At 42.1% G+C, this 60,948-nt stretch overlaps 1 protein-coding gene across 1 annotated transcript; it reads left to right on the top strand.

Annotated features, from left to right (window-relative positions):
* The first annotated feature begins 2,391 nt into the window (after positions 1-2,391).
* Positions 2,392-56,461, top strand: PRKCI (protein kinase C iota). Its single transcript, XM_080929571.1, has 18 exons — positions 2,392-2,587; positions 25,103-25,224; positions 31,755-31,844; positions 33,072-33,122; positions 35,892-35,977; positions 37,360-37,500; positions 39,458-39,512; positions 40,855-40,913; positions 44,182-44,358; positions 44,772-44,869; positions 45,362-45,448; positions 45,710-45,845; positions 47,784-47,871; positions 49,244-49,369; positions 50,380-50,459; positions 52,071-52,160; positions 52,505-52,620; positions 55,305-56,461. Exons 1-18 carry the CDS (start codon positions 2,487-2,489, stop codon positions 55,390-55,392), a joined length of 1,791 nt encoding a protein of 596 aa, XP_080785697.1. The 5' UTR covers positions 2,392-2,486; the 3' UTR covers positions 55,393-56,461.
* The last annotated feature ends 4,487 nt before the right edge of the window (positions 56,462-60,948 follow it).

Genomic DNA, 60,948 nt, shown 5'->3' with positions numbered 1-60,948 from the left:
ATATCTGTGCCTGGTGCCCACAAAAGCCAGAAGAGGGCATCAGATTCCCTGAAATTGGAGTAACACACCATTGTGAGCTGCTATGTGGTTGCTGGGACAAGGCCCCCAGGTCCTCTAGAAGAACAGTGAGTTCTCTAAACTATTGACCCATCTCTTCAACCTCTGTAATAATTATTTTTATATCATTTTTAAGAAAAGGGATTTGTGTGTGTGTGTGTGTGCGCGCGCGCGCGCGCATGCGCGTGTGTATGGTGCTATTTATAAAAATTATAGTTACAGATTCGTATAGTTAACACAGTAAGTAGTTTAAAAATTCTTTAACAGTGGCCACTTTTAAAACCATATTATGAAGCCAATGGTGACAGATTTTTTTTTCAAAAGTTGTAAGGAATAAGAATTTTTTTTAAACAAAGATTTGTTTTTAAAGATTTATTTAATGTATGTGAATACACTATAGGTGTCTTCAGTCACACCAGAATAGATCATCAGATCCCATTACAGATGTTTGTGAGCCACCATGTGGCTTCTGGGAATTGAACTCAGGACCTCTGCAAGAGCACTCAGTGCTCTTAACTGCTGAGCCACCTCTCCAGGCCAGGAATAAGAATTTTTTTAAAAAAGAATTTTCTGTGAATTACCTTTTCTTTATAAATATCTAGTCCTTATATATCAGTTTTTCTAGAGCTTTATATAATTCTAAACTTGTCTCAAAGCATAAAAGTTTCAGTAATGCAATTAAAAATGGACTATCTCAGACTGGAGAGATGGTTCAGTAGTTAAAGGAACTGCTCGTTCCTCCTGGGATCCTGGGTTTGATTCCCGGCACTGAACCACAGCTCACAATCATCTGAAACGCCTGTTCCAGGGAATCTGGCGCCCTCTTCTGGCCTCTGCAGGAACCAGGCACGTGTGGTGCTCATACATAAAATAATTTTTTAAAATGACCATCTTATTTTAGATATGACAGTTGATAGCAATCAGACCATATTTCACATGATTATGAGGCCTCTAATTATGTTTTTAAAGGTATGTTATTTAGTGGGAGTTTTCACATACTCCAAATTTGTGGATGTTGGATGAAGCTAAGTGTTGTATATGGTATCTCTGATGAGGCAAGTAACCAAATCTAATTTATAATTATAAAGAAAACCGCTGGGTAGTGGTGACACACGCATGCCCTTAATCCCAAGACTCAAGAGGCAGAAGCAGGCAAATCTGTGAGTCTAGCCTGCTCTACAGAATGAGTTCCAAGACAGCTTTAAAGAGAAAACCTTTCACCAACCAAAACAAACAAACAACAAAAAGAAAGCCGTGTCTTTGCTTATTTAATCTCTTTGCACATGTTGCTATCTAGGCTGATCTGGAGTCAAGCTGCCATCAGGGTAGAGTAAGTTAAGTGACACAGCCAAGATCCGAGGAAGTCTGAAAGTAAGTTACAAGCACTGATTATTTCTAATTCTCTACTAGCTAGTGTGAGTCAAATAAACGCTAATGAACTGATAAACTAGTTAAATGTTCACTGGGCACTTTGTTCTATAGAATGGCAATATACGGGGGTGGGGGCTGGGGGGGCTATGGGAGCCTTGAAGAAGTCTCTCTTCTGTGGTATCTCCCAATTAAGTTTCTTCTTTCGTCGCATTCATTAATGCTTTTGTTACCTGTATTATTAAATTCTCCCCATAAAGAATTTGCCGAGCAGGTAATCAAATCTTGTTCCCCCAAAAGGGCACTGTTTAATTTCAACGATCGATGAAATTGACATGGAGAATTTAACTGGAAATAGACTCTATATCTTGACGAAGCCATGTTTCCAGTGCCCTCAGATATCCAAGCTGTTTTCAGGACTTTCGTGCCCGCAACCGAGAAGCACAAGATAGAAAACGCGGTACCCTACACTTAAGGAACAAGTCCCAGAATCCCACCGGAACTCAAAATCCCAGAATTCTGCGCAGCAAATACATCCCGGAAGCGTGGCGGGCCAGCTGGGACGAGACCAAATAGAAGAATAGAGGGAACAACCTTGACTGTGGGTGCCCAGTGGGTTTTTTTTGTAGAAAATTTTCTGTTTAAAGGCCACTTTTTATAATTTGTCAAGAATATTCAAGGATGCCCCCATTTCAGAGCATCTGGTGGTAGGCCGGTGGATCCCATTCCCTCTGCTAGCCTCTCCTCCCCCCGTAAGGTTGAGAGCGCCGGGCCTCGCCGGCGCCTGAGCCCGCCCTGCCGCGGAATGCGGTCTTGGGAGTGAGCGCGGTGGGAGGAGCCGTGGCGGGAGGCGTGTTGTGCAGGGCGGAGGGAGGAGCGCCGGGGCTCGGGCTGTGGCGGCGAGCGACCTCTTCGCTCGGTCTACGCCGCGGGCTAGGCGTGTTGGTCGGCGGGGTGGGCGGCCACGGCTTCCCGAAAGGCTCGGGAGGCCGAGACCCTCGCGGCGCCCGGCGCTGCCCCGACCCCCTCGGCCTCCTGCGGCGAGGCGGGGGAGTGAGGAGATGCCGACCCAGAGGGACAGCAGCACCATGTCCCACACGGTCGCGTGCGGCGGCGGCGGGGACCATTCCCACCAGGTCCGGGTGAAAGCCTACTACCGCGGGTGAGTGTTGGCGGTCAGGGGCCGGAGCGATCATGGGGGCGGCGAGGGGCGCGGTTGGTGGCACCCGGGACGAATGAGTGTAGGTCGCCCAGGAGTCGGCGGAGGAGAGTGGGTGCAACCGGAGGGGAGGACAAATCAGCTGACGGGGAAATTTGCAACTGTTTCGGCACTGGGGTGGATTGAGGATTTCGAGGGAAGCCTCTGTTCACTCACTGCTGTGGGTTCGCAAGCCTGGACTGCTTGGTTAGCTGGTTCCTTTCATTACAGTCAGGCCTGAAGCCTCCGGTTTTGTAAATCAGGTTTATATCTATCCTTCGCCGTGGGAGAGTTCATGAAATATGTCTGGAGTATGGTCAGAGAACTGGTATAGGTGTTAAGAGTTAGTACCAAAGTCGATACTTTTTAAAGGCTGTGCACTGGATCCTTAGTTGTGGTCAGAATTAAGGGGCAAATATGCCGACCCACATTTTGGGAGTTAGGGCGAGATAGGAAAAGGTGAGAAGTCAGGGCTTTAAATTCTAGAAACACTCTTTACTCCACTTGATTGCCAGACGTTTAAACTAATGTCTCTGACAAAAGTAATCCAGTTCTGAGGTCACAGCCAAGTCATTTTCTAGCATGACTTGTCACGAAGTTCTTCCTCCCCTTTGAATTCAGTTTGTGGTTTGAAATAATTTAGGATCTCTGTTGAGGTGAAAGGCTAGTGTGAGCATAAAGACTGGAGAGCAGTGATTAGCAGAAGACCTCACTGCTTGTCTAGGCAGAAATAAATTGCTTTTAAAAGCTTCAAGTACTACAAGGTTAAGAGAGCTGTGTGCCTGCTTTCACATTCCTGAGGGGATCCGGGGAGATAACAGACCTTCATGTTTCTTTCTTGTTTTCCTTTGAAGAAAACTGGAGTTCCACATGTCTCAATGTGCATACGTAAGGCCTGACTTAGGTTTGTGTTATCTTTCAGCCGCTGACATTGACTGATTCGGGACTACTTTGTAGAATTTGCAGTAGACAGTGTTCTTTTGACTTAAAACAAAGAGAAGAAGAGGCTTTGACTTTAAAATAGTCTTTGAAAACGCATTAAAATTTTTATCTGAATTTTTTATAAAGTTGGTAGTGGTCATAATAGCTGCTTTAAGCCATTTTGGTTCATGGTTAGCTGTGAACAAATTTCCCAAGATTAATAGTCACAACTACCCTTCTAAGGACAAACACACAACTTTCTGATAATTGGAGAAATATTTATTTTAGAGCGTGGTTCTCAATGCTGTGACTGTTTAGTACTGTTCTTCATTTTGTGGTGCCCCAGATTATTTTTGTTGCTACCTTATAACTGTAATTTTGCTACTGTTAGGAATTGTAATGTAAATATCTGTGTTTTCAGATGCTCTTAGGCAAGTCCTGTTGGATCCCCCCCACCACCACCACCACCACCAAAAGGGGTCTAGATCCATGAGTTGAGAAATGTTGCTTTAGAGTAGAGAAGGAAATACAGTGGATTTTTAAAGAAGCTGTCTAGTTGACAGGTTTACAAACCAGAGTTCAGTATACATCCATGCCCATGGTAAGGAAATGCATATTGTGTAGAGGTGTAAAAGTGTGGCTTCTCACCCTATAGTCTCCACAGGCTCTACTGTTGGTGGCTAACTCGTGGTTCTTCAGGTTGCATTTATTGTTTTAAAGGTTGCATTTATGGGGCTGGAGAGATGGTGCTGCCATTAAGAGACTTGCTATTCTTCCAGAGTTCCCAAACTGTGTTCGAAGAACCTGTGTTCGGTAGCTCACAACTTCTGCCACTCTAGTTCTTCTGGCTACTTGACATCTACATGAGTGTACTCAGCACACACACACACACACACACACACACACACACACACACACACACAAATAAATCTCAAAAAAGTTGCATTTTATGTTTCTTTCTCTTTTTTAAGACTTATTTATTTTATTTATATGAGTACATTGTAGCTGTCTTCAGACACACCAGAAGAGGGCATCAGATCCCATTACAGATGGTTATGAGCCACCATGTGGTTGCTGGGGATTGAACTCAGGACCTCTGAAAGAGCACAGTCAGAGCTCTAAACCACTGAGCCATCTCTCCAGCCCACATTTATGTTTTTTGAGGGATCATCTTTAGATACTATTTATCAATTACTTCCACTGAAAGATGAACATTATGGTATATAGTACCTTCTGTCTTCTGTCTTAAATTTTGGTTGTTCAGCGACTGTTTTTAGTTTTTTACTTACTATACTTAGCTTCCAGTGGCTCTGAAAGATCAAGGGATTAATGCTTTTTCATTTTTCCCATATTTGAATTAGTTTGACAGTGAAAATAGGCACATCATGTAAATCACTTCCAAAATTTTCTTTGGAAAAAAATCAGTATGTTGAACTCTAGGAATGCATGTATTCCATATGGATTTCCTTTATTTATTGCTCTAATTATTAAAATAAAGAAAATGAGAATACGGATATATGGGGTTTTTTTGTCTAAAAATTTCTCAAGACACTTTAATTAATTTAATTTAATTAATCTTTTAAAGTTTAGGAATTTTTTACTAAAGGCAGGCACACATAACCGAATGTTTTTAGTGCTCTGTAATCAATGGACCTGACCTAATACTACACTCTTTTCAAGCCTCCTCTGAGGGCAACCTCAGTACTCACAACTGTGCCATTTTCTTTTTTCTGAGTTAGATGTTAAGATTATATGTTTATTAACAGTAATCTAAACTGGTAGTTACGTTACAGCCAGCTGCTTATTAGCATCAATGGGACTAGAATGAGTCACTAGCAAGGACAGCTAATAAATATGTTGTAACAAATCCCATATATGATTCCAAAGTAGACTCCCTTTCTCTTGTACTGGAAATAAAGGAGGGATTGCACTTGGAGGTTGTGTTTTGGGCTGGGGATATAGTTGGAGGAGTGCTTGCTTACTGTGCACGAGGCCGTGGGTTTCATCTCCAGCACTGCAATAAACCTGGTACACGGGCCACTGGAATCCCACCACTCAGGAGGTGGAAATAGGAAGGCCAGAAGTGCAAGTTTGGGACCAGCCTGGGCTACATGAGGTTTTTATGTCAGCAACAAAAACAACCCTGCAAAGAAAATTTCTTTGCATTCGCTCTTTCGAAAGATGGCTATTCCGAATCCTTACCCTTCTTCCTCCTAACAGTATTTCTTCCCAGTGAAGGTTGAATCTTTGAATATTTTTAGTGAATGAATTATCCTCTCTTTTCAAATGTGTTTTATTTTTAGGGGACGTGTGTGTCCTCCTAGATATAAGAGGCATATCATTTGACTTTTTTTTTTCTTTAATTTTCCGAAGTAGGAGAATTTTCTAGTTTGTAAAGGCACCAAGAATCTGGCTTGAGCATAGTGCTGGTCCCGTGGTCTGTACCCCTTTTCTCAGCATGGGAACTTCCTCTTTAGTCCTTACAGTTAGGTTGGAGGAAGAGAAACAGGTTTTTTTAGTGGTAGATTGACATTGTGCGCTAATCCTTGTATAAAGGTACTTGTGGGATAGAATTTAACCAGGTAATGACTGGGCCACTCATATCTTTACATTGTCTGTGTTTTGGAATTTGGCAGAAAACTTGTAAAAAGTGAGTTATAAGCCATTGTTGTTGAACAGTGACTGCAGCCCAGAGGATTCCTTCTGTGAACAATAACTGGTTTTGGCAGTGCAAGGGATCATACCCCTGTCTGCAGCCGCTCTATTACTGAGCTGTGTTCACAGCCCAGGATTGACTCTGCGGATTTGGAATGGAGAGCTGTTTGCATTTTTTTCCCCTCAGAGTGAACAAGTCCTGTCAGGTCTTGTTTTTTTAAAGTATTGCAAAATTAGTTTAGCTGTGCACCTTCAGTTGTTGGAGCTGATTGTAGTTCAGCTGGTACAGTGCTTGCCTAGTGTGCACAAAGCCAAACACCACATTAAATCCAGGATGGTGATGCCTGCCTGTAACGGAAGCAGGCGGGTTAGGACTTCTCAAGCGCATCCTTGGCTGCATAGGTCAGTTAGAGGACAACATGGACCACATAAGACCTTCAAAAGGGCCGTGAGGGTGGAGTGGCAGCCAGCTCCAAGGGGTAGCTGGCCCACAGCCTGGCCAAAGAGAAAAGCACCCTTGGAAATCTTGAATTTGGAATGCTGAGATCAACAGCTTGTCTGCTCTGAGGAACTAGTGGGGCCTGAGATGAGCACGTGTACACTGAAGGGCCGAAGAAGCAGCAGAAGGCAGCAGCTGCCCAGAGACTCTCCCCTAGAGGGAGAGGTGCTTCCTTTCCTCCCTACCCCTCCCTCCTGGGTGGTCTCTGGGTGGTTAGCTGGCCTCAAACTCAAGTAACCCAGGCTGGCCTTGACCTGTCCGTCCTCCTGGCTGTGATGCCTGAGTGCTGGGATTATAAGGTGTTTGGTCACATTTTTGGTATGTGTTCTCTCTCCTTCCCTTCCTCCCTCTCCCCTTCTTTTCCTTCTTCTCTCCCTCTACTTCTTTTTTTACACAAGGTCCCATGTTACATGCTGACTCTGACTTATAACTTCCTCAGTGGCAGAGAATGACCCTGAACTGATTTTCCTGCCTGCATCTCCCTAGAGGTGGAGTAACAGGTGTGTGCCACCATACCTTGGTTTTATGCCATGGTGGTGCCTAACCCAGGAGCTCATGCATGCCAGACAGTCATTTCACCAGCTTAACTATTTTTCCTTTAAGTTTGTTGATGACACATTGGCATTTTGTCTATTAAAATTGGCAGGCATTTCTTAATCTATTGTTTACCTGAAGATTTTAAGATTTGTATAATTAAATCTCCTTTTTATCCTGTATATGTGGTTCCTTGGTTTGTTGCCTTAGTAAATTAGTTTCTCATTTACAAGTAGTCTACACTTCTGTACTGTGAAGTTTTAAGTAATCATCTCCTCAATATTATATTTTGAGGTATACTCATTAATAGTTTTGTGATACAACTTACGTTTTAAAATTCTACTAACATTTTAAAAAGAAATCTTCCTTTCACTACTTATTTGAAATAACTTTTACACACTATTTCTTGTAATGTAGATAAATAACTGTCTGTTCTGTGCCATTGTGTAGGGAGAGGTCTGTTTTGTACATACTACAATTTGATTACAGCGTATAGTTTGTTTTGAAGTGCAGTGGGAAGTCTCGTTTATTTAATCTTTTTTTCCCCAGGGCTGTTTATTTTGGTTGAATATTGTGCATTTAACCAAGAATTTTTTGCTTTTACAAATGGAAACTTGTAACTCCTGTTATTTGTATTGCTGTGTCCAAAATATCTGACAAAAACGGCTGCAGGGATAAGTTGTTTAGGCTCCTAGTCTCGGGGTTCAGCTGATGATTTCTTGGCCCCATACACTTGAGTTAAACATCACCATGGCAGAAAACTGTGGCAAAGGACAGCTGATCACATCCTAGTGGGCCCAAAAGCAGAGAGCAAGGCTGGAAGTGACCATAGATAAAGTGTACAGAGGCCTCTTCCTCGGTGACCTGCTTCCTCTGGATGGACCTTCCAGTGTCCTCAGAACTGTTCAGAATGGTGCCTCCCACTATACTAAATGTTCAGGCAGTGAGCCTGTGGGGGGCATTGCTGTTCAAACTTAACTTTCTCCTAGGGCTACTGCATCCTTTCTTGTTTTGGTAGGAGTCTTGCTGTAGTGCTCTGGCTGCTGTGGTACTCCTCGCTACCTGTAATTTTCTTGCCTCAACTTCCCAAGCAGCTGCAGTTGCAGGGCATGCCACTGTGCTTTACGTCCCCAGCTTCCTGTTTTGTTCTTTTAAAGACCGTGCTGGCCTCAAACTCAGAGATCTGCCTCCGTCTGCCTCCTGAGTGCTGGGATTAGAGAGGTGGACCACCAGGCCTGGCCTATCAGATTTTGTATGCTTAAACTGAATTGTCATTTATTAGCCATTTCTTGGTCAACCATCCTGGAGTTTATAGGATAATGACGTCTCTGACTGACAGTCTCGCTGGGATTTTATAGACAATGCTGGATACGGTATTGCTTTTATCCTAGTGAAATATAATTGTAACTGAGAATGCTCATCAGCTACTTTAAAAATGTAGTGTACCTTTGAAGAGTTGCAGGTACATAGTACTCACTGTTTTAATATTTCAACAGTGCTCAGGGAGGTTGTCGTGATGTCCTTGTTCTAGACACGATTGAAGCTTAGAAAACACGGGCACAAAGTTGAGTATAACTTTCAAAGAACTCCCTTCCCTTTTATGTGCCTGTGCTTCTATGTTCACTTTCTGTCTTATGAAAAATGGAAAATGCTTTGTGAGTTTTTACTTAATTTTTACTTTTTGAAGATGGATTCATTTTTATTTTATATGTAAGATGTATGTCTACATGTAAATATTTCTACCATGTTCATGTCTGGTGCCTGTGGGAGCCCAAAGAATGTTTTGGATCCCCTAGAACTGGAATTACAGATGGCTGTGAGCATCCGTGTGGTCACTGGGAACTGAATCCTGGACCTCTAGAAGAGCAGCTGGTGCTCTTAACCACTGAGCCTTCTCTCCAGACTCTTCATTTTTAAATTAGGGTTTAACAGAGTGGACCTATCATGGCAATTTCATACAAATGCTCTTTGTTCTTCCTCATTGGTCTTCCCTGCCCTCTGCCATTCCTTTTGCCCTTCCTGCTGGTTCCCTTCCTAAAGCCACTGCCTTCCTTCCCATCGCTCTCGACTAGAATGACCACACCGCTCCACTACATACATTCAAAACTATGTTCTACATGTGGGAGAAATTCTGAGGTATTTGTCTGTCTGTTCTCCTGCAGATGTTATGACTTCCATTTTCTTCATGACTGAAGAAAATTCCATTACGTCTATGTACCATGTTTTCTTTATCCATATCATATTCATCATGGATATGGTAGTTGGGATAGAAACGGCCTCTACATATTAAAAATGCACTATCTTTAGGGAGTGGCACTTTCCAAATTCAAAGTATTTATTCCTCCTAAGGAAAGCATGGTCAGGCCTATTGCACGATTCCCCAGTTCCTGGTACCAACTTCTGAGACATCATGACCAAGGCAACTCTTATAAAGAAAACATTTAATTGGGGGTGGCTTAGTTTCAGAGGTTCAGTCCATTATCATCATGGTGGGAAGCATGACAACGTGCAGGCAGACGTGGTGCTGGAGGAGCTGACAGTTCTCCATCTTGGTCGCAGGCAGCAGAAGGGGACTGTGAGCCCCACTGAGTGCAGCTGGACCATATATAACCTCAAAGCCCACCTCCACAGTGACACACTTCCTCCCACAAGGCCACACTTTCTAATAGTGCAACTCCCTATGGGCCAAGCACTCAATCCCATGAGTCTATGGGGACCATATCTGTCCAAACCACTTCAAAAACTACACTGTCGTTAGGGAGTGGCACTACCTGAAAAGAATTAGGAGGTGCGTGTGTTGGATATTGGTTCTAATGCTTTGATTCAGTCGGGAATCTTCATGTCCAAACCCTTACTGGAAATTGGTTTTTGATTGATCAATAAAGATGCCAACAGCCAATGTCTGGGCATGTGGCAGGATCCTTAGAGTTGGGCAGGTTAGGACTCGGTGGGAAGAAAAACGAGGATTGCCATGATGTGATGTGAGGATAAGATTTAGAGCTGCAGGATGGAGAGCCAATGAGCCATGTAAGCATTCGGGTACCAGTTGGGTCCCGGGTAGCAGGGGATGGTTTAAGGTGGTGTGTGTACAGAGCAGTGTAGCCCAGACTCACTGCTGCAGGTGTGGCCTTATTGGAGGAAGTGTGTCTCTGGAGGTGGGCTTTGGGGATTTCACAAGCCTAGTGTCTCTTTTCCTGCTACCTGTGGATCTGGTTGTAGAATTCTTAGCTCCTTCTGTACCATGTCTGCCTGCCTGCCTCCATGTTTCCCACTATGCTGATAATGCACTAAACCTCTGAAACTGTAAGTCAGCCCCAGTTAAATCCTTTTCTTTATGAGAGTTACCTTGGTCATGGTGTCCTTTCACAGCAGAACAGTGACTAAAGAGAGCGGATGTCCAGGCCGCTTCCCTCCCTCTGTGCCTTTCTTTTTCTGATTCATAACTGTCCTAAGTAGTGTGCTAGTGAGCATGTGTGTGTTGTTTCTGTGATGAACTAGAGGCCTGTAGGGATATGCCCACCATGGTAGAGCTAGATCATACCCTATGTCCCTTCTGAGATTCTGAGGAACATACACACTGATACCTGTAGTAGCACACCAGTTGACAGTCTCACCAGTAGTGTATAAGGCTTCATTTTCCCCCACACTCTGACAGCAGTTGTTGCTTTTTGTTTTAATTAATTAGTTCTTGTTTTTGAGACAGGGTTTTGTAGACCAGGTTAACCTTGACTCTACCTGGCTCCACCTCCCAAATTTTGGATGTGGCATATGTGTGTGAGTGTTTGGCCTGTGTGGGCCCATGGAGGTCAGAAGAGGTCAGATACCTGGAAGACAAGTTTAGGATGGTTGTGAGCCACCATGTGTGTGCTAAGACTGGAACCCAGGAACTCCGTAAGATCAATAAGTGCTCATAACCACTGAGCTATCTCTCTAGCCCTGTTGCTTGTTTTCTTGTTGGTGGCATTGCTGGGGTGACTGGGATATCAAAGCAGTTTTAATTTGCATTTTCCTGCTGGCTAAGCATGTTATGCATTTTCTATGTGCTTACTGGTCATTTTGATTTCTTCTGAGGACTTTGTTCAGTTCATTAGCCCTTTTCTAGATGGGGTGATTTTTTTTTTTTTTTTTGAAGTTTAATCCTCATATATTCTAGATATTAATCTCCTGTCCTGTCCGATATGTTGTCGGCAAAGGTTGTTGTTTTCTATTCTGTGGGCTGTGTCTTTACTCTGGTGATTGTTTCCTTTGTTAAAGAGGAGGTTTTTAATTTTATGTATCTCTCCTTATCAATTCTTGGTGTGTGTGTGTGTGTGTGTGTGTGTGTGTGTGTGTGTGTGTGTACATGCTGTTGTTAATGTGTGGAGGTAGAGGAGAACTCTTATGAGTTCCCTCTATCATATGGATTCTGGGAATGAAATTCAGGCTTAGATTTTGCAGCAAGCCCCTTTAATTGCTGAGCCATCTCATGGGTCTTCACTTTCAATTGACTTTTATGCAGAGAGAGATCTTAGTTCTCTACTATATTTTATATTTTACTACATATTGAATGTGGAAATCCAATTTTCTTAGGACCATTTTAAAATCTTTATCTTAAAATTAAAGTATTACATCATTTCCTCCTTCTCTCTACTTCTTTCCACCACTACCATGTTTCCCTCCCCTTTTGCTCCTTCTCAGATCTATGATCTTTTTTGTTACTGTTTTACACACACACATGCACACGTGCGTGCAGATACATGTGTTTATAGATACATAAATATATAATAGAACCTGCTGAATCTGCACAGTGTTACTTGTATGCATACGGTTTCCCAGCTGACTGCTTTGTTTTGGATAACCAATTAGAACCTCATCCTCAGGAAGAGCCTCTCTCAGCAGTCCTTAATTGCCCGATTGCTTGTAGTTCTTTGCCTTGGGTGGGTTCAGGCAAGATTTCCCTCTTCTATGTTAGCATGTCTGTTGGTGGAATCCTTTAGGTCTCCTTTAGTCAGCTATATTATTTGAGGTATAAGGGTTTAGCTTCCCTGTCATTTGTAGGAAAGAGTCACAGCTGGATCTCTGGACCTCAGTCTTTCCACCCCCTCTCCTGTCTTCTGTGGTGGTGTTCCCTGAGCCTTTGGCCCAGGACCACTTGTTGAAGAGGCTGTCCTTTCCCAGGGTATGTTTCTGACACTTTGTTAAGAACAAGGTGTCAATTGCTGTGAGAGCTTCTTTCTGTTTTCTTTTTCTGTCCCAGTAATGTGTGGTTTGTTACTGTGGCTCTGTGGTGTGTAAAGTAGAGGTCAGACACTGATACATTACCTTCACTCTTTCTGTTTGGGGCTGCTTTGGCTATTGGGGGGTTTGTGTTTCTGTATGAATTTCAGGATTTTGATTTCTAGTTGTGTGAAGAAGTGTGACTGGAATTTGATGGGAATTCTGTTGAATCCAGAGATTCTTGGTGATGCAGTCATTTTCTCATTACTAATTGTGCCAGTCTGTGAAGATGGACGTCTTCCCATCTTCTCGCGCCACCTTTAGTGTTGACTGTAGACGGCTTTCACGTCCTTGGCTAAAATGACGTTTAGAATAATTTATTTGTTTACTTATTTAGAAGATACTGTGAATGGGATTTATCCCCTCCTGATTTATTTCTGATATATAGAAAAACCACTGGTTTTGTAGTTGTTTTTCTCTTTTTAATCTCTGCTATCTTGCTGTGAAAAAGCTATAATTGATATGATTTTGACTCTGCTTTCCTGCTTGCGTCACTTTTTTCTCTTATGTCTTTTCTGTAGGCATAATGTTATTGTACACTGTGTAGAGTTTACCCTTGCACTGTTCAAATGCTAATTTCTCTGCCCTTATGCCTTGCTGCAGTCAGACACGGCATTGTAATGCTCATGTCTTGAATCTCCTATCAAGTTTGTGTGAACAATTCTCATTCTCTGCCTTGTCAATAAAAGCTGAAAAAGCCAGTAACTATGCAATGTGAAGGAAAGGGCAGGACTTCTGCTAGCCAAGGGAGGCTGGAGAGAAAGAGAGGAAGAGGGAAGTCATCACGAGAAAGGGGTCCAGAGAGTCATCAAGGCAGAACACACCTGAAGCCCAGAGGGACAAACCATACAAAAATGCCAGTGTCTCGGGGATTTTGGCTTGGAGGAGCCAGATTAGATTAGAGGATTATAAAAGGATTATAATGTCTAGTTATTGTGCTTTTAAGTTGAAAATATATCTTGGCCATTGAAAATAAATCAGTGTCGTTATTGGGGAACTAGCTAGGGTAAAGAAAAACAGCCACTGTATTAATTTACTGCATGCATTTATATTAAAGTTACCATTACATCTCTACCTTAAAGATTGAATACTACTGAATAGGAATATGAGCATATGTCTTGTTCTTAATTTTAAAGGAAATGTTCTCAGTTTTTCCCCATCTAGTATAATATTGGGTGATTTGTCATACACAGCCCCTTTTCTTTCTTTACTTACTCATTTGTGTGTGCATGTGTGGTGTATGTGTAAATGTGTGTATATGAGGTATGTTCACCTATGATATGTACATAGATCAAATGATATCAAGTAGCTCTCTTGATTGCATACCACCTCATTATTTATATAGGGTCTTACTGAACCTAGAGCTTGTTGTTTTGGTAGAGTGGTAGACAGCAGACCTGTGGACCCTCCTGTCAGCACTCGGTCCTCTTCTCCATGATGGTGGAGTTACAAGTGCTTACTGTCATACTCAGGTTTTTGTTAGTTACTAATTCAGGTCTCTTATATGCACGGCAAACACCACTGAGCCGTCTTCACAGACCCCATTTACAGGATTATTATGTTGGGATTCGTTTTTTCTACTCTTAGTTTCCTCAGGGCTTTTATCATCAAGGTGTTTTGAACTTTGTTAAGGGTCTTTTTGCATCTATTGAGATGATCATGTGATTTGTATCCTTAAGAGTACTTAAGTGTTGTATTAGTTAATAATTTGGGTTTGCTGAATCAACATTGCATCCTTGGAATTAAACCAGCTTGGTCACAGCATCTGATCTTTTTTTTTTTTTAATAGTACAGAATAGAGTTATTCAGGTCATGGGAGAGTTAAGAGGGTGGTAGAGGCAGAGGGAGGGGGGAGTGAAGGGGAGGTGGAGGCCGGCCTTGAGAACGTGGAGGGATGGGCGGAAGGGAAAGAGAAGAGGAGGAGTAGGGGTGGGAGAGCAAGAATGCAAGAGGCCTAGAGAGACAAGAGCACAGCATCTAATCTTAGTGTGTCGTTAAACTTAGCATACAGCTATTTTGTTGGGAATTCTTAAGTTTGTGTTCATCAAGGAAAGTGATCTACAGTTTTCAGTGTTGCTTCCTGACCTGGTTTGACCTCCTAGAATGAGTGGGTATGGTAGTGTGCCAAATGTTTCCATTGTGTGAGCAGGTTCTAAGAGTATGGAGGGAGCCCATCCACACAGGTTTGATAGAATTGAGCAGGGAATCCATCTGCTCCTGAGCTTCTCTTTGCGGGAGAACTTTTATTACTGTTTTAGTCTGGTTGCTTAAGTTGTTCATATCTTCTTGATTTAAATTTGATGAGTCATGTGTGTCTAGTTATCCCTTTCTTGTAGGTTTTCCATCTTTTTTGAGTGTATGTTTCAAAGTATTCTCTAATTATCTACATTTCTAGGAGAGTTTTGTTTTTTTTTTTTTTTTAAATCACTCCCTGTTTTATCTCAGTTTTAGTAATTTGAGGCTTCTTTGGGTTAGTTTGTTGTCATTCTTATTTATTTTTTCAGATTGCTCTGATTTCCACTATGATATGAAAAAAAATATTGTATTGCCTTTTCTAAGACTGCTGTGATCTAGATTGTAGTCCATTTCTGAGAATGTGTCTCTTTTCTGTTTGATGAGATAATCTGTACATCTGTGAAGGCCATTTGTTCTGTAATCTAGTTTAATTGAAGTTTATTGGTTATTTTTAATTTGGATGACCTCTCTAAAGATGTAATTGGGGTAATGAAGTCACCCTCTATTATTGTATCAGAACTTCTGGGACCTTTTATACCCAATAGTATTACTTATAAAATTAGAAACTCTAGTATTTAATGCATATGTGGCTACAATTTTTCCATGCATGCATCCATCCATCCATCTAAACCCAGTTTCAGGTATCCCAGGGTGATCTGGAAACCTGCTATAGCTGAAGGTGACCTTGACCCTGACCTTCCTGCCTCTACCTCACACACCATGCCTTGGTTTGTGTGGTATGGGTATCAAATCAAGGGCTTTGAAAACTGTTTTTAAGTTTATGTGTATGAGCATTTTGCCTGCTTTGTATGTACATACACACCATGTGTATGCTTGTTGTCAAAAGGGAGGCCAGAAAAGGGTGGTGTCAGGTCCTCTAGATTTGTGAGTCACTTGGTGTGGTTATTAAGAACTGAACTCTGCTCTTCTAAAAGAGCAGCAAATGCCCTTAGGGTGGAGCCATCTCTCCACTCAAGGCTTAGTGCATGCTAATTAAACACTACCAACTCAACTACATACCCAACCTTGTTTTATCCTTTTTGATAAGTTATTTCTTTTATTAACATGTAGTGGCCTTGCCTATCGTTATTTTTTCCTTGAAGTCTACTTTAACTGATATCAGAACAGTTGCACCCACTTGCTTTCAATTCATTTACTTGTTAGGTCTTTCTCAGTCTATGGAAGTCTTTGCGTGCGTGCGTACGTGTGTGCACATACACACACACACACACACACACACACACACACACACACATCAAGCTCATGGGCATCAAGCTTCTGATGTATTCTGTTGGTGAAATCCACATTCAGAGTGGGGCTGCATCTTAGTTTGACAGCATCCAGCCTTCCTGCTTTCAACAGCTGAGTGCTGAGGTTGTAGCAGTCTTTAACTGTGGTTGTTCCCAGGGTAACTCAGCATTAAGCAGCAAATTCCCTCTTGAGGTAGCATCTTGCCTCTGCCCTCTAAATCATGCAAACTCATGCATCTCCACACTTAGAGAGACAGAGTCTCTTGGTCACTCCTGGGTACCTGGACCCTGCCAGCTTCCAAGGTTTCTCCCATCTCCCCTCCAGTCTTGATATAGGTTACCATGACCTGCTTTAGGTGAATCTGAAGGTTTGAACTTGGGTCTTTTTCTGAGCCATCTCCCCAGCCCTAGTCTGTTGTCCTACTGTCTTTTAAAATAATTACTAACTTGAGATTATGTGACTCTTTCCTACCTCCGAACCCTTTTATCCACTGGTTTTACCATCTGTGGGTAATCCTGTGAGGGCAATTATTATTGATAAGTTCAAATAAAACATTTTCTAAGTAACTTAAATTTCAGAAGAAAAGCTTATGTTTAAGTAGCAGAACTTAATGTTGCTTTTTCTTGTGTTTTTGTTTGTTTGTTTTGTTTTTTACAATCAGCCCCCAGAAAAGCCTTAAGTTATATATTTTACAAAGTAGTTTGTTGAGCTCCTTAGTTAGTCTTCTAAAGCCCACTAACACAGTTAATGATGTCTCCCCTCTTTTCCTTTACAAATTAAGTCAAACTATGCCTAAGTTTGCCATTGAGGGACTCTTTGCAGTAAAACACAGATCTGTTGGCCGTCAATAAAATAATTTATGCTAATGACAGAGTAAAGACAAACAAATCATGTGTGTATAATTTGTTTTCCACCTTCTGAATGCACAATGTCTTCATCCGCAGCTTTTTAAACTTGGTTATTGCAATTGTGATCTGGTAATTGTGGAGTGTTGTAAACTAGCAGAGAAGTGTTTACACAAACATTCCTTAAATGTTTTAGTTCCTGGAACTCAAAGAATGATAGTTGATAAACCACAGCCTTCATCTAGTCTCTTAAGGAAATGTGTACTCAGGCTTTTTAAATATTGCACAGATAATATGTAAGATTGTGATTATCCCTACCTGTAAACCTTTTACTTGGGTGGCTAAGGCAAGAGGATCAAGAATTCAAAGCCAGCCTGGGTTTTCCTTAAAATGATTTTAAAAGTATATCGAATAACTGAGTTCTGAGTTCAGAGTGGTGTTGTGACTTGCTGAGAGGGGTATTTTGTGTCCGTGGAGCTGCTCTGATTCTTACCTGGATGGTTTGGCCTGGTCTAAATCTGGGCTGAATGTGTTCTGGTTTGTATGAGTCATCCTGACCTGTCTCTGATGCTGGTACTTTTTAGTTTTCTGCAAACTTGCTAATTATTGTCTCCTATTTCTGTCACACAGGTGGGCTCTGAGGGGTAAAGTAGGGAATAAATCTGTTTGCATTCTACTCAAGTAGGTGCATCCCTGTGTTTAACTTTCCAAAGGTGGGGTACTTTCTCTAAAGACGTTTCACTTCTGTTTAAGGTACTGTATGAATATGTAATTATAATTATTAAATACATACATAGTGTGTTGTATCTTAGTAGTATTTTAAGTACTAACATATTAATCACAGGTTGAAATTTATACTTGAGTGATACAGTGCTTGTCTAACATGTTTGAGACCCTGGGTTCAAACTTCAACATAATAAACAACAAAAAATATTCATTAATTTAATCTATTAAATCTATAACATTACCTGAGGTATTATTACCTCATTTTATGGATGAAACAAGGCACAGGGGAGGCAAGTAACTCACTTCAGGTTGTTGTGGTAAATATTAAAAACTGGTACCTTTTATCCTGTGCTAGTGCCGGCACCATTGGGGCCACATGGTCCATGCAGATCCAGCTGCTACTCTGCCACATGGTCCATAGCCGCCCTCTCCATGCAGTCCACTAGGCAGATAGTTACCACGCCTGGCACACACACATCTCATTCAGCGGGCCCGCACATTCTTACTTCTCTCAGACAACAGAGCTGGATCCACACAATCCAGCTGCTTCTTAGCCATTGCTTTCCCACACTGTCTGCACAGCCCGGTAAAATCATGACTCAACAATCAATAATTTATCAAATAGATTTATATGTTAAATTCTCAACCCATAATCCATCTGAACAATAAATTCACTGTCCGTTAATAAAGATATAAACCGCCCACCTAGACAAGAGAAAATCAATCTAGTTCACCTCCATCTGAACCATTCTCCTCTGCCATCTCCATCTTGATTCTCCTTCCTTCCTCCTTTCTCCCACTTTATAAAACCTTTGTCCTCGCCCCACTCTCTACTGTCCAATCATGTATCGCTTTGACATCACCTACATCAGGTCACACAGAAATATGGAAAGTGATAGAGAGCTTCGATTTAAATGTAGTAGCCTGGGTTTGCATGTCACGATCTTACTGTGACTACTTACTATGTTCTGTTCATTCACTATGGAGGACTGACATCTTTGCTTAACATAGATTCACTGGAGATCCACTGTAGGCAGACATTGCTTTGGGTGTTGGCAATATACGACAAAATGCCTGGCTTCCTGGATACTATGTTTAGTCAGGAACTGACTAACATAAACAGTATGTTTAGTTTAGAGACTGTCTCTCTCTCTCTCTCTCTCTCTCTCTCTCTCTCTCTCTGTGTGTGTGTGTGTGTGTGTGTGTGTGTGTGTGTGTGTGTGATTTATTTTACCTGAAGAATAAAGATTAACATCATGTATTTAAGTGAACTAAATTATTTTTTAAAGATTTGTTTAAAACACTAGGTTTACTTTATTTTATGTGTGTGAGAGTATATTTGCCTGTGTGTATGTATGCATGCATGTATGTATGTGTATCATGTGCATGCCTTGAGGTCAAAGAGACCATCAGATTCCCCGGAGTTAGAGATAATCATGTGTATGCTCAGAACTGAGCCCGAGTGTACTTACAGCTGAGCCATCTCTGAGCCTTAGCATTTATTTGATTATGTATATATGTGTACATGCCTACATGAGTTTATGTGTGCCATGAAGAGGCCAGAGGCATCAGATCCCCTGGAATTAGTTAGTTACCTGCAGTTTTGAGTCTTGGAAAACCAACCTGGGTCCTCTGGAAGAGCAACAAGTGCTCTTAACTACTGAGCCATCTCTCTGTGCCCAAAACTAAGGTTTAAATCAAGGATTAGAGTGTTCACTAGCCAGGCTCTTAAAAACAAAGCTATGTCAATTACAGTTTTTTCTAAAAAAATAATAGATCCAAATCTTTTATATACTGTAGTGGTCTGAATATTTGTGTCTACACCCCTGTATAATTTATTGTTGAAATTGACACAAAACGTATTAAAAGGGGAGGGACCTATTGAAAGTTGCATTGGCTCTCATGAATGGGATTAGTACCTGTGAAGTAAGGCAGTTAAGGCCTGTTTCTGAGGACACAACTGGAAGCTGCAAGTCTTTGAAACAGAAGTTGGAGCTGCCCGGACAGTACAGCTAAGGGACTTTCATCTTGGACTAATATCTCCAGACAGAGGACATAATAAACTCATTCTTGTTGTTTGTGAGTATTGCATGTGGAGAGTTTACCAAATCAAATGGGAGCACTAAGCACTGCCTGGCCTCTGCTGTGGAAAGGCATGGGTCAGGCAGTGAGCGTGGGTGAGGTTATTTAAGAGTGCTCCTATGATCAGCGGTTATGGAGAAGGTAAAAGGAGGCTTCGAGAGTCTGTCTATGCTTCTGTAACAATGTAACAGAAAGCATAATCTACACAGGAAGTAATGCTCAGTTCAGGAGCTGGAAGGTATGGCACAAACAGATGTGCTATCTAGGTGAAGCTCTTATTTCTCCGTCCAGGATGGCACTGTTTTCTCTTTTCCTCACATTAGTGGCAGGCATAGAGAGCAGAACAGGGCTCCCAGTAGTTGCCTCCAGCCTTGTAAAGACACTAATCCATGAGGACCAAACCTTAATCAAACCGTACCTTAATCACTTTCCTACAGGTCCACTTCTCTTCCTTTTCTGTTTGTTCTTTTCATTTTGACTAGGTCTCACTATTAGAGCTGGCTTGCTTGGAACTTACTCTATAGATGAGGCTAGTATTGAACTCACGGAGTTCCTGAGTGGGATTAAAGGCATGCAGCACCACACCAAGCATGTCCCTCCTCTCACAGTCACCACAGTGGAGATTAAGTTACACCATGAATTCTGGAGGAGACATTCAAGCCAGAGCACAGGCATAGGTAGAAAAAAATCAAGCTGCCCTGAAATTTCAGTATTTGCCAGGACCTTTACAGGATGAGCTGGCCTTTGAGAGGTCCTCTGAGTTGGACCTGGGGCCTTCATATTCCATCAGGCTGTTCCAAGAATGGGGGTTTGTCTGGGTGAGGGAGTCAGATCTTTGAAGGGGCTGATAACAGGAGACAGTGTGATGGCAGCACCAGCAGCACTGAAATGCTCGGTCCTCCATTGCTGCTGGGGGCATCTGCTGGCGGCTGAGAAGAGCAGGTCAGCACAGACTCACTTTCAGGATCCTTTAGATTAGGATTTGGATTTGAGTTCCTTTGCTTCTGTCAAAAACACTGTTATGACCTTGTGGTTTGCCATTTAAATTCTGTCAGGTGAGATATAATGTTTATATAGACATTATAAAGTTTGAATAAGATGATTGCTTAATAATAATGATTGCTTAAACACTTGTGACTTATTGTCCTATAAAGCTAGACATAGGATATTGTGGGACACACCTTTGATCCAAGCAACCAGAAATCAAGCAGGCGCATCTGTGAACTCTAGGCCAGCCTGGTTTACATAGCAAGTTCCAGGGCAGGCAAGGCTACATTGTGAGACCCCACTATAAAAAGTGAAATAATTCTATGAATGTTTATAATACTAATAATAAAATAATCCCTTGTCAAAAGTGTGTTTAATGGAAAATGACTTTCTGTAGAAACTTTTTTCTGCATTTCCTGCATTTCTATAGCACAACAGCCTTGAGCTCCTGTTATGTTAATAGTAATATGAATGTATTTACAAGTCCAAGAAGTTTAGCTTTTAGTTGTTTATAACTTAGAGATGTGTTGTCAATATGCTAATTAATTAAAAGAATATAAGACTGGTTTAGAATTAGAAGTCATTGTGTAGTTGGCAAATTGAATAGAATATGATGTTGATGGTGCTTCTTTCTGCATAGACTGAGCCTTAATTTGAGGGACTGTCAGGAGTAGACTTGTGTGGTTCAGACCTTGAGTATGTGAGATTGTGAGTAGACTAGAGTCTGTAGTAGATTATTTATATTGGGTGGTAGGATCTAGTTTTAAAAAGAAGTTAAAATGAGATCCAGATCGATCAGTCGTTCTATCTACCTACCTACTGGTCTATCTATCTGCTTATTTATATCTTCTGAGACAGGGTTTCTCTGTGTAGCTTAGGCTGTCCTCAAATTCACTCTGTAGACCAGGATACCTCAAACTCACAGGGATCCTCCTGCCTCCTCCTGAGTGCCAGAATTAAAGGTATGTGTCAAGTTCATCCCTTGAAATCTAGAGTCTTAAATATCACAGTCATAACTACAGAAGACATGCATATAGAGATAAAGAGAACTAAAGTTCAGAGGTGGTGTGGGGAAGAAGGAGGAGGAGGAAGAGACCAGAGCAATGTCACTGAGATTATCTTGAGGAGGCTTCAGAATGCACACTTCCAAAATGTCTTTATCGGACCTTTCCTTCAAGGCTCAGGAAGCCGTGTGGAAGAGGACTCAGAAAGGGTGTAAGAGCCAGAGGTGGTGGGTGAATCCAAGGAAGTTCTGTTTTTCAGACTGTGGTAGCATGCCTAAAGCCTGCACAGGGTTACACTAGACAAAAATCTCAGCACTGAGAAGGGGAGTGGACACAAGTCTCCACTTTGTCCCCTAACTGAAAAGCTTTTGCAGCTGACTTGGGAACAGGAAAATTAGTTTCTCCAGTGAAGCATCACCAGATATTTGAACCACACTCCAGGCTGGTCCCGTGCTTAGGAAACTGGATGAATAAGACAGATTTCATGATTGATCTGGTGGAGCTTTGTTTAGGTATTTTGTCTTACTGGTTTTTCGGTTTTTTATGTTGTTGTTTGAGGGGGTGGGAGTGGGAAACGAAAAGAGCAAGAAGTTAGGTGGGAAGGACTTGGGGGAGGGGGAACCATGATCCAAATATAGTCTAAGAAAAACTTGTGTTATTTGCTTTTCTTTGATTGAAAAAGACCATTTATACAGTGTACTTCGATTATAGTTTCTCCTCCTTCTGCTCCTCCCCTTATTTTATCCAGATCCATAACCTTTCTGTCTCTCAGAAAACAGCCATCTAAAGAATAATAATGAAATATAGTAGGATAAATAAAAACAAACTGACCAAACATGACAAACAACCAAATAAGAATAAGGAGATAAGGAAAAGTACAAGAGTACATAGATGCAGAGACACCCAGGTTGGCGCACACAGGAACCCCACCAAAGCCCAGCCCAGAAGTCCCTTCCCTTTCAGCTCTAGGACCCCATCCGGTACAGACTCATGCAGGCAGGCCCTGTGCATGCTGCCATAGTCTCTGTGAGCTCATGTGCGTGCCAGCCCTGTGTGTCTAGAAGGATTTCTTGATGCTCCTCTTACACTCTTTCTGCCTCCTCTTCCTCAGTTCCCTGAGTTCTGAGGGCAGGGATTTGATGGACACATCTCATTTAGGGCCGAGAGTTCCACAGACTCTCTCAATGCATAGTGTCTGGCTGTGGGACTCAGTTCCCAGCTGCTGCAGGAAGAAGCGTCTCTGCTGATGGCTGAACAAAGCACAGATTGAGGAGGAATTGGGGAAGGGGACGACAGGATCAAAATATATTTAAAATATTTAAGTAAAAATAATGTCTTCTGTGAGTAAAGACAAAAGGAGACTGAGAGTTTAGACTATTAGCTGGAGTGCCAAAAAGCAAGTGTATTTTTAGGAAAGTCATGGCGAGAGATGGGAAAGTGAGTGCTTAGAATGACCGTCCCTGAAGAGGCCATCAGTTTCTGTGTTTCCTTGGCTTTCTGCTTACATTCTGTAGCTCCCGAAGACTACAGCTATAGTGTCTTTTGGCAGATAACACATGGCTGCTCTGTGGATCCTTGCAGGCAACACCAGGCCTCTAAATTCGTTCTTAATAAATAGGCCCTTTGTGTTCTGTATTTCAGCTACTAAGTCTGTTTTCATGGTTCCTTTCTGTTGTCATTTCCTTCTTTAAACCAGTGAACAAGTGTCTATTGTGTGAGTGAAAGTTCCTGGAAAGGACTGTACCTTACACCACACCTTCTGCAGGCCTGTTTATTGATGACGCTTCAGTGTTGGTTGAGAGGTTGGAACACTGCAGGTGCAGAACCTAATGACAGTTTGTTTGTCTTGGGCTCTTTTTAGCTCCCTAAACAGCCATTCCTTGTCTTGTCTATTTCTTTGTCTGACCTCAGATCCTATGTCTAGCAAGCGAAGCATTTTAGAATATATTAACTTGACTGACCATTAACTTTGATCATCCAGAAGGTTCAAAATGTACTTAGCTGGCACCTGGGCGAGAGAAGGGGTTTCCCCATTGTGTTGTAAGCTGCCTCTTTGTATTTGAAAAGTGCATTCAACTGAAGATTTTCTTTCTTCTTATACTATGACAACTTTACGAAAATGCTCCCATGTTGGAACACAGAATTTGGGGTAACTTGAATCCGTGACCCCAGGTCACGGCACTCATATTTAGCCCCAGAATAGGGATCTCTTACCTACTTTGAAGTGAGAGCTATAGTTTGGACAGTAGGAACTGCACTGACCTCTAGGAGTATAATAAAAAACGTCTCTGCCTTTACTGTCACCAGGTTTCGTTGTATTCCAGTTGGGACAGAGGGGAAAATACAGCACATTTGTCTGCCATTGAAGTAGTAAGTCTGGTAGCTCATGAGGGGCCTGTAGACCCCAATGTTCTAGCTTTCTTCCCAGCTGCTGTGATCAAATACCCCAATAAAGGCAACCTAGGGGAGAAGGGGCTTATTTTAGCTCACTGTTTCCACTATAGTCCTTCATAGAGGGGGCATGTTGAGGGTCGGTTTTCCTGTCTCAATTTCTTGCACCTCAGTTACCTTAAAGAAAATATCACACAGGTATATATCCACAGACCTAAGCTATACTCACCCATCCACACTCTTCTCAGGTGACTCTAGACTGTTACCACATCCACAATAAACCATCCCACCTGCCTAGGGACATTAAAGTCTCCTCTGCGTGATAGAAGCATGTGGGTTTACAACAGGAAGGGCATAAATTATGTTGATTTTATAAATGCCTTAAATATCATCTAGGACATAGAGTGCTGTGTCAAAGTGGCTACTGTGTAGAGTGTAGAGCTTTGAAACCTTTCCAGGGCTGCTTAGATGGAACACAAGTATCTAATAGAAAACACTTCACAATAGTAAAAGATACACTGAACAGCTGCTTATTGAATTTATTCAACTTGTTCATCTAATGATGTCAAAGGAAGTATGCATTAATATATATTATTTACTATTTTATATTCTTGATTTATACTAAAGGAAGCTACTTGAAAGTGGTTTTTGGAAAACTAGTTCTTTGGGGGAAAGCTGAACATATGTAAAGAGATGTAGGACTCATGCTGTACAAGGAGTGAAGGGCAGATGGTCATTTGTGAAGTCAAGGCCAAGAGAGCCAGGGTAGCAGGAAGTGTCTTAATGAATGGTAGCTTGTGAGGGCGGGAAACCTGGGATGGGGATTGAAACAGATTTTTGAGGAGTACAAGGCAAATGTCTGTAGGGAGTGGTTGAGGGTTGCAAGGCCTCCCATGGAGACAGAGCAGTGAGGGCGACTTCCTCAGTGAGCGGACGTGGAGTTAGGGTTCCTCAGGAACCTGTTGGTTTTGCCCCCAGCTTATTTCATTAACATTTTGATTGTTCATGTGGCATAGAATGACTAGTCTGTCACATCAGACAGTTAGTCACTTGTAGATCAGTTTGGCTTTAAACATAAAACTTTTTTTTTCAGGGATATTATGATAACACACTTTGAGCCTTCCATCTCCTTTGAGGGACTCTGCAGTGAGGTTCGAGATATGTGTTCTTTTGACAATGAACAGCCATTCACCATGAAGTGGATAGACGAGGAAGGTGAGTGACTGGGCAGGGCGGGAGATGGAGCGGGAACACGTGCTTCAAGGTAAAGCAAGACTTCTAGGACGTTCACGAGGAAACGGGAAAGCAGGCACACAGATTAAGATAGATTTAAATTTAAGCATACAGTCTTTAATTTATGCCTCTTCTAAATGAAGCAAAAGTAATCCCCTGCAACCTCCTGGCAGATAAAGTGAATGTTTTATCAGTGTGACATTTTAATATAAGAGTTTTCCATGAGATCCAGCTGTAAGGCTGTTTCTCAACTAGTGATCAAGGGAGAGGGCCCAGCCCATTGTGGGTGGTGCCATTCCTGGGCTGGTAGACCTGGGTTCTATAAGAAAGCAGGCTGAGTAAGCCACTAAGTAACATCCCTCCATGGCCTCTGCATCAGCTCCTGCTTCCTGACCTGCTTGGGTTCCAGTCCTGACTTCCTCTAGTGATGAACAGTGATATGGAAGTGTAAGCTGAATAAACCCTTTCCTCCCCAACTTGTTTCTTGGTCATGATGCTTGTGCAGGAATAGAAACCCTGACTAAGACAACACACATAACTAAATGGAGTTTAATTATTAGAGTGGCTTATAGGCTATGGACTGGGCAGTCCAACGAGATGAACTTGCTAGCAAGAATGAAGGCAAGTAGGCAAAAAACAAAAACTTCCTACTTGTATGTTCTTTTATGTTGGCTGCCACCAGAAGATGTGGTGCATCTTCTAGATGTAAAGTAGGCCTTTCCACCTCACATGATACACTCAAGAAAATCCCACACAGCTGTATTAGCTGCTTGGAGGCTTGTTGATTCCAGATGTAGCTGGCCTGGAACTTGAAGTAACACCACCCTCTACTACACCCTCATCCCGCTTCTTTGTTCTCCTTATGTGAGTGAGCTATTGGGCCACAGTAGCAAAACATTTTGGGTGAACAGTATTCTGTAGCCATCACTGCATGCATTCTTACACAGGACAGGGAATGAAAGTTTATTTTAAACTGAAAACATATATTATTACAAGATGCAGTGTGATGCCTTTTCTTTGTGTGTGTGTGTGTGTGTGTGTGTGTGTGTGTGTGTGTGTGTGTGTGTGTGTGTTTAATGTCTATGGATGTTTTGCTTACATCTGTCTCTATGGACCATGTGCATACAGTGTCTGAGCAGGCCAAAGGAAGGTTTTGGGTCCCATAGAACTGGAGATAAAGTTTTTAGCCACTATGTGGTTACTGAAAATAGAATCCAGGTCCACCAGGAATGGGGCTGTTTCTGTGGCAAACCTGACCTGGTTTTTTGGTTTTTTTTAAGAATTATAAAAGACTTTGGGATTTTGGACTAGGAAAACTACATCTGAATGCTGTAAGTAGGGTTAAATAGGCCATCCTAGTAGGAGCTTGGTAGTGCTCAGAGCAATGTGGACTGTGTAGGCCTAGCTCAAAATGTTTCAGAGAGAAGCAATATTAACAACTGGGCTAGACTATTCCTGTGACTGTTTTGGCAAAGAATGTAGCTTCTTTCTTCTGTAGTTCTAAGAATTTGCCTGAGGCTAACTTGAAAAGAAAACTTCTTGGAGGATGAGATTTCAGGATGACTTAGTAACAGCTGACATGTGGTTATCAGTAACCATATTTGTGCTAGTCTCTAGTGAAAAAGAGCAAGCGGGGCACGAGAAATACAAAACTACTGTTTGTAGAGAAAGCAGGAGGAAATGTAATGTTGGGGCCAGGGCTTGTGCTGAAAGAGGGGTGGGTTAAGAAGAGGCCTCATCTGCCCTGGGACCAGGGTATTGGGCAAGACCCCACCCAGTTAAGCTTTCTACTGAAAAGAAAGACCTGAGGAATTTTCTGCTCTTCAAAAGCTACAAGAAAATAATGTTTCTGCAAATATGATTCAAGAAGAGAACCAGGCTCCAAGTGGACTTCGCTGTTGTCCTTGTGGTTCTAGCTTTAGAGTGAGAAATACCTGAGGAAAGGGTCATGAAATCTTCTCCACCTTTAAGGAGAACCACTGAAGCCACGGTGGCAGGGGGATTCCTGCATGGAAGCTGTGAGATGTCATTATGAGAAGTTGTGAAAGCGACTGAATTGTTAGACCCCTCGATGTTAGAAGTGTCTGAGCCCTGGGATGTCTGCCAAGGACATGTACGCCCAGGGAGTGGAACCAGCCGGAGCGCATTTGGTGGTAACAAAGCTAGAAGGGCAGACCATTCAAGACTTGCAGTTTGTCCTGCTGTGTTTTGGTATAGTTCCTCTCTATGCCCTGATCATTCCCTTTTTTAAATGATAATATATATTGTGCCATTGTATGTTAAAATATGCAAATTTGTTTTATTTTCCAGAGGGTTTTAGTTAAGAGATTGACTTGAGTCTCAGAAGAGACTTTGTCAGAAGAGACTTTGTCAGAAGAGACTTTGGATTTTTATACAGGGTTGAGACTGAAAGACTGTGGGGACTTTGAAGTTGGGTTAAATGCATTTGCCTTATGATATGGACATGGACCCAAGGGGGACAGGGAGTGGAAAGTGGATTTAAAAATAATGAACTGTGATCTTAGTTTTGTTTCTACATCTTGTCAGGCTGTTTTACACACAGTTGATCTTTCATATTTAACATCTTTTTTTTTTTTGAAGCCTAACGCTTATTTGCTTCTTTTTATAGGTAAAAACAAAAAAATGGGTGCATTGAAAACAAGAACTAGCCTACTGTTTAATATCCAGATTTTATTAATTCTTTAATTACCTCAAAATTGACTACCAGAGAGCCAAGACTCAACGTGTGTGTTTATTCTAGACGTTTAAAGTGTGCTGATAGAGTTCACTTTGAAAATAGCTTTTCTGGTCAGTTTTGTTTTATAATGACTCATACGTATCAAACATATGGTCAAAAAAGGTCACATGTATCACTTAGACACCCAATCCAAGAAAAATGAGCAGATTGTATGTAGTGTCTGTGTGAGTAAGTTAGTGTCCGGTTAACTCACTTCCTGCTTCCTTAGGATTATACAGAAGTGTCACCCAGAGCCTAATCCATTATGACATTAGGTTCACAGTCCAAAGATGATCTTCTTACCCATCTATGGTTTAGGCTCCTTGATTTCCTCTCTGCTCGTTCTGAAACTCTGTGAACTGCTGACAGAATACGAAGCTAGAGACGGGAGAAGTAGAGTAGCTACTCCTAGTCACCAGAAGGGACGGTGCTAATCTGAGTGTAATGGCATATGTTGTCATTCCCTCAGGAAAGCTCACTGCTACTCTCTGGGAGTGGTTCCCATGACTCTCAACATTGTTGCTTCTGCTTCTTCCTTCTCTCTTCTAAGTAATGTTTTGTAGTTCAGTAATTGCTTAGTTTCTCTCCCATAGTTGAACACTGTAGACTAACTGTTCCATTGGATAAAAGCCAGACCCACAGCAATCTCTGCTACACAAGGTCTACATGCGTCTGAGGTTTGAAGGGCTCTTGCAGCTACCTAAGATCCCGGTGTGGGGCTGGGTAATAGTGGACACTGCTTCTGCAGAGTACCAAGTTCAGCACCATATGGGGCAGTTGATAACTGCCTGGACCTCGGCCCCAGGGGGATCAACAGCCTGTGCAGACAACTGTACTCCAGATGCACAGACCCAGCCCTTCGTATTCATTATTTCAAGTCTTGGTGTTTACTAGACACTCCATGCATTAATCTGTGCCCCTAGTATGTTTCTTATTTTTATGACTTATAGATAGAAATGGAAGAGAGAGACAGGTTTATTTTCAAACCATGCAAGATTTAGCAGGGAAATGTTGTACTTCTAGATACTTTTTGAAAGTATGATTCCATTTTAACATTTCTCTGTGTCCATATTTACATAGGTTGTTGAAAGAAGCCATTTAGTGTAGAGAGATGGCTCATCAGTTGAGGCCCCGGCTGTCCTTACAGAGGACCCAGGTTCAGTTCTCAGCACCTTCATGACATCTCACAACTATCTGTAACTGCAGTTCCAGGGAATCTGACACTTTCACATATGCACAGAAAATAAAAATAAATTATTTTAGGAAAAGAAAATGTATTTGCTACTTTGAACCTCCTACCCAACCTTCTGATCTTTGTATTTGCAGCCACTGATTCTGTGGGTGTTTCCTATTTGCTGTATACTTCCAGTGAAGTGTTGCTACCTCGTTTACTTATTTTGTCCATTGTCCAAACCAATTTCTCTGTCCTCTGGCCTTCACAAGCAGTTCGTGGCTGCCATCTTCTGCCTGTCCTGAGATGGAAAAGGCCATGGACGTCTTCTTCCCTTTGTGCCCGTCTCTGGTCTTGTCTATTTCTACACAACCCTAATGTATAACTTAGTGATTTGAAAAACTTGCTTTCACAGCTCTGTGACTTATCAGAGCGAATGTTATAAATGTCCACAGAAGATAAGAGGGAGTGGGGATTCAGCAGCTGAGTTGGAGAAAAGAAGAGACACTGTTTTCTTTGAGGCCGTGTAGATAGAAGTGATGCCATAGTTCTCTGTCAAGTAGTACGCTGGGTTCTGCGCACGGTGTGCTTGAAGAGCAGACGAGTCAGTGGCATCTAGCGTGCAGGAATGTGTCACAACCACAGGAATGAGCGCTAGAGTGGCCGAGGGGAGGATCAGGTCAGGCCCCAACTTCGCTCTGAGTGACTTGTTCATTGAGGAATGTACCTCTTGACGTCCAGGGACAACCTTGGCTGGTTGTTTAAGAGAGGTGTGTCCTCCTCCCCTTCTGTGTGTGCAACTAAAATTCACCACTTACATTTAAGAGGAGCTCGAGCTGCTGTCTGGCCCCACCAGAGTCTCAGGGAACATGTCAGAGGAGAGGCATCTCAGACTAGGGGTACAAAGAATGTAAGAGATGCAGGAAGGAGCGGAGAGCTGTGGAATGCTGCCTTTGGGCTGTGTCGTGGCCTCTGTAGCCTCGGACTCACTGCAGCTGTAATTACAAACACAAGATGGAGTCAGTGAGATAGGTCGTCATCCCAGCAGAAAGGACAAAGAAAGAAGGCATGAAGGGGGAGAAGGGCTTGTGGGGTGCTTCAGAGGAGTGGGAGGAAACAGTTGGAGTACATCATGGGATGCATTGTTTATATCTATGCCGTTGTCAAAGGATAAAAAGACTGTTTAAAGAAGAACCAAAAAGCCGGGGATGGAGAGGTGGGTGAGTGGTGAAGTGCTTGCTGTTCTTTTTTGCAAAAGGATTCAGGTTCAAGTCCCAGCACCCCCAAGGCAGCTCACAACTGTCTGATCTCCAGTTCCAGGGGATCTGATGCCTTTTTCTGACCTGCCATAGGCACACACATAGTCCACAGACAGATATGCACACAAAATATTTATCAAATAAATAAATTAAAAAATTAGTAGCTCAAGATGGACTGTTGTTAGCCCAGAGTACTTTGGTGGTTTCTTTCTTGGAACTTCATAGGCCAAGTTTGTAATGTGAAAGAAGATCTGATAGGCACTGCTGGTGTTAGACTCCAAGAATTGCCGAAGAGTTGTAACCCAGACACATACTATACAAAAGCAGAGAGCATTTTTTTTCCAGCAGAATTTTCTGCATGCAGGGGTCTCCCCATTCGGGAATAGAGACACCTAGTGGGCTCACAGGCCCAGCTTTTATTGTCAGGGGAATTCCAAGGTGGTATGTGCCCTGTTACCTTGATTGGTCAGCTTTATCCCCTAGGGTCTGACTGATTCTCCAATCCGTTAGGGCTCTGGAAACTTTCCAGGATGGTTACTTACTCATTCTAGCTACCTATTCTAGCTTTAGGCCAAATGTCGAGGTGTCCTCAGATTGGCTGCCTGTGGCTGTGGTTGGCTGACCACAGGTTCCTGGATCCAGTTTCTCATTTCTGGGAAACACAAACTTAGGCCTACTCTTCAAACTGCCAGTTTTCAACCTGCCATGGAGTCAGCCTGGCTCTGGCTAACTCAGTCCTTTCGACTGGAAACCCTACCTATCCATAGTGTGGCAGTAGAGCTGCCTTAATTCCCTTTTTACAGAAACTAGCAGCCAGGCCTAGCTTGTAATACCAGCACTTGGTAGACTAAGGTAGGAGGATTGTGTGTTTAAAGCCAGCCCAGACTATAGAATGAGTTCCAGAGCAGCCTGAGTAAGTTACTAAGATCCTATCCCGTACAGGACAAAGCCAGGGTGGGGCTGGCTCTGTGAACTCGGTGTTAGAGTGCGTCGGGCCTGGTCCTGGGCTCCATCCATAATGCCGAAGACAAGGAAGGAAGAGCTGAAAACTTGCTTTTAGCCATACCCATGTGAGTGAACCATGCTTGTCTGAAGGTGGTTAGAGTAGCTTTGTGCTACCCAGTGTGTGTGTGTGGGGGGGGTGAGATTAGGAACAGAGTGGTTTTATATGAAGAAAATTGTGTGTCTGAGTCCTATGTGTGCTTTTGTGCAACTAGAAGTGGATGGGAAGTCATCTAGTACAGCGGGAAGGCTGTCCTTGCACACGTTCCCACACTGTATAGAATTTGCTCACTGTTTTCTCACTCAGAAGGTTTGAAGACAGCTTTACTTTCTGTGTTTTCAGGAGACCCGTGTACAGTGTCTTCTCAGTTGGAGTTGGAAGAGGCTTTCAGGCTGTACGAGCTGAACAAGGATTCTGAACTCTTGATCCATGGTAAGAGAGCCATCACTTGGCTCCCAGAGCTCTACTTTACACATAACTCTTCTTGTTGTTGACCATTTAAAGACAATCTAGGTGTCATTTTTACGTGTGTCCTCATCCCTATGTAATTGTCCTTCAGTCTTTTCCCTGTATTAGAGCAGGTAGAATCATGCTTTTCATAGTCTAGCAGAGATGTATATCTGTATGTAGTCTTTTAGGAAACTGAAATGTGATCTGTTGTTTCACAACTTAGCCATTCCGGCACAGCTTCAGAAGTCTTTGTGGGGGGGGGGGTACCCTTTTCTAGTGTAAAATTCTAAAATGCTGAGAAAAATGATCAGTTATGCAGGCAGGTAGCACCTCCCTGTTATCCTACAGCTTGGGAGCAGAGGCAGGGGGAGCCAAGATGTTCCACAGCAGCCTGAGCTACATAGTGAGATCATGTCTGGAACAAATGGGAGCTGAAAATTTTTTTTAAGGATTCATTTATCTATTATATACACTACAGCTGTCTTCAGACACACCAGAGTGGGCATCAGGTCTCATTACAGATGGCTGTGAGCCACCATGTGGTTGCTGGGAATTGAACTCAGGACCCCTGGAAGAGCGGTCAGTGCTCTTAACCACTGAGCAGTCTCTCCGGCCCCGGGTGCTGAGATTTTACTCAGTTTACTCACTGTATGTGCTGAGCACAGTGCTAGGACTGATAACCTGTTTCTGCTCTGTGTGCTCTTCCTTAGTTGTGGCCCCGAATTCACCACAGAGCACATTTGTCAACAAGATGCTCTTCATTGTGAAATGTTTATTTGGTGTATTGATAAATTTCCATCCTGGAATATCCGCTTATGCAAACATTGGTATTATTCCTGGTATAAATTCATTCTCTAATTGAGTGCACATCTTTTAAACACTCTAATTTTTGTCATTTAATGCATTGTCGTATATATGTTCTCTACAATGAGGATTTAAGAAGTAATAGTTTCTTTAAGGACCAGAATTTAAAAAGTGATTATTCACAAGGGACTAGAATTAATAATTCAAGTTTCTAATGTGTTTCCTATAAATGCTTTTATTTTCACAGAAACTTACTTTATAGCCTTTAGTAGACTAATACTGGTCATATGCCAAAATTCTGCCTCCGGTGTCTCAGGGCACTTTGAAATTTGCATTAATTTTAATTTTGTATAGTTTGTATTTTGTAAATACGCTGTTAATTAATTTCAGTTTGTTATCTTTCAGTATTCCCGTGTGTACCAGAGCGTCCTGGAATGCCTTGCCCGGGGGAAGATAGTGAGTATTTTAGTGCTCTGCATACTTGAAGAGTTACTCAAAGTGGAAAAAAAAACTTTTTGTTTTGTTTTTTGAGACAAGGTTTCTGGCTGTCTTGGAACTCTCTTTCTAAGACCAGGCTGGCCTCCAACTCTGAGATCTGCCTCCTAAGTGTTAGAATTAAATTTGTGAACATCCACATCTGGCTTAAGAAATAGAACTCTTTGATTGATTCTGTTTCCTCACTCTAATTTAGAATATATTACAACTGTCCAAGCTGTGCTTTTGACAAATGGAACTCACCTAGCTATCTGTATTTTTCACAGTGGTCTGTTGTACATATAGAAGGACATGTGGCTTCGTGGTCTTCAATTTTGGATGTTTTCAAATCTGTGGGAGTTTTGAAACATCTTTGAAAGAAAAGATACCTTCATATCACTTGTGCAGATTGAACAGTGCTCACTCACTGAGGCACTGTCTGCTCATGCTTACCACAGCATGTGAGAGGAATGGGCTGGAGACTCCACTTCCGGGAGTCCTGTTGCCACCACGTGTTAGCAGTGGCTGTGGAACCTCATTTTCATTATGGTTTCAACACATATCGCAGCTTCAGAAGGAAAACTGGTAAACGCCTTGCTTTGAATAAATGTCTAATTCTGCTGGTTCTAGTGGAAGGAGAGTAAAAGCCATGTTGACCAGACGGAGCTGCTAGAGACGGTGGCTGTCTTCTGTGCGTAGAGCCGGAATGTTGAAAGATTTGACCTTGTAGCATATCCTGTGTAGAGTTCCGTGTTCATTTCAGTCCATGTTAGGTGTGTGGCATACTTCCCATGTACAATACAGTTCCTAGGCTTCCCACTATACTGCACCCCTACTTTATCTAGTAAAATTTACTGGTGGAGGTCCGGCAAAATCAGTATTAACTAGAGTACAGAGGGATCGATAACTATGACCAAGGTCTCTTGGTCATTTAAATTCTTAGACAGCAGTAAAATATTTGAATTTGGGATATATAAGTTAGTTCATAAGAGTGTGTGGTGAGCTAAAATGTGCTGGCTCTGGGTAAGAAGTGTTGGTTTTTGCAAAAGCATGTTTAGTGTTAGTAGTTTCGTGCAAGGCTTCTTGTGTTTGAGGCTTTGTTCCCCAGCTCTGCCACAAGAAAATAAGATTTCTAAGAGCACTGGAGCTGGGACTTTCTACTTTAACTTGAAAGAGTGAATTCAGTGCTACATCACTTTAAAGTCCTTCAGAAACGTCTCCTACTGTTAACTACCACTGCAGACTATCACCAGTGCCCATTACAGTGTCTACCATGCCATAGCACTGGACAGCCAGATTAGATTTGATTATTTGGAACCTGTGCCTGAGTATTTAGGAATGAGACATGGCTCAGAGGTTAAAAGCCCATGCTGTTCTTCCAGGGGACCCATGTGGTGGCTCACAGCTATTTGTAACGCCAATTTCTAGGGGATCTGACTTCCTCTCCTCGCCTCCAGAGTACTAGGCGTGCACACTAGGTATACTTACACACATCCAGACAAAGCACTAATACACATGAAAAGTAAACAGGAATAATACCATTCATATAAAACCTTAGGAGTGAGCTAGGCCTATGGCTTATGTAGCACATAAAGTATTGGGTTCAACACCTAGTATTGTACCAGAAACAAACCAAAAAAGATAAAAGTTTGTTATAGATGAAGTTATGTAAACTATCACTTACAAATAACTCACATGAAGTAAAATGTACCTCACTTTTTGTAAAGGTAATAATTATCTGTAGTGGGTGCTGACATTCTGACGTTTTTTTTTTTTTGCCTCTTTGATGTAATATAAGAAAAATATAACTATCTTATTATTTGTATTTTTAAGATATATTTTATTTTTAATTGTGTGTGTGTGTGTGTGTGTGTGTGTGTGTGTGTGCGCACAGATCAGTGCCTGAGAATTTGAGAGCATTAGGTGCTCGGTCTCCCTCTTCTGCATGCCATACGTAGCTATGAACTGCTTTGACTAGATGTTAGAAACCGAACTCAGGTCCTCTCCCTGAGGAGCACTTAACAGCAGATATACTTCTCAAGCCCCTTGTCCCTTTAAAGATCTCTATTATTTTTGCCAAGAGTATTTAGCAGTGTCTGATCACGAGAGACAAATAAACCTAGATTGAAACCTAAATACACTGCCGAAGGTGTGACGAAGATAAAAACAAAGCGAGTTTTGGTTATGTGAGGACCAGACAGACAGACAGACAGACAGACGAGAGACCACGGGCAGTGCCTGGACTGTGGCTTACTCTTCATTAGAAAGCGGCAGCTTTGAAAGGCACTGTGGAACAGCTACTTTTTGAGTCTGAGCTTCATACTGAGTGATGCTAAAGTTAATTTCCTAAGACACAGCAGCTACATTGTCATTGTGGGCGCTCTGAGATCTTACTTTCCAATCATTCTGAGTCTCGGGAAAGGGACTGTCATTGGTCTTTATTCTATTTGTTTGTTGAGAAGTTGGATAGACAGAAGAGCACTGGCTGTAAAGTCAGGTGAAGGATGCAAGCAGGCATTTCCTCCTTCAGCTTCTCCGTGGTCAGTGTTTCTCCATGTGAAGGATCTCTGAAGGAGCGCAGCGCCACTCCCCAGTGTGGGACCCTGTGCTTCTCAGCCAGTCCTTCGGCAAACCTGTTTTCAGTTTCAGTTTCTAGTTTGTGTTACTAGATTTTTTCCCCCAGCAATACATGTCATGGAAAAGTCAGGTTTAATTACGTGGCTTTTCTTCAAACTTTCAATCTCTCTTCAGAGTCCATTTACCGCAGAGGGGCACGCCGATGGAGAAAGCTGTACTGTGCAAATGGCCACACTTTCCAAGCCAAACGTTTCAACAGGGTAAACTTATTTTGTTGGATTCTAATAGTCTGAGACATCTATTGTTATTGTTTTCCTTTCTATGAGAGAAAGATAGTTTGTTATTAAGTCTTAATAGCCCGTTTTACAGAAGTGAGCAGCAAGGCCTAGCGCTCCGGCCACGCCTCCAGTCCTCTTGCACGTCCTCTCTGTGCCCAGCACGCGGCTCCGTTCTGGTGCACTCGGCCTTCCTCTAAAACTGCCTCAGCTTTCTTAAACAGGCCAGGACCTTCTCAAACTCCATGAATGTGTGCCATTAGTCTAGGCTAAACTCCTTATTGTCTGTTAATTAAGTCTGAGAAAAAAATGTAGGTTATTAAAATTACAAGAAAATCATGTTCAAATACATTCAAACAGGCAGAAATGATCAAAGTTTAGTGTGTAAGCCCTATAATCTCACTGTTTATAACAGTGATAGTAGCAAACACTTGGCCAGCTCTTACTCTGTATCAGTCCGTTTCCTGAGGGATTCCTGTGATTCACTAAATCCTCAAAACAACCCTGTGACATAGGTACTACATATTCCCATTTTATAGATGAGAAAAATGAAGCTGAGTCTCCTCGTCTTAGGTGGGTCAGCCAGTAAGTGCAAAGCTGGGGTTTGAGAGCAAGCAGTCTGCGGACATAGCCTGTGTTTAGACCCCACCCCCACCCCAACCCTTTTCTGACACAGGCTCTTAGTGTGTTGCTACAGTTGGTCGGATACTTTGAATACAGCTGGAGTTAGCCTGGAGCAGGCTGTGGGCTGCATGCTGTCTGGGACACCAGGGCTTTGGTTTGCCCTCTGCAGTCTGCAAGGCTGCATGCTTTATTAGCCACTTTTCTCTGTGTTCCTTACTGCGGCCTTCTTGTGAAGATGACATTGGGAAGCAATGTAATAGTATATTCACTAGCTCTTTGAAACCCACAATCTTCTTTATTTTTCAATGGTCTTCAATAGCCTTTGAAGAAAAATTATGCGTGAAGAAATTTTAATTTGTTTGATTTTTGCCATGAGCTGACAGCAGATGTCATAATGAGAAGGATTTAATTAGAGAAGAAAGGCCGCTTATTTTTAAGTATCTTGGGTTTATTTATTTGGCTTTTTTTTTTTTTTGAGACAGTCTCAATCTATAGCCCTGACTGGCCTGGAATCACTATGTAGACCAGGCTGGCCTTGAACTCTATGCCTCTGCCTCATGAATGCTGGGATTAAAGACATAATGTGTAAACTATTGGCAAATAACTGGGGGACAGGTTATGTAGCCCTGGCTGGCCTTGAACTCCCAGTGATCCACCTGCCTCTGCCACCTGAGTGCTAGGATTAAAAGTGAGGGCCAGCACACCTGGCTGTGATAAAATCATCTTGAATTTACTCTTCACAGCGCGCCCACTGTGCCATCTGCACCGACAGGATCTGGGGTCTCGGACGCCAAGGATATAAGTGCATCAACTGCAAACTGCTGGTTCATAAGAAGTGCCACAAGCTTGTCACAATTGAGTGTGGCCGGCATTCTTTGCCACCGGTAAGGCACAGGGTTTTGTTTGTTATATACGTGTATAGCATGCTTCGTTAAACAAGGTAGAAACAGGAAGGTGTAGAACTACATCTTAGAAAATACAGTGCAGGAGTCCTTTATATTCCACTCAAGGAAGCCATGGGGGTCTGGAACTGTCTAGAGCCTTATCATTTTTAGCATAATACTATATGTCTCGGCCATACATTGTTTCTTCTATTCTTATGATTGAATATTTCGATCATTTTTTTACTATAAAGAAAATCACAGTGAACTTCTGACAAATCCGTCTTAATTCCTTAAAGGCCCAGTAGTAGAATTCCAAAGTTAAAAGATACACATTTTTAGAAAAATCAGGATGTGTTTTATATTGTCCAGTAGGATGATTATCCCAAGTTTATTCGCAGAACCTTGTTCTTGGAACCTTTCTGTTTGCTAAACACCATGACTAGCAGATGCTTGGGGAAGGAGAGGGCTTACTTGGCTTGTGCTAGCAGGTGACGGTCAGTGAGGGAAGTCAGAAGCTGTGGAGCAATGCTCAGCTACCTTATACAGCCAGGCCCACTTGGCCAGGAGTACCCTTTACAGTGGGCTGCCCTTCTGTACCATATCAGCCAGCAGTCGAGACAGCCCATGGGTGAGGCCCACTCTGATGGAGACAGTCCTTCATCTGAGGTTCTAGCTGACCAGGTGTCAGGTTGACAACCAGCCTATTTGTGAAAATAGCTCATTCTTATGGGAGGCTCATTTTTGTGAGGATTATTTGGCTAATTTTTAAGTTTTAAGAATGAATTTATAGTTTTGGGGGGTTCCGGGTTTTAGGGAAGAAAAGAAATACCAAAAATTGTAAGTATAGTTTACCCAACTTTCTGTTTGTTCTGGTTATTGTCAGTCGACACAAAGTAGAACTACCTGGAAGTCTTGATGAGGAGTTATGTAGAGTAGACTGTTGGGTGGTGAGTTGTTTTGCCTGGTAATGGAGGTAGGATGTCCCTCTGTGAGTGGGCCAGGGTGCACATGTGGGGATAAGGCTGCAGGCCTGCCCGCATTCATTCCTCCTAAGCTTTTCACTGTGACTCGTGTCACTAGCTCCTTCGTGCCTTCCTGACTTTCCCCTCAATGGTGGACAGCAGACTGAAATTCATTGTCGCCTCTCTCGGCTGAGGTGCTCGTTTGTCAGTATATTTCAATCACAGCAACAAAAATGAGATTTTCTTTCTTGAATAGTCTTGGTTGGTGTGCGCTCGTGAGGAAGGAAGGAGGTGGCCAGAGTGAGCGAGTGTATGAGATGTCAGGGTGGTACTGAACACATGCTCAGCGTTCATGCATCCCAGAGTTAGAACTGTGTATCTGATGTTCTTCCTCTAGTTGGCTTGTTCCTGATGCTTACTAATCCTGCATCTTATGAATTAGGGACAGTTGTTCCCTAGGGTGCTGGCAGGGACTTGGTTGAGTCCATGTCCCAGAGGTATTTGTTCTCATTTTCTGGCCCATTGATATTTTTGAGAATATACAGTAAAAAAGGAAACCTACAAAATACTGCATATAGATTGAAGGTGTTTATAGAATCTTAAAGCCAACCTCTGGATCATAGCAAGAACTCCTATTCTAAAACTTCCTCCCAAAGATTTAAAATGCAGGTCAGAGTGGGGGGAAAAAAGAATTCAGAAGGGGGAGTCACGGTAGATGGTTCAGTCTTATTTTCAGTTGACCTGAAATCACTGTTTTTCTTTTTTTTTTCTTTTTTCTGTGAAAGTACAATGTCACATCATTCATAGGCGTATTGTATGGCTTTATAGAGTTAAATATTATAACAGTAGTCTAATTCATGTCATTTAAAGTTTTTCACTTTAAGTCTTAGTATGATACATATCATTGAAATGCTGTCATTTCTGGATTTATAGAGGTTTTTGGAACTTAAAAAAACATCTTCTAAGTTACTTACTGTCTTTGGAAATGCTTGTAGGAACCCATGATGCCGATGGACCAGTCGTCCATGCATTCAGACCACACACAGACAGGTGAGTGTGAGTAGCAGACCGGGACTCTGTGGCGCTTGCTTTAAGTGCCGTTTCTCATAGTAGGGCAGCTTCCTTCCTTGCTTCCTTTCCTTCCTTCTCTTCTTTCCTTTCTTTTATTCCTTTCATTCCTTCTTTCCTTTCTTTTTTCTTTCTTTTGTACTTCCTTTCTTTCATTCTTTCTTTTGTTTTTTCAGACAGGGTTTCTCTGTGTAGCCCTAGCTGTCCTGGAACTTACTCTGTAGACCAGGTTGGCCTCAGAGACCCACCTGCCTCTGCCTCCCAAGTGCTGGGATTAAAGGTGTGCATTCAGAACTGGTTCATTCATTCTTTCTTTTTTGAATTAGCATACAGAGTATTTATTATATTTCATTATAACATTTTCAACTGAAACTGGTTGCTTCTCCTTTCCTGTTTTCTCCTATATTTCCCCTGTCTTAAGCCCTTCTGCCCCTCGGAGCCTCCTTTCCACTGTTGTGTGGTAACTTTTTAAGTCTAAGTTTAAAAGCATAATGTACCTAAGGATATTTTGTAATGGCAAAATTTGTCACAATATTTTAATATACATATTTAGAACTTTAAAAAACAACTGTGTAAACTAACAGTTGGCTTTCCCAGTTCAAATAAATTCTTTTGAGGATCCTTTAAATTCAGCAAGCCTGGTTTCTTTTTCACAGTGAGAAAATACAAAAGGGTTTGGAGCCATGCTGACTGTTTTGGAAATGGTTACAGCATAGCTCACTGACTGTGTGAGATGAGTTTAGTGTTAAGGTTCTTAAGCATGTATTTGGGAAACTCTGAAACTAAAAGAATCTTTCTGGAAGGGAAGACGGGCCCATTGGTCGTCAAAGAGGCTTGGAAAGTCTGAGCTAAGGGCCTTGTTACTCCCCAGCCAGACTAGAGCCCGGCCTTGTCAGTTCTTCATCCCTCATAGTCAGGCGCTTCTAAAGTGGAGACGAGGACTGGAAACCAGTTCTCCATCTGTCTTAGGATGTGAAAGCATTTAAGTGGGACCTGCAGTCACACGCACAGAACAAGTTATTCATAAGGAGGAAGAGCAGGAGTTGGCTGCTAAATGGGACTTCCTGTCTACCTTTGGGGCTGGGACATGTTTCCCTGGCTGGCCTGGAACTCAGATCTGTCTGCCTCTGCTTCTCCAAGTACTGGGATTAAAGGTGTGAACCACCACTGCCTGGGCCACAACTCTTAATATATAATTTAGGACAAATATTAAACTTTAATTAAACTTACATGCAAAAACTAAGAAAAGCCAGCAAAAAAAAAATTAAGTAAAAATTCATCATTGATTATTTTTCTTTTTTAATGTTTGGGTTTGAATTTTCAGTAATTCCATATAATCCTTCAAGTCATGAGAGTTTGGACCAAGTTGGTGAAGAAAAGGAGGTAAGATAATTTGTCTTACTATATACAAAGTCTTTAGCTTTTCAGAAAGACATAATCTTTAAGAATATAACACTTTGACCTGCTTAGATATTAGATCATAAGAGTAAAATATGAGGAATGTATTTAATGATTTTAGAGTTTTATTTTTATTTAAATAAAATAACCTAACGTTTTAATTAAATAATTCTAACTATGAAATAATTTGAAATTTTAGTTTCACTTTAAGATAGCATAAATAAAAATTACAATATATATACATATATGAATAGCATTTAGTAATTGATAGTATTATTTGAAACATGTAAACTCTTTCATTTTGTGGTCTGGTTGCTTGTTTTAAGTATAAGGGTCTTCATTAGTATCTGGAACATCGTGTATGATGTGCCAGGGCGGGATGGGCACGCTGCTCTGTGGAGGTCAAAGGGCAGTTCTGTGGAGTAGCTCCTCTCTGTCCACCTGGAAGTGGCTCCTGAGACCCCACTTAGGTTGTGGGCCTGTGTGCCACACACTTTATCTCCTCCTGCACTAAGGCCACTTGCCTTTTGTTTTCTTTCCTGTTACGCAGTTTGCTGGGTTTTGATGTTTATTTTATGTGTATCTATGGAAGAAAATGCCGTGTGCGAGCAGGCAGTCATGGATGCCAGAGGAAAGGTGTGTCAGAGCAGTTAGAGCAGTCACAGGCTCCTCTGCAAGAGCAGTGTGTTCTTAACTGCTGAGTGCTTCTCCAGCCCAAGTCTATTTATTTCTAAACAGAAATTAATTTAAAGAATAACCAGTTTTAGAGAAGCTTTTGCTGAAGAAGCCATGTCTTCCATATTGGCGTGGAGGCAGCTTGTTAGCCATTTCTAGTTCTGTGTATAGTGTTTGCTTTAGCGCTGCTTTTCCGACGTGTGCATTTCTGCCATGGAAGATTATTCCTTACCTTTTTTTCTTTTTTCTTTCTAGCCTTTGATAGGTATGTTGTTTTGGGCTTCTCTTGTTTAACTTCCAATGTTTTATTATGGAAATTTTGGGCAGAATATTGTAGCAAAGTGTTACATGCACTGCCCGGTCAAATTCATTTTGAGCACATAGTGGTTAATCTGTCTAAGCACTTGCTTTAGTCTAACCACTCACAACCGTGAAGGAAATCTGTTGATCCCAAATTTTTAGTATGACAATTAGACTCTCTAATTTAGTTAACGGTGGTTTGTTTGTTTTCTGTTTTGGTTTTTTTGAGGGGTGGAGGGTGACAATCGTAAGTAGCATAGGCTGGCCTGAAACTCCCTACATATCTGAGGATGGCTCAGTCCCCTGACCCTACTCACTCAATCCCAGATGTGGGACTACAGATGTGCAGCACCTGCTCAGCCAGCTGCACACGAGTGTCCACTCTGCTTACTTGTCCTCCCCACCCCAGAACACATGTTTACTTTTACACTGCCAGGGTTATTAACATGGTGGGCCATCCTGTAACTGTTACAAAACCTTCCTTGTTGTGTTCTTAGGCTGAATGAGTTAGACAAGGGAAGAAAACCCTAATAAAGCTTGAGACCTCTGTTCTGGGCTCATATGTTGTTAATACTTCTCTGACCTGCTAGTCGGGCTCTTTTCATTCCCTTCTGCCCCTTCTAGAAGCTGTCACTGGCATTTTATCATCATTGTTATCTTTGCTGCTTTGTTGCTCACTACTGAGATTTATAAGGCCTTTAAAATGATAGGAGCACCCGTAGCAAACACCCAGACGATGGCATGTAGCTAGAGGGGTTTCCACTCAGTGAGCACAATATAGTGGCCTCTCAGAAGGAAGACCCACCAGCACTTCAGGGGCCTGGTTTGCAGCTTCTGGCCACCAGCAGTCCCTTCTCCCTGCCATAAAAGCAGCCATGGTCTGTGCTTCTCAAATTACCTTTGCATCCTTTGCTCTTGTTCCAGCTGTACAAACAGATATGCAAGTCTGCCATCCTCCATGGCACATAGGTGCACATAGATGCACGTGCAGAACAGCGCTCCCTCTTTTCTATTATTTCAATTTGTCAGTCCCACTATTTTTTCCCTCCAGCTGACATTATTACAGTGAGTTATGAGGACATAACTGGCCCTGCTGATGAAAGCCTGAATGTCTTCCCAGCCATTCAGAAGGCTGAGGCACAAGGATGAGATCAAGCTCAGAGCCAGCCTGGGCAACCTAGTGGAGACCTGTTTCAGAATGAAAAATGAAAAGTAGGTTGGAGAAGTGTCTAGCATACATGAGATACTGGGTTCAGTCCTTCATAAAATACAAAAACATAACAAAAAAAAAAAAAAAAAACTCAGTCTCCAGTACTGCATGACTAGGTATCTATGTAAGAAACTAAACAAGTGAAGTGCGTGACTGGTAGCCACGCTGAGTCACTGTAAATGTCACTGGAATAAACAGTGCCACAGTCTTCATCGGGGCTTACACTGCATAAAGTCATCAGCGTAAAGTCCTAGGTGCTCCTCAGTCTTTTCTGTCCTTTGACTCATCTGTCTCTGCTCAGCCAGTCCTTTGACAGGAGAGTGGCAGTGTATGATTCTCTAAAATTGTTTTTAAGCCTGCCATTCCATTATTGGTTTATGTATCCTACAATCTTAAGATTTTCTTCAAGCTGTTAACACTTGGATCTTTGGAGAAGGGGTATTTTAAATTAAACTCAGCATTCGAGGTTCAGTCCGTCTCTCTTCCCGTCAGCAATGCCATTCTCACCATTCCTGTGGGTATGGGGTTAAAGCAATGCCCTTTCTCTAGACTTGCCCACATATATGACATACATATTTTAGTGGATCAGTATTTTGTTATACATGTGTCTGTGTAGCTTGTGCCTTAGGAGTTCAGATCCCCTAGAACTGGAGTTATAGATGACTGTGGCTGTCATGTGGGGTGGGAGTGGAACCAGGATCCTCTGGAAGAGCAGCCAGTGCTCCTAACCACTGAGCCACCTCTCTGGCCCATTTCTGTTCTTTCCTAAACGATTTGTTTTTATTGTTTTTAGTTATTGTGTGGAACCTCTGTTCTGCAGTCCCAAAGTCCATGTCCTTTCATTGGTGTGTCTCATGGTGCTTGTACTTAAAATTGGTCAGGTCCTTGTAAAGATCCTTTAACAGGCCTCAGACATTGTCCTCTGTCCTTCTTATATATATACAAGAACAGAGTTAAGAGCTAAAATACTTTATGTTAATAAAAAAACTTTGAAATCACTATTGTTAGAACAGTCTGCTAAAAAATGCAAAGTATTGAAAATGTTGTTGCTGTAAATGCTCTCCTCAGGCAATGAACACCAGGGAGAGTGGTAAAGCGTCTTCGAGTCTAGGTCTCCAAGATTTCGATTTGCTCCGAGTTATAGGGAGAGGAAGTTATGCCAAAGTGCTGTTGGTTCGATTAAAGAAAACAGATCGCATTTATGCGATGAAGGTTGTGAAGAAAGAGCTCGTCAATGACGATGAGGTGAGAGAGCGCGGGCGGGCGGTTCACTGCTCTACACAGGCTTCACGTGCACAAGGCTCTGGGCGAGATGCAGAGTTCCACACATACATGCACTCACACAAATCATATTATTTCAGTGTGTGTGGGTTACAGTCTACTTTTCTAAGCAAATGCTTTAGGTAAAAATAAAGTCAAAGCAGATTATTATCATCAAGGGGAGTGCTTGAGCTTTCCTTGTTTTCGAGACTATTTTGTAATACTCAACATTTTGTTTGTGGTATTTTCTCTTTGTATATGTTTTGTTTCATGACAATGAGAGGTTTTGATACTTAGTCTATTTAGTTAGCATTTATGATCATTGACTTGCTAAGAACAAGTTTATTATTGGTTTTGGTCATTTCATGTAACACAGATGTCTTTGATATTTTCAATAGGATATTGATTGGGTGCAGACAGAGAAGCATGTGTTTGAGCAGGCCTCCAATCACCCTTTTCTTGTTGGGCTGCATTCTTGCTTCCAGACGGAAAGCAGGTGAGGTTAAAGGACAATATGTCGCTGGGCTTCATACTTTTTGACAGGTTATATAAGAGGAATCTATTTCCCATAATTCTTGAAGTAGGAGGACTACCTATAATTTTCTGCTACAATCAGTGATACTGATTTAACAGCAGTCACTCGTAGACATAAAAGGAAGAAAAAGGGAGAGAAGGCTCTTCAGAAACAGCAGTAGCTAGCCAGCCCTTTAAATATCTTCTGTATTCTCATCTTATGACATAATGTCTCTTTACCTGAAGTGACTCATGACTCACCTAGTTCCTAAGATCGCAGGGCGTGAGTAGCTCTGGACTGCAGTGGCACCGCTCCACAGTGGAATTGGTGCATTGGGTCACACTGGGTCACTTGTGTCCACTAAGGTAAAAGGCTGAGTCGTCTCCAGTGCATTCCTACTGTTGCTATTGCTGTTTGGGAAATGCCAAAACCTGTATGACTCAGTGTGACATGTGTCTCTTGCCTCGGTTGTAGGTTGTTTTTTGTCATAGAGTATGTAAATGGAGGGGATCTCATGTTTCACATGCAGCGACAAAGAAAACTTCCCGAAGAGCATGCCAGGTAAGTTTTGTTTGAGTTGGAATTTTTGCTCTTGGCTGCCTGACCTTTTTATGTCTGCTAGTTGAAAACAAGTTAACATAAATTAACTTGATAACTTTTAACAAGTTATTTTGTTGCAGTTTATTCTTTGTAAGTCATGAGGTGGTTAAGTTACACAATAAATTATACCATATCACGTATTTTGTTTGTGTTCATTATGTATTTAGGGTTTTCAGGTGGTTATTATTCATAGCAAAGCCATATTTTTTTTTCCAATTTAAGGTTTTACTCCGCAGAAATCAGTCTAGCACTAAATTATCTTCATGAGCGAGGGATAATTTATAGAGATTTGAAGTTGGACAATGTACTGCTGGACTCTGAAGGGCACATCAAACTCACTGACTACGGCATGTGTAAGGTGAGAGACCTCCACAGCTGGAAACCTATCTGTTAGGTAACTTCACCGTTAGATGGGAATCGGGGGGGGGGGGGGGGGGGGGGTGCCTTCTTTAGGATGTTTTAGAATTCTAGTCTGAAGACAAGTGTACTTTCTGGCCGTTTGGCCATTTGTAGAACTCCATGTCTTCTGTGATGTGTGGTATATATGGGTTACTTTTTTTAAAAATTGGTTGTAGCTTTTCTTGTTATACTTTTGAAGAAACTTTGGAAATAAAACCTACAATCCCATTATGTTAGCACAGCATTTGCATATCACCTTCCAGGCTTTTACCTGTTTACTAGACCTGAAGCTACTTTCAGATTTTTCCTAGAAGTGTTTTTATATTTACATTTTAAATCTCTGACAGACAATATTGATAAAAATCAAGTAAGCATTTTACTTTATCTCAGAATATTAATGGTGTTTTATTCCTTTGGCAACAGTGTTTTATTTAGAGGTCTGATCTTTGCCCACAGAATGTCTAGAGAATTATTCTACTTATTAACCCTGGTCTAACAAAACATCCACACGTGTATGATATATACTGTGTTCCCCACCCATCAGTAGAAAGTATATTATGCTCTCGGATAATATTGAGGATTTAATGTTACCCATGCACATCTTATATTAGAAAGTAAAGCTGTTGTGCATTAAAACTCAAGACCATTTTTCCTCTGATGCACCTTAAATTATTCTCCATGTAAACTTTGTAAATAGTGAAACGGGTAAGTTGCTCGGTCCTCAGTCTGCTTCACTTATAGTCACAATACCTTTCTGCTCTGCCATGGATTTTTCCTATAGTGTTTTTCTCTCACTAGTTTTAAAATTAGTCACAATAATATTGGATTCTTACAAGTTCCAAGAGCAAATGATAGTATGCAGAATATTAATTTGTAAATTAGAACAGTAGGTTTTTTTCTTTTTTGAGTCACTATCTGAATATTAGTTAAAATTACAGGTAGTGTGCGGAGGCAGAGGCATGGTGACACACCTCTGTGAGGTGAAGCAGGGTGGGCATGCGCTCAAGGCCAGCCTGGGCTGGACAGCAGCAGAAGTTTACCCCCCCCCCCCCAGCCCTCTCCACAGCCCAGGGAGGAGCCTTTCTTTTATGACTTTCTGTCCTTCCCTTGTCCTCCAAACATATATGGCCATATTTATACTAGGGTATGGGTAAATGTGACACAGTTGGTGGGTGGCTTGGTTTTATTTTGTCTTGTTTTGGTGTTCCTGTTTGGCTTGGTTTTATTCCTTTGAAACAGAATCTCGGTGTGAGGCTGAGGTTGACCTGAATTACCAATCCGGCTTCAGTCTTCCAAGAACTGGGGTTACACGTGCACCACCATGTTAGTGATTGGTGTGTAGGACATGTTTTCTGAATGTTAAAATCTCATAATCACAGACCATGCAAGTTTCCTAATGTGTTCACTTATGTTCTCTTGTAGAAAATATGTTAGCAGGCATACAGAAAAGTGCATTTGTTACAGCTCTTGATGGCCGTTCCATTTATTATTGGCTGTTCTCCCTACTTTTATGTACAAATACATTTGTGCATTGTGCCTTCCTTGTTCACCATCCTACAGCTGCTAAGTGCCAAAGCAGAAGACACTCCATAGGAAAAATGCCAGTGCAACACTCATGAAATATTCTTCTTAGTCATACGATCTCCATTTTGTAGTAAATTTTAATAAATGTTATTTTAAAAGCAGTTTTATCTTAATTGAACTGATTTTAGCAACATCTACTGTGAATAGGTTTTCTATACTCTATTTAGTAGTAATCACTGTTCCTAGTAATGCTGTTTGGGTTTAACACATTGCATATACACGTTGAGCTTACACATGAAATGAAAGCAGTAAATTTAAAATAGGTTTGTCTCTTATCATTCCCCCTTACTCCTTTTCTCTTTCCCCATGAAAGGAAGGATTACGTCCTGGAGATACAACCAGCACTTTCTGCGGTACTCCCAATTACATCGCTCCTGAGATCTTAAGAGGAGAAGATTATGGTAATACATAAATAGGTGGTATTTTGGATATTGCTATAATTGGTACCGACGACAACATAATAGATTATAACATTTTAATAGTCATTAACATATAAGCTTTTCTTAGTTCTGCTAACCTATGTGAACACCCTCAGATTGTGAAACTGGACCCAGAAAAGGTCTGGCATTTGGGGGAGTTACATTCAAATAATGTTTTACTAGTGACAGACACTGAACAGTGGCAAGAGCTGCTGGAAGCAGTTCACTCTAAGCTCCCTCACAAACCTTCTGAAGTACGTGTTGTTGGCTTTACAAGGAAGGGAAGCATGCACAGAAAAGCTTACATTGTATGCTCACAAAAGCTGAGGAACTGCCAGGTAGGTAGGGACTCAGCGCATCAGCCATGGATCCAGTGTCGCAGACTTCCAAAAGAGTGCTCAGGTTCCTGGGATAGTTCCCTCGGTGTTCCAAAAGTTCCTGAACACTGGGTACTCGGTAGGTACCAGGAAATACCCCTTCTCTCTCTTTCCTTTCTTCTTCCCTTCCTTCCTTTTTATAGAATTGGAGTGTCTACATAACCCTAGCTGTCGTGGAACTTGCTCTGTAAACCAGGCTGGCCTTGAGCTCGGGTCCTCCTGCCTCTGCCTCCTTAGTGCTGGGATTTAAAGTGTACACCACTCCCCCAGCTTTTATTACTTTTCTTTACGTTTATTTTAATTTGTTTTATTAGACCTTTGAAACTGACACACAATATATTTTGATCATATCTACCCTTTCCTATTTGTCCCAGACCCCCTGCCCAGCTTCCCTACTTATCCAGCTTTGTCTCCTCTCTCCCACTCAGCTAGTCCAGCTTGTGCTGTCCTTATGTTCTTGGATCTGTGGACTTCCACGGGAGCGTGGTCAACTTGCAAGGAACAACTCTCTCAGAGAAAAGTCCCTCTCCTGTACTGTCACTTGCCATAGCTCCTCCTGTCTGCCTCCCCCACCATGCTGGGATTTGTATGACTTGTTTGCACGGGGCTTGTGCAGGCTGGCCCAGTTGTTGTGAGCTCATATGCACAGCTAGCCACCCTACTATATCCTAGTAGGAGACTTGTTGGCTTGTGCTCATCCTCCCCTCTGGTTTTTACAGTCTTCCCCTTTTCTACAATGACCCCTATGCTTGGGAGGAGAGACATATAGATACTCTTTTTAGGGTCGGTTGGTCCGAGTATTTCTGTAGTTTTTAGTGCCTACCATATTATTTATAATCTAAGTAGAATTTGCTTTTCCATTATGTTTACATTTCCATTTCATGATAAATAAAATCTAACTTGAGTTATATAAATTTCTGATTGCTGGATTTTCACACATGCAGAGAAGATTTACTATTTTAAACTTCTCTCTAAAGGCTTCAGTGTTGACTGGTGGGCTCTTGGAGTCCTTATGTTTGAAATGATGGCAGGAAGGTCTCCATTTGATATTGTTGGCAGCTCTGACAATCCTGACCAAAACACGGAGGATTATCTATTCCAAGGTAATTTGCAGTACTTTGTGGAAATTCTCTGTAAATAACCTAGAGCAAAGTGAGGGCTCACAAATTACTATTCTTGGTAAGGAAAAAGAATAATTTGGCCAAACTCCTGGCTTCATGATGGTTTGGAGAATTTTTAGATAGTCCCTTCTCATTTCTCTCTAGCCTATAGCTTTGTTTGTAGTTTCCCTCCCACACTCAATTCATAACAAAAGCATCTAAGCGTGTCTGCCTTACATAGTAGAGCAGGATCTACTGAAGAGCCTGGAAGCATCTAATAGAGAGACTAATCTTTGCAAATGAGCCCCAGACTTAGTGCCCAAGTTCAAGAAAAGTGAGTGGATGTGATCAAAGAAATCAGAGAGGATTTTTTTAAGGGCTTGGGGAGAAGGCCAAGCCCAGGACTTCTACCATAAAGTGTGCAACAGCCACAGAATTCCACACTTAACAATTAAGACCCTCACAGAGTATAAGGAAGTATTCCATATAATAAGGATCCAAAGTGCCATTAAGATTATGGAAAGAGAATACACACTAAGTGTAAATGACAGAGATTTTAGACTGAGGGTAACTTCCTTGGTGCTGAAGGTTTGGAGCAGTGGGAAGTCTTCAGGACTGCTCGTGGGGGGTTGAAGTTGACAGGAGCTTTGCCGAATAATTTCACATTTCCCAGTACAACTCTGTGTTTTATATATATGCAAGCACTTTACAGTATTAACTTCTATACCTCCTAAGAGCTCTGTGAAGCAGGGATGGTTTTTATTTCTAGTTACAGAGGACGAAACTAAGGCACACCAAGGTAGTAAAAATAAAACATGCTTGTAAATAATAAATTCAATACTCAGGCCAGGCACCAGCCCTGAGAAGGAGAGCCAAGGAAAATGCATGAAGTGTTTTAGTTATGTAGATAATGTGTATTCTGCTAAAATTCCTTAAATATCTTGGAATTTAAAGAAAAAACTTAAACATTCAAGTCACATAAAAGCTAAAAGTGATACTGTGATTCTTTTTAGTCATTTTGGAGAAACAGATTCGCATACCACGTTCTCTGTCTGTAAAAGCAGCAAGTGTGCTGAAGAGTTTTCTCAACAAGGTATGGATTATGTGGAAGGTCTTCTGTGCAAGAGTAAGCAAAAGGGCCTGCTAAGTGGAGGCTCAGGCACTGCCATGGTTCAGAACATGAATATGTAACTTCATTAGAACGGCAATTTTGTTTCATAACCAGAGACAAGATCAAATCCTGACCTGATTACCCTTGTCATGTGCCAATATCATTTATTTACTTCCAGCTTGACACTGCATTTGAATCTCTAAATATAAATGGTACACACATACACTCTCCTCAGTAGAGGGAAATGAAGTCTGTAATTTGTTATGACTGCATTGTCAGCTGTGTTTCTGTATCATTATCCATAAAGCCCATTTTTCACCATGTGGCCAAGAACGTTTTCTTCCATTTCATAATGAGAATTCTATACTTAGTAAAATTCAGAAGAAATAAAATGACATCTTAAAAATGTAATCATCATTCAGTTGTTTGTGGTAGTTGGTAAACCAGAAGCATTTAGGTTCTAAGATTGTGAATTTGGGATTCACAAAATTTATTCCAAATGAAGGTAGAAAATGGTTATATTTACCTCTGTGGGCACATAAGGATGAATTTAATAAAATTGGAACATTGCACTTAGTCTAAGATGGCTGTGTTTTTATCTTACATTGGGTGTTTTGCTGGAATGTATATCTGTAGTACATGCATCACTGGAGCCCAAGGAAGGCAGAAGAGGGCATTGTATGTCCTGGATCTGGAGGTAGAGATGGTTGAGAGTGGCCATGGGTGTTAGGAATCCAACCTGAATCCTCTGGAAGAGGAGCTGGTGTGCTCTTAGCCACTGAGCAATCTCTCTGACCCCTGGATAGCTCTGGCCCTGCTAGAATGCCTTATACATCTTGGGATTTAAAGAAAAAACTTAACAGGTTCAAGCCACACAACAGCTAACAGTGCTACTGTGATTCTTATCATTTCGGTCATTTCAGAAAAGCAGGTTTCGAATAGTTTACACGAGGGAGGATTTAAACTGGAAAGCTTCTGTTTTATACTGTGAAGAGTGAAGTTGAGAGATGCTAATGTATAAAACAAAATGCCTTTTATCAGAAAGAAAACATTGTAATTTGTCAGAATGGTAGCCAAGGCTCTATGAGTTCCAGCCGGTCTTACTCGGTGATCAGATAATTGCTGTGTCACTGTCTTAGACAAAATAGGGTTTGTTGCTGCAGAGGCTTTAACACTGAGCTAAATGTAAGTGTGTGGTAACATCCAGAGGCTCTGTATTTAATGACCAAACTCTGGCCCACAAGAAAGGAAGAACTAAGGGCTGCCCTTATTTTTCACACTCTTTCTTTATGTGAAACCCTGAATGGTGAAGTCCTCTACCATTTTAAACACAGGACTTATGTAGCCTAGGCTCACCTCAAATTCTGGGATTACAGATGTGCCCCACATGACTAGTGTGGCTTCTCTACCTACTGATATGGGGAGTTGAAAAAGAGCCAAGAGGAAACCTTACCTGCTGTGACCTCTAGATTACTTGGTTGGGTCTGGTTGCATGCTTTCTAGAAACAGCTAGACATTTCAGCTCCACAAATGAAGCCATCATAAAATAGGAATTATACTTGTCTAGTTCTTGAAACATTGCTTTTGCCATAGGACCCAAAGGAACGATTGGGTTGTCACCCTCAAACTGGATTTGCTGACATTCAAGGACACCCATTCTTCCGAAATGTGGATTGGGACATGGTATGTAAATTTTATTTTTCTAGCTTGGGTTTTAGTGTACTCAAAGGTCAGTTTTTATTATGTTAATAAGTTATTGGAAAGCTAAGATATTATAAGTGTAAATAACGTAAAACTACTCTATATCACTTATAAAAAGCTTTAGAAGCAAAACAGAATAGTCAGTGTACTATAGGACGCTATAATATTACTGGGGCCCCCCCATAGCAGCGTTCCTTTTAATAAGATGTGGCGTAGCTGCTGACCTTGGATAGCAGCATAGCTGGTGAGAAGTCGAAGAGCAAAGGGGAGTGTGAGCTGCAGTGTCCTATGTGCAGACCTCAGCTGTCACTGACATGTCTTTTTAGATGGAGCAAAAGCAGGTGGTACCGCCCTTTAAACCAAACATTTCTGGAGAATTTGGTTTGGATAACTTTGATTCCCAGTTTACTAATGAACCTGTCCAGCTCACTCCAGATGATGAGTAAGTAATTCCACATGCTAAACATGTTTTCAAGCTTCTTTTGAAATCTTCTAAACCGTAAAGCTGCTTAATTATTTATGAAAATATTCTATGATTTATATGTAACCGTTACATTGCTGGGTATTTGGATTTATTATGCTGTTCAAATCTCTCTAGCAACGATTATATCTACTTGGGATTCGTTGTCCCAGTTCTCACAACAGCCTTGACAAGTGGTGTTGTCATCTTCACTTTACAGACGAGGAAACACAACTCAGAGAGTGAGAGCAAGTGTTGTACAGGTGTCAGGGCTCACACCCGGGCTGACCGACCAAGGCCTTGGGCTGCACTGTTCCACTCTAAATATGCCGTCTCTCTGAGTCTCTGCATGTTCCTTGTAAGAATAGCAGCAAGTTTCTAGTCTAGCCAGCAGGGGTCAGATGGTGTCTGTGTTACATTACATCTTTTAAAATTCATTTAGAGTGATTTGAGATTATTTTGATTCATTCCCTTGCTCCCTCCTTCCCTCCCACCCTTCCCCCAAAGACATATTCCCTTATCCTAAGGGGCCTTTGCTCCTTGGCATTCATTTTACTTACATCTTAGTCCTAGCATTCTTCAAAGCTGTTCCTTATAGCCTCAGGTTTTGAAGCCTTCTCTCAATGGATTAAATATAATCATTCCTTTACTTTAACTGCAAGAATTGAGATCTCATCTCCCCTGACATCTGTGGACGGTTTGGTTCCTGAGCAGTACCAGTTTCATCTCTCTAAGAGTTGTCTGTCATCTTTTTGCCCTTTGTGTGACACCAGGATGCTCTGGGCGCTGTATGGTAGATACTAGCTGTTTAAGTGACTACTGAGCAGGCAACTAAAGCAAAAGGCATTATGCTAAGTGACAGATGTTCATGGATGATCCAAATAGTCTGGTTTCGCACAAAGCTTTCTGTTTACAAGGAGAGCTATAGCAGTTACTCCTCACAGAGCTGTGTGTTAGCAAGAACAGAGAGCATCAGAAGAGAGATGCTCAAATCCATGTTCTTACAGCTGTGCACCCTTCTGTGGGATTGTGTGACTTCTCTGAGCCTCTTCCTTCTCATTGTATCTACCTCCTAAGGCACCTATGAAGAAGTGCAAGATGGTTTCTGAAGCTCCCACTGCCCCTCCACAGCTTTCCTGAGCATTTCCATCTCTTCAGCAGCTCCCTAAGTTTGTCGGATAAACCTCTCAGATAACTCGGATTCTGCAGTGCCCACTGCTGATGGGGCCTTGCGTGGTTTTCCTTTAACTATTGGATCTGAGCTTCCTTTCCTTACCCTGTTGCCTTAACCCTAGATCCAGTCTCATGCAAATCAAATCAAAATAAAGTACCTGCTAGCTGGTTGCTTCATCCCTTCACTGTGTCAGTAGGAAGTATGCATCCTACTTCAGCCCTTAATCAGAAACCTCCCAGGTAACAGCCGCTGCCTGGCATTAAACCCACTCACCCCACCACCACCCCAGCACTGGGGCTGCCTGACTCTTAGCCATATCACTAAGAGACAAAAGGGTTTGGAGCAGTCTGTCATCTACCGTTCCCTGACCTCGGGTGCCACTCTCTGTGACTTGTGTCTATTATCCTCTATCATTTTTATCAATTGAAATGATCTTTTATTTTAGACATACCGAAGTGCAGCTAGATCTTTGATTAGTGGAGGTGAAATACCTTCGTGTAAACTTGATTAGAGTTCTGTTCCTGAGCTGAGCGCCTTGATGGCTTTCTTGCATTTCCACCAGTCTTTCAAATCCCACTTCCATCACGATTCTGCAGCGAGGCGTCACCCTCCCTTACAAGGTGTGATTAGCTCACACTGTGTGAGATTTAGCAGACAGTGGAGTTTGGGAGATGGCAAAGTGTTAGCCATGCAAGCATGTGGACCTGAGTTCAGATCTCCAGTGATGGCACATGCCTGTAACGCCAGTACTCTGGATACACAGATGGCTGTGACGGAGAGTGATCGAGGAAGACTCCTGATGTTGACCTCCAGCCTCCACAAGTGTGTGAACACAGATGTACTTACATACGTATGTGCGTGTGCACATGTACGTATGCGTACACACACACACACACACACACACAATTTATCAGATACCACTTTCTCTTAGGGCTGTCCTGCAGAGGGAGCCAAGCTGTCTGTACCTCTGTGCTTTGCAGTATGTCTTGTCTGTTTGGGTGCTGGCGTGTTTGATGGTTCGGCCAGCCTCCTGTCTGTGGCTCAGTGTCTCCTGTGGTGCTTCCTCCTTGCTCCGGTCTCAGAGGACTGGTTCCCAGTGCCCTTTCATTTGGCTAGCTTCCTTTTCTTCACCATCTGCCTGGCTCTTGAGGTGATACCAAACCAGATGTTAATTTAGACGCCAGTGTTTACCTTAATTAAGAGTGCTATTCGGGTTAGAAGTTAAAATAGCTGACATTGTGATCATTTCTGTCCTTTAAAAATTCCCAGTCTGATTCCTGGCCCTCTTGGTGATGAGGTTGCTTGTGGGGTTCTTAGTCTTTCTGTGACGCTATATTTTTCTTCATTCTTCTAGAACCCACTTTGTGACTAAGAACTTTTCTTACCACAGTTAATATAATTTAGCCCTATTTTTTCTTTTTAGTTGTATTTCACTGTTTAAAGGGTGAAGACATCTTGATTAGGATGAAAATTTGTGTTTTTCTTTCAACAGTGACATCGTGAGGAAGATTGATCAGTCTGAATTTGAAGGTTTCGAGTATATCAACCCTCTCTTGATGTCTGCAGAAGAGTGTGTCTGATTCTGCTTACTGCCATTTAGTGCATGGCTTAGCCTGGTCACAGTAGCCATTTTGTGTTGTCCCTACAGAAATCTCTCGGTATCCTGTTAGACTCCATATGAATCACACAGCTAAGTAGAGCTAAGAAACTAGCTTCCTGACAATCATGTCAAACTCCAGTTATGTTTGCTCTCCAGAGGCTCCTAATGAGGAAGGACAGTGTCTTTGTGTAAAGGAAACAGCATAGCTCGTCAAAGGAAAGCCTCTGCTGCGTTGTGACACGCAGTGGGATGACATCATCAGTCTCCCACAGTTGTTGTCACTTTGGGTTAAGTTATTGTAGGCTTAATTGTATAGTGGAGGTCCCTGCAGAGTGTATCTGCTAGGGTTACTGGTCAAAATTGATACACAATTGGCTTGTTTTATTAAGAATTGGGTTCTAAATTATTAACTGTATTTCAAAAACTGGCGCAGTTTTTGTGTTTTTAATTGTTTGGGGTTTTTTTTAACAATAAGGGGTTAGCATCTGAGCTTGCCTTTCCAAAACTAGCATGCCGGTACCTGAAGAGCAAAGATCCGGGATGCATATGAATAGACAGCTGCTCATCTAAAGGAAAAGGTGGAGTTTAAAGTAGCTGCAGACAGAGCAACGGTAGTATTTTACTTCTTACTGGAGAATAAATTCTACAGTTGGTGTTTTAAGATTTGGTGTAAATATTGCAGGAGCTGTCACTTCTCACCTAACCTAGGAAGGCATTCCATTTATTCAGGGGAGGTGGAATGGATATATTTTTTTTTTATTATTTCGTATATGGGAAAATAATATATCTTCTAAGTAGAATGTCTTAACTACTTTGATTCCTGCTCCAGAGTACATTATCTGTACTTTTTGTGGATTCTGTGGTGAAGCTCGAGCCCAATAATGATGGCCGTGGATAACTGTGTCACGCCTGGTGTCTTAGAAATCACTTGTTTGCATAAGCCTGTGATCAGATCAGTTTGTCACATGCAGCTGGATGAATGCTGGTCATGTGTGTCCTTGTTCCTGGTACTTACTCTAGAAATCTGTTTTAGTTTTTGTCATGTAGAACACTGCCTTGTTCACTATAATGTGATCTGTATTTGTATAATTTTTTACATTAAAATCTTTAAATAAAATGTTTAATACCTATGAGGAGTGGGTCGTTTTCTTCTTTATTTTTTTGTTGAATTTTTTTATTGGATATATTTTATTTACTGAACATAGAACATTGTACCGTGCTTCAAACTGAAGCTTTCAGTCCTTCCGAGCAGGTCAGTCCTGTGTTAGGCTTCACGCTGATCTTTTGTGTTCCAAAAGGCTGGAGCTTCCTCTCTGGGTAATAGCTGGTATCCCCCACCCCCAAACCCCAACACAATCCTCACCATAGCTCCCCCTTCCCCCCTGGGCATTACATCTTCAGCACCTCTCTGGGCGGAGCAGGCATCTGTATACTGAAACCCCTTCCCTATATTTATCCTGATTGCACTCCTACTCAGAACAGTTACGGGCGGAACCATATAAGTCACTGAGCGGCAGCCAGCTCTCCAGCCCTTGAAGCATTGGCGGTTTATTTTTTATGAGCACCATGCCATGAGGCATGAGGTAGGTAGAGCTGGGGTCTTTCCTAGATTGGCTTAGGAGAGAGTGGAATAAAGACCTGAGACCGTTTAGTCCTGGTAGTCAGCCACAAATGTACTACAGTGTATTGTGTGACATGCTTAACAAAGGCGGTAAAGCTGAACTCTGTCATTTTCGCCCAGGATAGGCAATTGACAAACTTTCGGTGTTTGTCTCCAGCCAAGGAAATGCAGCAAATGTACCTGGCGGGGCCATGTTGCTGTCATGTGACTTAATGAAGCAGGTGACTTTTTATTTCTCGATGATCTATGGCAGACAATTTTAGACTTCGAGTAGGCTCCACAAAGCCTTCCTGCGCTTTGAGTATCCACAGGAAGCTCAGGACGGACTGCTCCCTCCCACACGAAGCTTTGCCGTTTGGGCTGGGAAATGGCAGCTGGCTTTCACCAGTGCTACTGGAGAACAGGCTGCAGGATGCTTCTGTCCGGACCAGTTGTTTGCAGCTCAGAGTGAGACTTGGGGATGGGAGATGTGACGGGGACATCTTCACATGGCAGTTCGGGCCACTTTGTCACTGGCTTGCATTCACTCCTACTGCCTTCAGTACTGGAGAAACTGAATGTGTGCTTAATGAAGAGATGTTTGGTAATGACGTTTTCTGGAGTATGGGAAATTGGAAACTCAGATGTGTCTACTAAACTTGAGAGTTTGTTAGCTCGCTTACACTCAGAGTTTAGCCTATAGTAGCAACGTGACCATAAGAAGGAGCCTATGGAAGGGTTTCACTTAGCAGCATCTGTGAAGTAGTTGGATGCCATGGTCTTGGTTTCCCCTGTGAAAAGATGATGAAGCTGCCAGTCAACAGATGGACAAATGAACTGGCCACATAATCTTTGGAAAAAGCACAAATGGCCAGTAGCTATTTTAAGAAGTATTCAATGCCCCTTGCTCTCATGGAAATGCAAATTAAAACTATTAGTTACCACCTGATCCCAGTCAGCATGGCTGTTAGAAGTCTAGAGAGGATGTTTAGAAAAAGGAACCTTTGGGGCTGGAGAGATGGCTCAGTGGTTAAGAGCACTGACGGCTCTTCCAGCGGTCCTGAGTTCAAATCCCAGCAACCAGATGGCTCACAACCATCTGTAATGAGATCTCATGCCCTCTTCTGGTGTGTCTGAAGACAGCTACAGTGTACTTATAATAAATAAATGAATGAATAAATAAATAAATCTTTAAAAAGAAAAAGGAACCTTTATCCAATGTTAATGGAGGTGCAAAGGAATTTAGCCATTATGGAGATCATTTTGAGATTGCTCACATAATAAAATTGGCACATGACCCCACTGTCTCAGTCCTGGGCCAGAGAACACCACACCCTACCATAGGGGTTTGCACCCCACGATTGGGATCAACCTATTCGTCCACCAACAAATAATAATGAAAATTTGGGGGTTGTGATGAATTTGATTCTGCTCTAAAGAAACGAGCAGTCACAAAATGTATAGGAGAATGGCCATGAAGTCACAATCTTAGAAAAGAGTGGCATCACCCTCAAGCGGAATCTGGCCAGTATGCCATGCATAGATGCAAACAATGCTTCCTTTGGGTAGTAGAGACTAGCGTGTAGAAAGAGAACTAGAGGTTAAAACTTAGGGGATGAGGACCGAAGGTAACAAAGACGAGTTATGCAAGCATATAAATCTTGTTTTTCTAGTTCTTATTCTTACCATGGATTTTCCCCCCATGTTTGATTGCAGGTAAATGAATAAAAATATACTCCACAGTGAACAAAATCCAGCTTAAAGCGCCACTGCCGGTTCCAAATAGGCTATTCTAAATACAGAAGTTCATTTGAGTGGCAGAGTCTGGATCCGCCTAATTTCCGCATACAGTGTATTTTATGTGCAGAGTTTTCTGTGATAAAGTTTAAAATAAGAAAAGGCGCTGGGCTTCTAGAGCCAGAACCGCGGGGTTGGATTTAAAGCTTAACACAAAGCCGGGCATGATGGCAAACAAGAAATCCCAACTCCTAACGTGGAAGACCGGAGGATCAAGAGTTCAAGACCCTCCTTGGCTGGATTGAGAGTTCCAGATTAATTTATGATAGAAGACATTGTCTCGAAACAAAGTTGGGGGTGAGCTGGCTCAGTAGTACAGGCCCTTGTCAACAGTCCTGACAACGTAACTGGGACCCCTGGGGTCCACATGGAGGAAGTAGATAAGCCACTCCTGAAAGTTGACCTTTGCCTGCCATGACTGCTGGGTATCACTGTCTCCTGATAAAATAAAGATGTGCACATTTGTATAAGAACTGTCTGTGAGTAGTTTTGTGACTTTCTATTGACACTCAGAAATAAGATGTATATTACAGAAACGTAACTTTGAAGTTTGGGGTGTGCTTGTGGGTACACGTGTCTCGGACATCCTCAAATGGCCCTTGGGTCCATCTTTTTATTCTTTTTGTTGTTAAGCTGGAGTTTCTCATTGGCCTAGAGCTTGCCCAAGTAGGCTAGTCCAGTTGGCCAGTGAGTCCCAAGGATACTGCCATCTCCATCTCCCTGCTGTGGGATTACAGACACGTACCACCTTCCCTGCATTTTTATGTGCTTCTGGGCATCAGACCCAGGCATCGCTGTATGGCTATTTTCCCAGCTCCTTGACTTTACATTTTAGTGGACTCAGTTTACTTAACACAGATGTTTCCATGTACCGAAGGATCTGTACTTGTGGATGGTTTGACTCAGTTTTACGATTTGGTTTGATTTTTGTTTGTATTGCTAAGGATTGGGTCTACGTCTTCATACATAGGCAAGTGCTGAGAAGCAGTATGTCAGCTTTGATGTTTTTCTAAACTTTCCTTATCTTAAGCTTACAAGTGTAGTTCACGCATTGATTGGGGGGGGGGGGATTTGTAAATATACTGTTTTTATTTGAGAATTTTGTGCATGTATACAGTGTATTTTGATCATCCATAGACCCCCCTTCTCGCAACAGGTAGCTCCTTACTTGTCTTCCTAACTTGTAGCCAATCAGAGCTGCCCATGTGCGCAAGGCTGTGGAGCCATCCACAGGAGCACAGAGCAACCCACCAGTGGTCACGTTAAGAAAAACCTCCCTTCCCTCTGCTACTAGTAGCTCCTCCCCTAGGGGTAGGACTTTAACCCCCCCACTCCCGCCCCGTCCCCAATTCATTTTGGAATTTGACTTTATTTGTGCAAGACCTACAGGCAGGCAACCACAGCAGCCAGTGCATGTTGAGAAGGCAGCATCATTTCACAGCTCTTCCCCATCTCCTGGCTCTACCTCCCCTTCTAAGGCGTTTGCTCATCCTTGGGATAGGGTATTGGCATAGATGTCAAATATGTATGGCTGAGCACACCTATTGCTTATTCTTAGCATGATGAATTTTGAGTTCACACTAACTACTGCCCACTACAAAAAGAGAAGCTTCTCAGCCGAGGTGGAGAGCAGGTACAGCCACAGAGAGAGTTGCTGGCAAGGTTGCACTGAGGCGGAAGATCCCTCCGGCTCTAGCAGCAGGTTCGTGAGCTGCGTAGGGAAGGAAGAGTGAAAACTGCTTTCTCAGCAGCAGCAGGGTTCCCGGGGTTGTGGGGGTGGGGGGGATGAGTGGGGAGGTGAGGTGTAAGCCTGCACTCCACTGTGACCCCTCAAGTCTGAGTGGAGGCACCCTAGTTCTACAGGAGTTGGAAACGTGTAATTTTAAGGAATTTTTTTTGTTTGATATTATAAACAACTGTGTTGCGGAAAAGTTGACTTAGAATTTTTTTTTAAAGCATACACACATGTGTTTATGTAGGAGATATTTCCTGGGTTAAAATGGTCTCTCCCTAGCTAGCAGTGTGGTTTGATCGGAAGTGGGGCTGACAATTTCGGTCCTGGTTGGCCAAATGATGATGCTACGCTTCACCACTAGAGGTCAGTCTCTTGCCTAATGGTGGTCAGAGTTACCCTTGACA

Source organism: Micromys minutus (assembly GCF_963924665.1).
Source record: "Micromys minutus genome assembly, chromosome: 15".
In the NCBI taxonomy this organism is placed as follows: domain Eukaryota; kingdom Metazoa; phylum Chordata; class Mammalia; order Rodentia; family Muridae; genus Micromys; species Micromys minutus.
Note: the sequence above shows the minus strand (reverse complement) of the source record. Positions and strands in the feature narration are given on the sequence as shown.

Bases quoted from the DNA above. Each gene is read 5' to 3' on its own strand.
- PRKCI (XM_080929571.1), top strand. From the start codon at position 2,487: ATGCCGACCCAGAGGGACAGCAGCACCATGTCCCACACGGTCGCGTGC. The intron at 45,449-45,709 runs GTAAGTTTTGTT...TTCCAATTTAAG, and splicing joins CTTCCCGAAGAGCATGCCAG to GTTTTACTCCGCAGAAATCA. The intron at 50,460-52,070 runs GTATGGATTATG...CTTTTGCCATAG, and splicing joins TGAAGAGTTTTCTCAACAAG to GACCCAAAGGAACGATTGGG.